This window comes from Dasypus novemcinctus, chromosome 10 (genome assembly GCF_030445035.2).
Source record: "Dasypus novemcinctus isolate mDasNov1 chromosome 10, mDasNov1.1.hap2, whole genome shotgun sequence".
Classification (NCBI taxonomy): domain Eukaryota; kingdom Metazoa; phylum Chordata; class Mammalia; order Cingulata; family Dasypodidae; genus Dasypus; species Dasypus novemcinctus.
This window is the reverse complement of record NC_080682.1, coordinates 15369857-15441945: the sequence shown is the minus strand read 5'-3', so window position 1 is coordinate 15441945 and position 72089 is coordinate 15369857. Positions and strand designations below refer to the sequence as shown.

Sequence of the window (72089 nt, the reverse complement as noted above, 5' to 3'; positions counted from 1 at the left end):
GTGCTGGAGAGGATGTGAAGGAAGGGGAACACTCATCCACTGCTGGTGGGAATGCAGAAGGATCCAACCATTCTGGAGGACAGTATGGCGGTTTCTCAAAAAACTAGCCATAGATTTGCCATATGACCCAGCAATACCACTGCTGGGTATATACCCAGCAGAACTGAAAACAAGAACACAAACCGATATATGTACACCAATGTTCATAGCAGCATTGTTCACTATTGCCAAAAGTTGGAATCAACCCAAATGCCCATCAACAGATGAGTGGATCAATAAAATGTGGTATATACACACAATGGAATACTACTCGGCTGTAAGAACAAACACACTACAAACACATGTGATAACATGGATGAATCTTGAGAACCTTATGTTGAGTGAAGCAACCCAGACATTGAAGGACAAATACTACATGACCTCAATGATATGAAATAAACAAGCTGCCCTAGATAGCAAGAGACTGAACGATAGGCTTATAGGAAATCGGAGGGTGGAGGAAGGATATGAGCCGATGTCTGCAGGGGTCGAATTTAAGACGAGATGGTGGTAAGTATGAACACAAAGAAGAGATAAAAGGGGGGCAAGGGGTTGCCTTTGCTTGGGGCTTTGCGGGTTTGAGGGTGGCTGGGGAGGGACGGATGGGTAACGTTGCCCAAAAGTGGGGGGGGGGGGAGGGGTAGCATACAAACCAGGAGAGGGTCAGGTGTTTGTGGAGAGTAAAATGCCGAGAAAATCATATCAAAATATAATAAAGAGGGTTACCTGTTTAGAATGCTCGGAGGGGAGGGTCTGATGCAGGACGGGCTCCTGGGGAATGTCTAAATGCTCATTCTGCCAGAGTGGGTGACACCATGGGGTAGAAACCCAAGTAGTGAGAGTGGGGGTGGACCCACATCCTGGGGAGGACTAATGCCATCAAATAGAGGGAACTGTATCCCTCGAGAGAAAGGGTGGCTCCCAGGGCATTGGGGCAGTTGAGTAAGTTAGGACCTGAACACTATTCCATCTATCTCTGGAAGTGGCTCCTTAGGAAACAGAGGTTGGCTATCACTGAGGACACCAAGGTGGAAGGGAAAATGGACGTTAAATGTGTGGAACCAAAGTAAATGGGGGGTAAGAGAGGAGTTTCTTGAGAGTACACAAGGATGGATATAAAACATGTAATATTACACTATAACATATAGGAGATGACAGACTGATAATGTAAACCATAATGTAAAACATAGGATAACTAAAAATGTAAAGAACTGTGTATCCTAAAGTATGCACCACAATGTAAGCACAGATGTCACCTTGTTAGAAAGCTAATGTCTCAGACTCTGTACATCACTTTAAGTAAATATGATATGAATAGGGCGTAAGAGTATCACTGTGGAAGGGAAAAGGTTTTCTGGTGGATGTGTGGGAGTGCTGTATATTATATATATACATTGCTGTGGTCTAGGACTCCTGTGAAGAAAAGCTGAATAATTAGGGGGGGGGGGGGGGGGAAGAAAAAGATAGGATGTGGAATTTTTTCAAGTCAACATTCTTTATCTAAGTTCTTTATCTAACTTTATCCAAGTTCTTTATCTATCCTTTAAGCTCATCGCTATATGCCATTCCCTAGTAAGGGACCATGAAATTATATTGGGCTTCAAATTTTGGGGAGTTCTGGATCACAGAGTGTTTCAACAATGGCAATGGAGGGATACTGGTATGGGGTACCAATGACAGGTGATATATGGCTGACAGGGAGCTGTACAGAACATATGTCCAGGGTGCATGGTAATGTTTGGATATACTCATAGTGGCAACAATTAAAAACCACAGTAGGGGGGGTCCTGGGTTCCTGGCCAGTGGTGCTCTGTCGTGGTCCCTAGGGGAGCAGCGACAGTCTCCCAGGTACAGTGGCGGGGACCGGGAGGGAGTGAGGGTTCAACAGTGAGCCCCTGATGCTAATGACTATGCTTGTGAGCTGATAAACCCAAAATAAGAACAAGGCCTAGAACAACTTTGTGCCTGGGAATTTCCTCCTGTCAGCCTTCATGTTACTCAAATGTGGCCAGTCTCGAAGCCAAACTCAGCATGTAAATGCAATGCCTTCCCCCCAGCTTGGGACATGACACCCGGGGATGAGCCTCCCTGGCAACGAGGGACCACTATCAACTACCAACTGATGATGCAACTGGAAAATGACCTTATACGGAAGGTTCAATGCGGATCAGCAGAATATCCATGTCTACATAAAATACCATGACTTTAAAATGCTGTTTGACCTAAAGTAAGGGGGAAATGGAAAGGAGAAATGAGTTTATATGGCTACGAGTTTCTAAAAAAGAGTCTGGAGGCTGGCAGAAGGATTGCCCTCATGCACAACTGAGCAGAGTCAGAGAGACAGATAAAGCAGATACAACCCCCAGATATTGGTTCCTTTGAGGGCTAAAGAGACCCATGGGAGTTATGGTCATGGCCGATGGGGTTAACTACCAGGGCAGATGGCCCCTCTTTGGAAATGGTGTTTATGTGTGATGAATCTGGACTCAGATGGGATCTCCCTTCATAAGACTTTCATGCCAATGTGCTGGAGGTGCAGTTAATGTTGGGGTTTAAGATATATTTAGGGGATTTGAATCTCTGGACTGACAATGTGATAGCCAGATCCTGAGCCTCAACAGACTCCAGCACCTACAATCTGATTTATTGGACTTACCACACTCAGCTAAGATGGAGTTGAAGAAGGACAACCACCACACCATGGAGCCTAGAGTGATTACAACTGAAAATGGGAGGATTGCATCCAGCATCCAGGTGGAATCGGACCCTCCTCTTGACATAGAGGTGCAATGGACACAACCAATCCAATGTCCACATAGAAGAGGTGGCATTGGAATGGGAAAAGTGGACATAGTGGACGAAGGGTATGGGGAAAGGCAGGAAGAGATGAGAGGTGGAGGCGTCTTTGGGACATGGAGCTGCCCTGGATGGTACTAGGCAATCACCGGACATTGTAAATCCTCACAGGGCCCACTGGATGGAATGGAGGAGAGTATGGGCTATGATGTGAACCAATGTATATGAGGTGCAGAGGTGCCCAAAGATGTACTTACCAAATCCAATGGATGTGTCATGATGATGGGAACGAGTGTTGTTGGGGGGGGGGGGGAGGGGGGGGTGGGGGAATGGGGTTGAATGGGACCTCACATATATATTTTTAATGTAATATTATTACAAAGTCAATAAAAAAAATTAAAAAATAAAAAAAAAATAAAAAAAAAAAAGACATAAAAATGAGAACCACAGTCAAAGAAAAAACAGTAACAGAAATTGACTTTCAGGTAACTCAGATGTTGAACTAGACAAAGGTTTTAAAATGACTATTATAACTATATTAAAGGAATTATGTTAAAAAATGGAAAGAAGAGGGAAACCAAATTGAAATGGAGACTGTAAAAACAAACTAATAAACATCGCAGAATCTTAAAAAAATTAATTAGATGGGTTTAACAGTATTATAAACATTGAAAAAAAGGAACTGAAAACCGAAAGACAATCAGTAAAAATTATTCTAAAAGAAAGAAAAAGAGAAAAATAATGAAAGGCATTGACCAAGTGTGTGTCACCCAGGGGACAATTTCAAGTAGTGTAAACATATGTATAATGAGGGCCCAAAAGGAGAGTGACAGAAAAATTATTTGAAGAATTATTAACAGAAATACTTCCAAATTTGATAAAAATCATAAAGAAACTCAAGAACCTTGAAGAAATCCAAATAATAATTAAAGGAAAATCACAACTATGCCATTAAAGTTAAACTAGTAAGAACCAAAGAGAAAGAGAAAATCCTAAAAGCAGCTAAAGAAAAAAAAAACAATTTAAAAATTAACTGCTGATTTATCAACAAAAACATTGCAAGGCAGGAGACAATGAAAGGATATCTCAAATTCTAAAAGAAAGAAAAATGTAAAGTTAGAATTGTATATCATGGCAAATAGAACAGATTCTAAGGTGGTCCTCATGACACTGACCTTCTGTTTTTCATATCTTTGTGGAATCCTTCCCCCTTGAGTATGGGCAGAACTTGTCACTTGCTTTTTACTAGTGGAATATGGCAAAGGTGTGGGATGCCATGCCCTTGACTACCTTACATTATGTAGGACTCCATCTTGCTATCGAATTCACTCTCTCCTCCTGCTGACTTTGAAGAAACTGTCATGAACTCTACAGCCACAAGAAATGGAATGAACATGAAAGTGGGGTTATGAGTGCTTCCTTTTTGAGCTTCCAGGTGAGAACACAGCCAGGCCAATACCCTGATTTCAAAGGATCTAGGGAGATCACACCCACAATTCTGACCACAGAAACTGTGAGATAATAAATGTGCATGTTCTTTTAAGCCACTCAGTTTGTGGTCATTTGTTATGCAGCAATGTGAAATTAATGCATATTTTGGTACCAGGAATGGGATGACTAATATTTATACACAATGGAAATATCCTCCAAGCTTGATGGTAAAATAAAGATTGTGTGGTTTTTTTCCCCAAAAGAATACATACAGTCTGAGAGAACTTATTGATGTAGAGCTTGATTTCAAGAAATGTTACAAGAAGTTCTTCAAAATGAAGAGAAGTGACACCAGTTGAACACACAGATTAGTAGGAAGGATTGAAGGTTGCCAAAAATAGCAAATTGTGGGAAAATACACATGATTTCTTAAAAATCTTTTCCTAAATTATTTGAAAGACAGTTGACTTTTAAAGTAAGAACTAACCAGACTGGTGGTCTGGAGATTTTACTCTGCTCTAGTGGTGCAGATGGATTAAAGGAAGCAAGACGATGGGATGGAGCCATTTAGAAGTCCCAGGAAAAAGTGGGGGAAGAGGCACTGAGTGTCTCATCTAGGGATACAGAGAAGAGTAGGGAGTGACAGGATAACTCAGGAGTAAGGTGGGCAGGAATTAAAGATAAGGAATTGAAGTAGAAGAAGCATCTGTTCTAGTTTGAGAGATCTGGTGGCTGTGACACCATTACTACAAAGAAAAAAAGGAAGGGATGCAGCTTGGAGCAGGAGTGAAAAAAGTAGACAGTTTCCTCTAGTATAGCTTATGCTGACTGTTTGGGGCCAAAGTCTGGGCAGGTCCTTAGTTGTGGTCTCCTGTTCAGGTCAGGATAGTTGCTTAAATACAGATGTCTACCCAGCAAGCCTTCACTGAGACATACTGTTAGCAAGGGAAAAAAAGATTATATTTTAAAATGCAGGGCAGAGCTCCTTTCTGGGAAAGTCATTATTATTTATATACCCCTTCACTTGTATTTAGACTGCCTAGGTAGAGGGCATCTAGGTATATCCCATTATTAAAAACTTAACCCCATCTTCACCCTTTCTTTAAAACCTCCATCAAGTCACAGAATATACTTGAATGGGAATTTGGGAATTCCTATCTCTCACTCTTCTTCTGCCTCCTCCTGCCCCCACCCCCCCAAAAATTATGCTTTTTCTTCCCTGTGGTGCCCTTGATGTTTTTCTACCCCTCTGCTCTCCCTAGGCGCAGGTGTAGAATTGCTAGTTAGAGCCTTAAATTCCTATGTATCACTTGAAATATCTTTAGGGCCTCAAGGCAAAGTTCTGAGGCATCATACTGAATCCACGGCCCTGAAACTAGACAAACTAGATCAGAAATTTGGCCTTGCAAAGGCCAAATTGGGATACTTTGGGCAAGTTACTTAAAATATTTGTGCCTCAGTTCCCCCATATATAAAAGACAAATAGGAATCATGCCTAGCACAAAGCCAATGTGAAGATTGAATAATTAATACATGTGCAGTATTTAGGAGAGTACCTGGCACAGAGAAGGCAATCATTTTTCTCCACAATGAAACATCTATTAAACTCTCTTACTAGCAGTTACTACTTCTCAGGGTGTAATTTTGATATATTTTATACCAACAATGTTTATCTCTCTTTATTCTGAATTATACAGATGATTTCCTTTTTTTTTTTTTGAGGAGTAGGGAAAGGGGCAAGGGAATCAAAAGTCTATTTGACCACATGACACAAAGTAGCTTTGTCTCTTTGAGAATAAAACTCCTGGAGCATGACAAAGGGAATATCTAATATCTATGCATAAGGCAAAGAATGGGAATCAGAGGGTTATGGCAGCAGTGATAGCCAGTGAAAACTACCCAGAACTTGCTTTTGTAGGCATTGTAGAAGTGTTTTGCTATTAAAATTTTTTAAGTACATTATTTATGCAATATTGTGTTAGCACTCCTTTAGAGGAATGAAGATTCAGGAGGATAACCAGGAATGCAATGCAATAGGCAGGAAAGTCATCATACATAGAATCTCAGTCATACAATGGTACTAAGAATAAAATAGAAACAGTCAGAGCCCAAGGTCATTAGATAAAATATATGTGCCTGCTATTCCCTTTCCCCCATATCCACTTGCCTCCTTACAAGAAGTACCTGGACACTTTGCGATGGATACTGGGTTTTATCATTATTTACGGGGTGATATTTAGAGACTTCATTATTTCTTATTTAAAGAGCAAGAGAAAACTAGAGGACTTGGGGATCCATAGGCAAGCAACATCTACTGTTGTACTCTTTCAAATTTGGATATAGACCTTAAAGGAGGGGGAGGTGCATTTGTAACAAAGAGGGAGAGGCCTAACATTATTGACTGTAGATGCGAGAATTTTGAACCCTTGAATCTAACTTCCTTGGAATAACTAGAATAAGACAGTTGAAATACAAAGAAATACAAGTTTGATTTGGGAACATCAAAGAAGATTGGGGGACTGTACATTAAATTAAAGCACATTGAGGTTAGAGTAATTCCAATGAAAAGAATGGGTATAGGCAGATTGGGAAATAAAAAGAAATCTAGGAAAAGAAAAGCTGTATACAGATACATGTCAACAATATATGAATGGCCTCAGGGGTTTTACAGGCAGAAGACCATAGGGTTCCACAGTCACCATGATGGGGAAATGGGTTGAAATAACTTCTGGACTGACTCAGTGTGATATTTCCAATATTCTTATGGCTAAGCTGATAGAAATACCTAGAACATTTAGCTAATAAAGAACCAACCAAAATGAAGTAAAGTTTGGAAGTAATGCAAACATAAAGCAAGGCAAAATATCATTCCCATTTTTTGGATGAGAAATGCAATGTTTTCATGAATATGTAAGTTAATATATAACTTAGTCAAGACCCCATAACTAGTCAATGGAAGGGCTCAGAATTAATTCCAGGATTTATACTCCAAAATTGAGTCTTCCCCTACATCACAAAATTAGCTTGCATGAATTGAAGCATAATAAAAAATTAAAGCTATCTCTCCACCATTCATCAGAGAGCTGTTAGAATACATTGTTACTTTTCACGCTTAGAGAAACTATAGAATGTTAAGGGGAGAGCTAAAACATGAGTTATGAAGGTGAGATGCTATATTATTAAGTATATTAAAACATTCGCTTAATACAGCAAACGATATAGGTATATAGGGAACACTAACCCAACATCAGAATTTTCATGAAGGCTGACCAATATTAGGAGTTTGTGTCCATGGGAAAAAAGGGAACTAAAAGGAGTTTGGTTCAGGGAAAATAAACTGTGAGGGGGTAGGGGGTGGTCTTTCAAGACTTTTTAACTGACAAGTGGCTGACAGATCAGGATGCTTCATTTAGGAAAACTCTATCTCAGAAGGAAACATCAGAAGAAGATAAAGTAGAACATAAAATTAGACAAAAATCATTCCCCTCCCTCATCCATGCCCTTGCAATGTCACAGTCTGGATCCCCCCATGAAGATATAAAGTATTTCCTTGCTCCTTGAACCTAGATTGGCCACACAGCTTGCTTACGCCTAAAGGACCTTAGCACACATGACTCAAGCAAGGTTTTGTGGAGGAGAGGCAGCAAGATGGCATCAGTTTAAGTGGGCACTCACCATCTCTCTCATAAAAAATGGCTGAGTCAGGGCAAGATCCTGCCCAAGTGAGCTGTTTTGGGTACCAACAGAGCAGGAGGCTTCAGGGCACCGATCTGGAAGGAGCTGGAGATAATTGCTCAAGGTAAAACTGTGAGTTTCTCACCCCTGTGGCTGGAAATGTCACATGGCTAACCCCACCCTCAAAGCAAAAACCTGCTGTGAGCCCTGACTCCCACTGGCCACCCAGCAGGAAGAGTGTTCTCTGAGAGTGGGAGGGTTCTGGCAAAGTGTAGAGAGGGGTTTTCTTTCTGTGGGTTTGTACGCCTGAACCCTCTTTGAGCTTTGGACAGCATACCAGCCTGCTTGAGGTGGCACCAGGAAGAGGGGAAAGGAGAATCTGCTGAGGCAGTCTGATTTACTTAACTACCCTGGAATAGAGAAACTTGGCTTGGGAGGGGGCAGAGTCAGCAATTGACTAGTCCCATGCTGAAAACTATCGAAATTTCAACTCCCTTAAGGGAGTCAGGCAGTAAGAAGTGCTTAAAAGCTTCCAAGAGCCTATTTAGGGTCCCCTGGAAGGAGAGGGTGGTCTGGAAAAGGATTGAGAGTCATTTCTCTGCTGTTAGTTCAGTCGCCAGGGTCCCATTTGAATTTCAGAAGGAAACTCAATCTGACCAGAAGAAGTGAGGGGGGATCTGCTCACACAGGCTATTGCATTCTGCCACCCTGGGAGAGAAAGAAATAAGAATAGAAAGGAGGCAGGGACAGACAGGCCCTGATCAGTAGGAATCTACCCAACTTCAGAGTCATACCTGCCTGGAGAAAGTGATGGAGAGCTTTCTGAAGAGCTAACTGATCCAGTGAGGAAGTTAAGCTCAATGGAGGATTTCCACCTTGAATATATGAGGTCCTTCGCTTAATTTCCAGCTCTTCCTAGAGTAGTGATTCAACAGGATATCAAACATTCAGCTGATACTTTAGGACAGGGAAAATATAGACATTATTTTTGTATTACTTTCTCTTGGGTCTCTCATTTTTCCTTAAAAAAATTACTCTTTGAAAAGTTAACTTAGTTTACTTGCTAAAACCCACTTCAAAACCTACAAAGGGTAGGTGGTAGGGTAATTGATTGATGAACACTGGCAGCCTGAGAAGTTCCTCGAAGACCTAAGAGGGAAGGCTGTTTTTCCTTAATTTTTGGTGGACAGCTTGCTTGTGTGTTTGTTATTTGTTTATCTTTCCTCTTTCTTCTACCCCGCCCCGCCCCTTCTTTAAATTAGGTGCTGGCTTGTCTCGTTTGCTGTGTTTGCTCTTCATTGGTTTCCTCTTTTCTGTATATTCTGTATATACCAATGATATCTCGTTTCCTTCCTTCATCTTTCTATCTTCTGCTTTCTGTTGTTCTTACATTCCACTTCTCTTTGTTTAGTCTTCAATTTTGGGTTTTTTTATTTCTATTTCATCTATTCTGTTTTCTTTCATTAACTTTTTTCTTTTTATCTTTTCTTTTCTCTTTCCCTCTCCCCTCATCATTCTGGCCTTTGAATTCATTCTATACATTTTTCTCTATTCGGTTTTCCATTTCATTTTTGATACTCCACTTTTTTATTCCTATTACTCTAGGTCCTGTATGATTACTCTTCTAACCTTTACTATTATTATTACTATTATCCTTTTTCTTTCCTTAATTCTTTTGCTTTATCTGGCCCTAATCTTTTCTTTTCAGGGGAACATAGACAACAGCAAGGAAATGGAATAAGAGGAAAAAAGTGTCAAAGAGAAAACTTAACACATACATAAAAACAGCAACTAAATAAAACCCCAGAGTAAGGAGAGAAGCTAATCAACAGAATAAACCCATCAATATAAAAAGATGACCAGAAACCAAGAAAAAATTACAAACCATACCAAGAAACCAGAAGACATGGCCCAGTCCAATGAACAAACTAAAAGCCAGGAAGAGATGCAGAATGTTGAACAACTTATCAGAGTGGTCCAAACAAATACCATAGACCAACTTAATGAGTGAAGAAAGAGATTAAGGATATTAAGAAGACACTGGGAGAACATGTTGAAGAAATTGTAAACATACATAAAAAGATAACAGGTATGATGATGATGAATGGCACAACCCAAGAAATCAAAAATACACTGGAAGCACAAAACAGCAGATTTTAACAGGCAGAGGAAAAGACAGTACATCCAAAATCAAACAGATAGTAGAACAGTTAGATAAAAAGATAGAAAAATCCAACAGGGACTTAGGGATTTGAATGACAACACAAAATGCACAAACATATGCATTATAGGCATCCCAGAGAGCGAAGAGAGGGAGACGTGACAGAAGGAATGTTGGAGGAAATAATGGCTGAAAACTTCCCAACCCTACTGAGGGAAATGGCTGTACATGTCCAGGAAGCACAGTGCACCCCAAACAGTATAAATCTCAACAGCCCTACTCAAAGACATATACTTGTCGAACTGTCCAATGCTAAAGACAAAGAGATAATACTGACGGCAGGAAGAGAAAAGAGAACCATCACATACAAGGGAAGTTCAATAAGATTAAGTGCTGATTTCTCATCTGAAACCATGGAGGCAAGATGGCAGTGGTATGACATAGTTAAGGCACTAAAAGAAAAAACTTCCAGCCAAGAATTCTCTATCCAGCAAAGCTGGCATTCAAATGTGAGGGAATGTTCAAAATACTCACAGATAAACAGAAATTAAGAGAGTATGCCAATAAGAAACCTGCCCTTCAAGAAATGCTAAAGGGAGTTCTGCAGGTTGAAAGGAAAAAACAGGAGCAAGAGTAGGAGAAAAGTGTAAGAAAAACTAGAAAAACAAAAGAGAAATAAAACAACATGACATACATAAACCCAAAGAAAAGCTGGCTAATGTAAGTAATTCTTTGAGAGTAATAACACTGAATGTTAATGGATTAAACCCACCAGTCAAGAGACACAGATTGGCAAAATGGATAAGGAAATATGACCCATCTATATGCTGTCTACAAGAAACCCACCTTAGACCCAGGGATGAAAGGAGGCTGAAAGTGAATGGCTGGAAAATAATCTTACAAGTAAACAATAACCAAAAAAAGGAGTGAGTAGCTATACTAATATTGGACAAAATAGAATTTAAATGCAAAACTATTGTAAGAGACAAAGAAGGACACTATATATTAGTAAAAGGGGTAATCTTTCAAGAAGAAAGAATAACCATAAACATTTATGAACCTGACCAGGGTGCCTCAAAATATATGAGGCAAACTCTGAAAAACTAAGTGGATAAATAGATGCCTCTACAATTATAGTGGGGGACTGCAATCCACCATTATCACTATTAGACAGAACATCTCAACAGAGAACCAATAAAGAAACAAAGACTTTGAATAATTCATTAGAGCATCTGAACTTAATAGACATATACAGAACACTACACCCAAATACAGCAGGATACATATTCTTCTCAAGTGCACATGGATCATTCTCCAAGATAGTCCACATGCTAAGCCACAAGAAAATTCTCAACGAATTCAGAAAGATTAAAATTATACAAAGTAAGTTCTTTGACCACATGGAATAAAGGTAGAAATCAGTAAGGGCCAGAGAACCAGATTAGACACAAAGATGTGGAGGTTAAACAGCACACTCCTAGACAAACAGTGGGCCAAGGAGGAAATCTCAAAAGAAATCAGTAACTACCTTGAAACAAATGAAAATGACAACACAACATATCAAAACCTATGGAATGCAGCAAAGCTATATGGAGAGGAAAATTCATAGCCATAAATGCATATATCAAAAAAGATGAAAGACTTAATATCGAAGACCTAACTGCACACCTGGAGGAATTAGAAAAAGAACAACTAACTAATCCCAAAGGAAGTAGAAAGAAGGAAATAACAAAAATTATAGCAGAACTAAATGAAACATAAAATAAGAAAGCACTAGAAAAAATAAACAAAAATCAAAAGTTGATTATTTGAGAGGATCAATAAAATTGACAAACCATTAGCTAGACTAACAAAGAAAAAGAGAGTGAAGATGCAAATACGCAAAATAAGAAATGAGGAAGGGCATAGCATCACCAACCCCAGAGAAATAGCGAGTAGCATAAGAGGATACTTTGAAAATTATATGCCAACCAAAAGGACAATTTAAAGGAAATGGACAAACTTGTAGAAACACAAAAGCAGCCTATATTGATGAAAGAAGAAATTGATGAACTCAACAGATGAATCACAAGTAAAGAGATACAATCAGTCATCAAAAACCTCCCAACTAAGAAGAGCCCAGGATCATACAGCTTCAAAGATGAATTCCACCAAACATTCCAGAAAGAACTAACACCCATCCTGCTTAAACTCTTCCAAAAAATAAAAGTAGAAGGCACATTACCTAATCCATTCTATGATGCCAACACCACCCTAATACCCAAAGCCAAATGAAGATGTCACAAGAAAGGAAAATTATAGACCAATCTCTCTAATGAACCTAGATGTTAAAATCCTCAACAAAATATTTGCTAATGATATTCAACAACATATCAAATGAATTATACACCATGACCAAGTGGTTTTCATCCCTGGTATGCAAGGATGGTTCACCATAAGAAAATAAATCAGTGTAATGCACCACATAAACGGATTGAAAGAAAAAAAATCACATGATCATCTCTATAGATGCAGAAAAAGCATTTGACAAAATATAGCAGCCTTTCCTGATAAAAACACTGCAAAAGATAGGAATAAAAGCAAACTTTCTGAACATGATAAAGGGTATATATGAAAAATTCACAGCTAACATTATATTCAATGGTGAAACCCTAAAACTTTTACTTCTAAGATGGGAAAAAAGACAAGGAAGTCCACTATCACTGTTCCTATTTAACATTGTGTTAAAAGTATTTGCTTGAGCAGTGAGGCAAGAAAAAGATATAAAAGGCATCCAAATTGGAAAGGAAGAAGTAAAAACTTCACTATTTGCAGACAGCATGATCCTTTACATAGAAAGCCCTGAGAAATCTACAGAAAGCTTCTAGAACTTATAAATGAGCTCAGTAAATTTGCAGGTTATAAGAGCAATGTGCAAAAATTAGTAGCATTTCTATACAGCAATAATGAACATTCTGAGGGTGAAATCAAGAAAAAAATTCCATTTACAATAGTAACTAAAAAATCAAACATATAGGAATAAATTTAACTAAAGATGTAAATGACTTATACACAGAAAACTGCACAACACTGTTAAGGGAAATAAAAAAATACTTAAATAAATGGAAGAATATTCCCTGTTCTTGGATAGGAAGACTAAACATCACTAAGATGTCTATCCTACTCAAACTAATCTACAATAAAAATCAACACAGCATTTTTGACTGAACTGGAAAAACTAACTATGAAATTTACTTGGAAGGGCAAGAGGACCTGAATAGCCAAAGACATATTGAAAAAGAAAAATGAAATCAGAGGAATCACATTACATGACTTTAAGACATACTACAAAGCTACAGAAGTCAAAACTGCATGGTGCTGGCACAAGGATAGACAAACCAACCAATGCAACTGAATTGAGAGTTTTGATATAGATACTTGCATATATACAGTCATCTGATATTCAACAAGGCCACCAAGCACACTCAACTGGGAGAGAATGGTGTTTGGTGAACTGGATATGCATATCCGAAAGAATAAGAGAGGAACACTATCTCACACCTCATACAAAATCAACACAACCTGGATCAAAGATCTAAATATAAGAGCCAAGACCATAAAGACTTTGGAAGATAATATAGTGAAGCATCTACAGGACCTTTTAATAGGAAATGGTTTCATGAACTTTACACCCAAAGCACAAGCAGCGAAAGAAAAATAGATCAATGGGACCTCCTCAAAATTAAAAACTTTTTCACCTCTAAGGAGGTTGTCAAGAAAGTAAAAAGGCAGCCTACCCATTGGGAGGAAATATTTGGTAACCATATCCATTGTAAGAACCTAATATCCAGCATATATAAAGAAATCCTACACCTCAAAAATAAAAAGACAAACAATCCATTTAAAAAATAGGCAAGTCACTTGAAAAGACACTTCTCCAGGAAGAAATACAAATAGCTAAAAAGCACATGAAGAGATGCTCAACATCACTAGCTATTAGGGAAATGCAAATTAAAACTACAATGAGATACCATCTTACACACATTAGATTGGTGGCTATTAAAAAACAGGACTGCAAGTGCTGGAGAGGATGTGGAGCAATGGGAACCCTCATCCACCGCTGGTGGAAATGTAGAATGGTCCAGCCATTATGGACGACAGTTTGGTGGATCCTCAAAAAACTAACTATAGAACTGCCATATGATCCAGCAATTCCAGTGCTGGATATATACCCAGAAGAATTGAAAGCAAGAACACGAACAGATATATGCACAGCAATGTTCATAGCAACACTATTCTCTATTGCCAAAAGTTGGAATCAACCCAATTGCCCATCAACAGATGAATGGATAAGCAAAATGTGGTGCATACATAGAATAATACTACTCAGCTGTAAGAAGGAATACAGTGCTAACACATGGGATAATATGGATGAATCTTGAGGACCTTATGTTGGGGCTCCCTCTCAATTGGGGGTGGAGTGGACATCGCCATCCCAGAATTCTCAGGATTGGTGAGTGTATTAGTCAGTCAAAGGGGTACTGATGCAAAATACCAGAAATCGATTGGTTTTTATAAAGGGTATTTATTTGGGGTAGGAGCTTACAGATACCAGGCCATAAAGCATAAATTACTTCCCTCACAAAAGTCTATTTCGAGCAAGATGGATGCTGACATCTGTGAGGGTTCAGGCTTCCTGGGTTCCTACTTTCCTGTGGCTTGCTTTTCTCTGCATTCAAGGTTCCTTTCTTCCTGGTGCTAGCTTCTCTTTCCTCTGTGTGCTGACTTCCTGGGGCTCTGGCTTAAGTTTTCAGCATCAAACTCTAACATCAAAACTCCAACATTAAAAACCCTTGCATCAAAAGCTCCAACTCTGTCCCTTGCCATGACTTTTATCTGTGAGTCCCCACCCACCAAGGGGTGGGGAGTCAATGCCCTAATCTTAACTCAATCATGCCAAGGTACAGATCAGATTACAAGCATAATCCAGTATTTCTTTTTGGAATTCATCAATAATATTAAACTGCTAGAGAGTGAACTGTGGCCTGGAGTGAACTTGCTGGTATTCTACTATAGACTTATTGTGATTTAAACAATGGAAGAATCTACAACATTGATATGGAGGCAGTGGCCACTGGAGGCTCTGAGGGCAAGGAGAGGGAAAAACAGGTGTAATATGGGACTTGGGACCTGGGAATCATCCTGAATGGCGTTGCAATGACAGATATAGGCCACTATACATTGTCCCATAACCTACAGAATTGTGTGGGAAAGAGTGTAAACTACTATGTAAACTATAATCCAGGCTCATTGGCAATGCCCCAAAATGTGTTTATCAACTGCAATGAATGTACCACTCTGGTAAGGGATGTTATTTATATGGGAAGATGTGGGGGGTATAGGGAGCAGGACATATTGGAATCCCTATATTTTTATGTAATATATTACATATATATTTTATGTAAGCTACGTATTTTTAAAAAGCAAAAAAAATTTATCAAAAAAAGAATGTAATTTAGAGGTAAGAATCAATATTTTACTTAGCTAAAATAATAACTATTATATATTTATAATTTAACATCAACTTTTAGTTATATCAAGATATTCAATCCATAGAGGCAAATGAAGAAAGCACTGTAATAATAAATGGATATTTATAATTGTTATGCACATTTTAGCTAAGGAATTCATTTACATAGATGCTTTTGTCTTATTATGGATTACTTTCAATGTATCCTTCAATGAAAGCACAGTTGTTTCTGATCTTAGAAGGAAAGGGCATTCTTTAGAGGGAGAAGTGGGAATGAACAAGGAGGTCAGGGTAGGAGGGTCATGTAGGAGGGAAGGTAGCATGTCTACTTCCCAAAGCTGGAGATCATTTTTCTAGGGCTCCCTTTAACACCAAAGCTATGCTGTTGACATTGGTTTGAATTTCTCTAAGCTGTCTCTAAGATTCATAGGTTGATCATAATGGTTTGAGTGATTCATTCAACTACTATTACTAATGATAATATTTTTATTACCAGATCTTTGATTGTTTCATTTGTCTCCATTCCTGTTAGGAAATCTAAGAAAAGATGGTTATGGCTAAATTAAATTTCTCTTACTCTTAAAAAAAAAAAGGAAGGCACTTGTGAACAGAGAACCCAGAGTTTGCCTACTGCCAAATAGGTGATATCTGGCCCCATCCATTCTACCAACTGATATGAGAAAATCTGGCAGAGGACAGCTGAGCCGGATGATACCAGAAGAATCCCATATATACTACAGAATTTTGAGCAAAATCAAGTAGAGGTTATTTGAAACCATTAAGGTTCAGGGTGGTTTGCTAGCACAGCTAAATCTAATAAATTCAGGTGGCCTAAAAATGAAGCACTAGGTGAATAAACTCTATGTTGGGGATGTGACTTGCCCAAGGTAACACAGTGAGCTCCTGAGGTCCTTTGATCACCAATCCTGGGCCTTTTACCACTAGACCTTTTTGGGATCTCAGCCAGTCCTGAGATTCTATGACTCTGTGACTCCATGGTTCTATAATTCCAAGACAAAGCACAACAATGCTAGTCTGCTTTAGGCAGCCTTGCTACAGGAGAAGAACATGATCTAGACTGAAATACCAACTAAATTATTTTCTTTCAATATCAACTATACCATCATGGATTCAAAAACTACTCACAGTCCCTTGTTTCTGGTGTTTCCTCCAGAGATCACTGTTCCCAAATTTCAGCAAACGGACCTAAAAGCTACGACCCATCGTTCTAAAATATCCTTGCCAACATTTCTTGCTAAAAGACAGAAAATCTTAGGCGTAAGTAAGACTTTCCCAATGTATACTCTGCTGGGGGAAGTTGGGGGAAAGGATAGGGAAAAATATTTGGTGGCACATGTATTAAGGTAGGAACCAATTCCAACTTTTATTTCCATTCAATTCAGAAAAATACAAAATGAATAAGCCAGGGTTCCTGGGTTTTTGAAGGTCACAGTCAAGGTGAAAAAAAAATTCCCAATTGACCATCCACAAGATTTTTCTGTCAAGTTCACAGAAAAGAAAGGGGAAAAAAGTAAGTAGAATTCAGTAGGCCAGTTTACCTACCCTGGGCTATTGTGTTCTATAGGTTCCTAGTTTGAATTTTGTATTTCCCCATTCAAAAGTTGGAACTCACAGTTTGGCAACACGATATGATATTTTATATAATACGGCTTTCGAAGAAAATCATTTTAATACTAAAAGTGCTCATCTCTCCATTCAACCATCTATTCAATTAATATTAATTGATTGTCTTTATTTAGCAATACTTCTTGCATACAATGTAGGGGTTCAAGTATGTTTGTCCATCTCCTAGAAAATATTTGAACTTTCAAGCCCAGCCTCCAAGAATGGAAAATAGAAAGAAATTAATGTTTTCTTTTTTAGGAATAATATAGATGTAGAGAGAGATGGCCCACTGACATTCAGAAGACCATCTGAATGGCAAACTGTGTCAGCATTTAGGCAAATATGATGAAATTCAAACTTCTGCTAAGAAGTTCAAAATATTTTAACAAATATTTCTTGAAGTTTGCAAAAAGGACTATGTTAGACACTGTGGAGATTTAGGAAATAAACACAACCTACCCTCTTTCACTGAGGAGAATAAATACATAATTTAGAAATAATAAGAGGAAAACATTAAAATTATATTCCAATGTAGTATCTAATAAGAGCTATAGATGGTAAGAGGAAGGAGGAACCAAGACAGGGAACAGTTAATAGAAGTGTTGAGACAACTTCTTGGCAAATTTGGAATTTATTCTGGACTCTGAAGAAGTGATAGAATTTCAACAAGTGGAAATGAAAGGAAGGGAAGGCGGCATTCTAATCTAGGTGGAGAAAGTATCATGAACAAAAGCATATGGGTAGCATAGTTTGGGAATGGCAAAAGATAACTAATAGAGAATAAACAAACCTTAGAAGATGTATGATGAACTAAGAACTATGAAACTAATTTGAGGCCCTAAGTGCCAAATATATTCCATCCTTAGTTAGATTTTACAATGTAGACAAATGGTTTTTAATCTGTAAAATCATTTAAATGACGTAAAGCACTGTAAAATATACAATGATTATCTTAGAACTACTTAACCAAAAATTTGAGTTAAATATCTGTGTTTTAAACACTTTTATGAATTACTCTGATGATTATCTGATTTGGGAACCATTTTTGCAACAAAATTGAGAAGAATAACTGGATTGGATTTCCATTTTGGAACCTTACTCCAGCACTAATAAAACATTGGAATAGAAGAAAAGGAAGTTAGGACAGAAAGGCTTGTTGGAAAACAATTTTTAATAATTCATATGAATTGGTGTTGGCTATTGAAGTGAGCAGCCTTTGCCCCTATAATATTTAGGACACTGAGGAACAGAGAAGAACATGTGGGAGCTAAATCCCAAGAAGCAAAGAGAAGGAGGCTGAGTTCTCATTGACCACTTTCCTCTTTGAAACTATTTAATTGTAGATGGAAAGTGAACAGAAATGTCTCTACCTATGTCTTTCTACATATGGGCTGCACGTAGAGTAAATGAAATGAGTACCCCAACATTGTCCAACACAGAAAAAATGGAAGAGAAAAAGCTAAATACTTATGTTTTTGGTTGTTTTGTTTTGTTTTTGAGGTGGTACTGGAGATTAAACCTAGGACCTCGTACATGGGAAGCAGATGCTCAATCACTTGAGCTACATCTGCTCCCCAATACTTAAGCTTTTGCAAGTAGAGGCCCTGCCTATTTTTTGACAGTTGGGAATTTGCACTAGAGAAACTGAAGATGACCTTATGACCTCAAACCTAAGAAGATGATGATGTCAAAAATCAAAACAGAGAAGGAAGAAAGATCAGATTTAAAGGGAAAAACTCAGCTTGGTTTTGGACATATTGAATATGAAGTGTTAGTGGGACATTCAAGAAAGGGTGTTTGATAAGAGCTAGAAATGTGGATCTGGAGTTGAACTGATTAGATTCTCCTACTTGAAGGTGATAGTCGCTATGGGAGTAAATGAGAGTAATCAGACTGAAAAGGTTGATTGAGAATAAGAAGGCAGAAGACATAGACATGTATTTTTTATATCTGTCATTCTTTATGAAATTCTCATCAATTCTTCCTAGCATTTCTCAAACCACTGCTTGCTATTGCAATGTGGTCTGGCAAGCAAAAAGTAATAGAAAAGGTGTGGCATGCTCTGGGCTCAGGAGGATGACAATATTTCCACAGGCTCAAGGTATTGGACAACTCCAGCAGAGTTTTCTGATGGTCCTCTTTAGATTGAGGCTAGGCTGTTAAGGTGATTTAGAATTTAGTGCTTTTCAAATTTATAGCATTCATAAAAACCACCTGGAAAGCTTATTAAGACACAGATTTGTCAGACCCAACTGGAGATTCTATTCTGTAATTATGAGACAGGGACTGATACCTTGCTTGTCTAACTCCCAGGTGATGCGGATGTAGCCAGTTCATGGGTCAAATTTCAGAAACTGATTTAGATCATTTATCCATTAAAAATAGAATTTATAGAGATTAAGAAAATACCTGGGAAGATAATAAAGGGCTTTTCTTTCCTCCCTTTATTTACTAAAGAATGAGATTGCCAAATCCTTTTAACCCAAAGGAAATCTTCTAAGCAATATGGAACTCATCATTTTGCTCTTTCCTTACCATGACCTTTTCTCTACAGACCACCCAGATTGTGTTGGGAGTGATGAACTTTTCTTTTGGAATTGTTTTGCTTTTTACCCTTGTACCACCATATCCACGTTTTCCCTTTATATTCATTTCCGGATATCCATTCTGGAGCTCTGTTTTGGTGAGTACAGTCAATTGAGTCCAACTTAAAGTCATGCCAATAAGAATGTTAAGGAATAGTTATAAAATGAACTGGATTCAGGTGACAGATCAGGATATCTTTGGAATAGCTTTAAAAAGTGAAAAAAAAGTATCCTTATTAAAATTATTTCCCAAATGATTCATCAGAGTCACTGATATTCCATCACTGGGTACATATTCCTTCAGGTCTGGAAACCATGTACTTGAAGAATACTCAGCATATTAGCTGCAACTCCACCTTATTTTCCCATTCAAGAGAAGGCACTGGATTGCAAATATGTATGAGGGATGTTTTTTATAGGGATGATGGAATCCAATTCAATTGGTGGTAAACTGAGTTGACACAAGGGTGTCATGATATCAAACCTGAGTTCACAATATCTATAAAAGGAGGATGGATGAGAAAACTAAAGCCTAGTCAGATAAAAATAAAAGCTTTCTTATGTTCAAATAGTTAAGGCCAAAACAAATTTCCGGTTCAGTGTTTGGTCCATGATTCATTTGTGGACAGTTACACAAGGCATCTCACTCTTCACAATGTCTTGAGGATAGTGTGAACTAAGAAAGAGGGTATATAAAAGAAATGCATAGAGGTCTACTCTGCAAGCATTCCTTAACATTGACTAAACATTATCAATCCTTAAGATGTTGGTTCTTTTTAACAGTTCATTAATTCTGGAGCCTTCCTAATTGGAATGAAAAGGAAAACCACAAAAACTCTGGTGAGTTATATTTCCAATTTCTTAAAAATATTTGACTTTGAAATAATTCGTTGTAGCCTTGATGAGGCATTTGGAAGATCCATAGGCTCCCATAATTCCACAAACTGTCAAGTTAGCACTTCTCCCCTATCACTAGCATATGCTTTCTTTATTTTATAGAATCATAAAACATTGGAGCCAGAACAGAGATTTCCAGTTCATCCAGTTTAATTCTTATTTTATAAATGAAGACATTGAGGCATAGAAAAGTTAAATAATTTGTCCAAGGTCCCCAGCCAGTTAGTAGTAGAATAGGTAGCAAGTATTCCTAACAGTCACTCATTCATGTTTTCTAGCAGTATTTTTGGTGCCTACTGCATCCAAGCACTTTAACAAGCACCAGCTTGACTCATATGAAAGGCACACTGTGCTGACATACTGATTAAACCATAAACAGAATTGAGGAATGAAGAAAGTGGTGCTCATGAGTATGGAATTGAATATCATGGCAGTTTGAGATTATTTATGAATCCCAAAAAGATATTGTGTTTTTATACTAATCTATTCCTCTGGGTGTAATACCCTTGATTGTACTAGATTCAGCTGAGATGTCTTTGATTAATTATGTTAAGATTAGGGCTTCGATTTGACCATATGAGTAGGGTATAACTTCAGTTGAGTCCCTGTCCCCTTGGTGGGCCTATATAAATGGACACTCACTCAAGAAGAAACATGGGAAGACAGAGGGCTCCATAGATGCCAGAGGAGAAAAGGCTCAAACAGCTAAAGTCCTGGAAAGAGAGATGAGTCATTTGCCTGATAGTTTGCAGCCGAAGAGAACAGAGCATCTGAGCAGTGGAGAAGGCCCAAAAGACCAGACAGAGATTGCCCTCCCTCTTGCTTCAACATGTGGCAGCTGACTCTGGTGAGAAAGCAGCCTTGAGCTGGACTCTTTAAGGCTTGTAACAGTAAATTTTCACACAAAATACCCTGTATAAAAGCCAGCAGATTTCTGGTACTTTGCATCATCACCCCTTTGGCTGACTAATACAAATATGAATATAAACTAAAGTAGAATATTTTATTTTCCTCAAAGAATCAAAGACAGGAGTTATTAAGAAATCGATAACTGATTTTCAGCAAAGAGCATTTCCTGTGAGTAGTTTCAGGAAGAAAAATATTGCAGGGAAATATAATGCTTAAACACAAGGGCCTTAAAACAAAACAAAAAATAAAAAGAAGTCGTGGCTTTCGCCAGAGCCTCAAAATGCAAAATACAATTACTATATCTCTAAGTAACTCTTTTGTCCTTTGTGCATCCCTCCCCATCAAATATATTAGGATCTCTCTACATGGAGTTAACTTTGGCACAGAATGCAGGGATGGAAGAGTTATTAAAAGTTCATTGGCTCCCCTCTTTCTGAGGATAAGGCACCTGAAACCCAAAGAGGCAAAGTGAATCACACAAGAACAAACAGCCATGTTGTGGCATTGCGATGCTGTGTTTTCAGTCTCCCAGCACACTGTTTTGTCTAACGCACAGGCTGAGTGATTTCTTTATGTCCTTATTCTTTTTCAGATGATCATGAGCCGAATAATGAATTCCATTAGTGCCCTGGGAGCAGTAGCTGGGATCATTCTCCTCTCATATGGCTTCATTCTAGATCAGCACTACATTTGTGGCTATTCTAATGAAGCCAGCCAGTGTCACACTATTACCACCCTATTCATGGTAAGTACATTGCACCTCTAGGATAGAAGTGATAGGTTTAACCAAAAAAGTTATTAGCACCCAATCAGCACCATTCAGAAAATGTATTTTATTTTATTTACAAACACTTACAGAAGCCATAATATTTGATAGGCATTATAGCAGGTTTGTGTGATAGAAATAGAAACACAAGATGACCACCGCCTTTAGGAAGTCACAGGTGAACAGAAGAGATAAAATATGTACTGAAATGGATACAGTATAAAAGAGACAGTAACACACTATAAGAAAAATGCAGTTACAGCAATAGCAGTTCACAGTCTTAGATGGACATCTGAAGGGTGTGTCGAGGTTTTTTTATGGTTTTGGCTATGATTTTAATACTTATGCTGGTCTTCCAGTAAAGCCTGATTGATTGAAATCGGGCATTTATTTCTGCTCTTTCCAAAATACCACCAAAATTAGAGTAAAAGAATATACTCCACAAGGAGAGAAAAAGTAGTCAACAAGACTCATCAAGATTTGTTGAAAGATGAAAAGCGAAGCTGAGGAGGCTGAAAATTAACACCTAAGGAAAATGGGGTCCCAACAGTAGTAAAATATTCCACACTGAAGAGTCCTGGAATGGCTGAGCAGTTGGGAGAACCAGGACCACGAAAAGCACGAGTGAAGTGAAGAGCAGAAAACAGGGAGATTTGTTCCAATTCTGCTGAATTGGGCTATTTTGATCAATTCTCCCCTAAACACAAATTAAAATCCTACATTAAAAACAACCAAAATCAGTGACATTATCAACAGGGTCATATAAGACATCCTCTGGAAAAGTCTCTCCACAGAATCAACTAAGAAAAGGACAAATCCCATTTGCTTGGCTCTCTGGACTTCAATAGAGACTAGAGGAGGACTCTGCAAATGCTGAATCAAAGAAAAAGAAAAACAAATGCTAAAATCAGGTAGGAAATTTTAATCCTAGGCTTGCCAAATTGAACCCCTCACCCTCACTAAGTCTTGTGCAGCTTGGAAGCCATAGGGAGGCAGCACGACCAGCCGGGGCCCTCCTGCTGTGGATGCACCATAAAGCCACTCATAGCAGCGAGTTAGAACCCCATGAGTATCCAGGCCACAGAGACCTGGGATGGAGCGCAAGCAGTGGAGGAGAGCCAAAAACAAAAGTGCCCCCAAGGGAAAAGGAAACTGCAGCAGAACTATTGGCAAGAGGTGCAACACTCAATCCAGCCTGTGTGCTGGATCACCTAAACACACTGCGGAACTTTCTGGACTAAGCCCATCTGGCAGGATGTCCTAACAAGGAAGAAACCAGAGGCAGAAAAGCCTCATGGTTTAAAACAAAAAAGGTGGGATGGGGGGGGGGGGGGGTGGGCACTGAATGTTGTAAACAGGGTGAGTCCCAAATGTGGAAAGGGGATACTGAGTGAGGGAGAAGGTTTAAACAAATTAAAGCAGTTGGGGAGAAAATTCTGCAGAAAACAAACAGAGCAGATCAAGATCCCCAGAATAGGAATAGGGAAAAGGAAGCTTTCTTTTGGAGGTGAAAAAATTGCACACAAAAAAGGGCAATCTTAAAAAATGAGCTGCATATCCAAGTCAAGACTCATGTGCAGGAGTGCCAAGAAAACATGAACAGCTAAACACGGGCTGTTCTAAAGGTCCAGAATAAGTTAGACCGAGCATCAAGAAGAGCCTTAGACAAAACCAATCAACAGTAAAACCCTAGGCAACAGGAAGAACCTGACCTCCAGAGTTAACATATCCAAAATAATCTGATGCCCAGACATCAGCAAAAATTACAAGCCATACTAAGAAACAGGAAGATCTGGCTCAGTCAAGGGAACAAATTAAAACTTCAGAGGAGACAGAGAATTTGGAAAACCTAATCAAAGAATTTCATACAAACCTCGTATATCAATTCAAGGAGATGAGTAAAAATAGAGCTATAGAGCTAATGGATATTAAGAAGACAGTATGTGAGCATAAAGAAGAAGTCAAAAGTTTAAAATGAAGCATAACAGAAATAATTGGGATGAAAACCATAGTAATGGAGATGAAAAATACACTAGAGGCATACAAAAGCAGATTTTGCAAGAAGAAAACTTAGCTAACTAGGAGACAGGACAATCTAAATCACACAGTCAGAAGAACATATAAAGAAAATAAAATAGAGCAGGGTCTCAGGACTTCAATGACAGCATGAACTGTACAACTATATGCATCATGGGTGTCCCAGAAGGAAAAAAGAAGGGAAAAGAGACAGAAAGAATATCTGAGGAAATACTGGGAAAAAATTTTCCAACTCTAATGAAAGATACACACACACACACACACACACGTCCAAGAAGTCCAATGTACTTCTAAAAGAATAAACCTTAATAGACTTACTCCGACACACATACTATTAGGGATATCAAATGCCAAAGGTAAAGAGAATATCCTAAAATCATCAAGAGAAAAGCAATTCATCACATACAAGGAATCCTCCATAAGACTAAGTCCTGACTTCTCATCAGAAATTATGGAGATGAAAGGGCAGTAGTATGATATATTTAAGGTACTGAGAGAAAAACTGCCATCCAAAAATTCTTTATCTGGCAAAACTTACTTTCAGAAATGAGGGAGAGTACAAAATACTCACAGATAAACAGAAACTGAGAGAGTCCATAAACAAAAGACCTGCCCTATGAGAACTACGTAAGGGAGTTCTTCAAGTTGAAAGGAAAAGAGGAGAGTAGCTTAGAGTAGTATGAAGAAATGAAGATTGGCAGTAAAGGGAACTAAAAGGGTAAATGCAAAACCAAATCATAATGTAACCTTGATATACAACTCTACTCTTAAATCCCATAAAAGTAAGAATACAATTGAACAAGAAGAAAGCATAGTTCCTGATAACAGACATGCAAAATATAATTGTACCCATTTTGGCAGCTTATATACTAAAATTGGAATGATGCAGAGAAAATTAATATGGCCCCTGTGCAATGCAAATTTGTGAAGTGTTCCATATTTGTAAGATTTAATATCCATCTTACTCAACTCTTCCAAAAAATTTGAACAAGGAACACTACCAACCTCATTCAATGAAGCCACTATTACCCTGATACAAAAGTCAGATGAAGATATTACAAAAAAAGAAAACTACAGTCCCATCTCCTTAATGAACACAGATGCAAAAATCCTCATCTGTGGATGAGAATACTTGCTAATTGAATTCAACAACACATTAAAAGAATTATTCATCATGATCAAGTGGGTTTTAAACCAGGCATGCAAGAGTAGTTCAACACAAGAAAATAATCAGCATAACATGCCATATTAATAAATCAAAGAAAACTCGCATGATCTTATCAATTTATGCAGAAAAGGTATTTGACAAAATACAGCATCCTTTCCTAATAAAAATACTACAAAACATAAGAATTGAAGGAAACTTTCTTAACATGATAAAGGCCATATATGAAAAACCCATAGGTAACATTGTACTTAGTGATGAAAGACTGAAAGCTTTCCTGTTGAGACTGGGAACAAGACAAGGAAGCCCATTGTCATCACTGTTGTTCAAGATAGTGCTAGAGGTTCTAGTTAGAGCAAATAGACAAGACAAGGAAATACAATGCATCCAAATCAGGAAGGAAGAAGTAAAATTTTTGTTATTCACAGATGATATGATCCTATACCTAGAAAGTCCTGAAAAAATCTACAATAAAATTGCTAGAGATAATAAGCGATTTCAGCAGAGTGTCAGGATACAATACTAATCCGCAAAAATAAGAAGTGTTGCTATACACTAGTAATGCACAATCTGAGGAGGAAGTCAGGGAAAAAATTCCACTACAATAGTGACTAAAAGAATCAAATATTTAGGAATAAACCTAAATAAAGATGTAAAACACTTGTATTCAGAAAATACAATACATTCTTAAAAGAAATTTTAAAAGACTTAAATAAATGGAAGAACATTCCATGCTCATGGACTGAAAGAGTAAATATCATTAAGATGTTAATTGTACCCAAATTGATATACAGATTCAAGGCAATCCCAATTAAAATTTCACCAGCATTTTAAATAGGAATGGAAAACACAATTATCAAACTTATTTGGAAGAGTAAGGGGCCCCAAATAGCCAGAAACTTCTTAAAAAGGAAGAGTAAAGTTGGAGAACTCTCACTTCCAGATTTTAAATCATATTACCTAGCAACAGTGGTAAAAACAGCATGGTACTGGCATAAAAATAGACACATACACCAATGGAACTAAATGGATGGTTCAGAAAGAGACCCTCACATTTACAGTCACGTGAGTTTTGACAATACTGTCAAACTGATCCAGCCTGGGCAGAACAGGCAATTCAACAAATGGTGCTGGGAGAACTGGATAGCCATATCCAAAAGAAAGAAAGATGCCTCTATCTTATACCTCACACAAAAATTAACTCAAAATAGGTCAAAGACTTAAATATAAAAGCTAGAATCACAAAGCTTCTAGAAGAAAATTTAGGGAAACATCCTCAAGACCTGGTGGTAGGTAGTGGATTTTTAAACCTTATACCAAAAGCATGCACAACGAAAGAAAACATGGACAAACAGGACCTCTTCAAACTTAAACACTTTTGTGATTCAAAAGATTTCATCAAAAATGGTGAAAAAGGCAGCCCACTCAATGGGAAAAAATATTTGGAAATCACATATCTGATCAGGGTTTGATTTCCATTCTATAAAGCTCATACAACTAAACAATAAAAGAGCAAGCAATCCAATTTAAAAATGGGCAAAAGACTTAAATAGACATTTCTCCAAAACGGAAATACAAATGGCCTAAAAGAATATGAAAAAAAAATGTTCAATATCACTAGCTATTAGGGAAACATGAATTAAAACAACAATGAGGTATCATCTCACTCTGCATAGCATGGCGATTGTTTTTTAAAATATTGAAAATATTAAGTGCTAGAGAGGGTGTGGAGAAACAGGAACACTTCTTCACTGGAATGTAAAATGGTGCAGCTTCTGTGGAAGACAATTTGGTGGTTCTTCAGGAAGCTAAATATAGAACTGCCATATAATCCAGTAATTCCTCTACTAGAAATATATCTGGAAGAACTGAAAACTGTGATGTGAACAGACATTTGCACACCAATATTCATAGTGGCATTATTCACAATTGCCAAAAGATGGAAACAACCCAAGTGTCGATCAATTGATGAATGGATAAACAAAATATTGGTATATACACATGATGGAATACTTTGCTGCTGTAAGAAGAAATGAAATTGGGACACTTATTTTTTTTTAAAGATTTATTTATTTCTCTCCCCTTCCCCCCTGCCCCAGTTGTCTGTTCTCTGTGTCTATTTGTTGCATGTTCTTTGTCCACTTCTGTTGTTGTCAGTGGCACTTTTTTGCGTCATCTTGCTGTGTCAGCTCCCTGTGTGTGCAGCGCCATTCCTGGGCAGGCTAAACTTTCTTTCGCACTGGTCAGCTCACCTTATGGGGCACACTCCTTGTGCGTGGGGCTCCCCTACGCGGGGACACCCCAGCATGGCACAGCACTGCTTGTGCGCATCAGCTCTGCACGTGGGCCAGCCAGCTACACACAGGTCAAGGAGGCCCAGGGTTTGAAGCGCGGACCTCCCATGTGGTAGACGGACTCCCTAACCACTGGGCCAAGTCCGCTTCCCTGGGACATTTATGATAACATGAATGAACCTTATGCTAAGTGAAATGAGCCAGACACAAATTGACAAATATTGCATGGTCTCACTAATATGAACTAAATACAAAAAATAAATGTATAAACTTGAAAGCTAGAGTATGGGTTATTCAGAGATGAGAAAAGGGCTGAGAAAGGATATTGATGCTTAATGTATGTATAAGTTTTAATTAACTTGACTGTAAAAGTAGGAAAATGGATAGAGTTGACAGCAATACATATAGTGAGTAGATTTAATGCAGCTGGTTTATAAATGGGATTGGAGCTGTGAAGGGTAGTCTAGGGATATAAATGTCAATTGAAAGAAAGCTAAGAATAATCTAGAGACTGAATAGCATAGTGTACCCAGAGATGGATGAGAATTGTGGTTAATAGCACAAAAACGAGAATGTTCTATGAACTAGAACAAATGTACATCACTCTTACAAGGTGGTAAGAATGTGGAGAAGCATAGGGAAAATACAATTAATGTAAACTATGGACTATAGTTAACAGCAATACTGTAATATTTTTGGATTAATGCCAAAGATCTACTGTGTTAATATTAGGAAGGTTATGGAAAAAATATATATCAAATGTATGCTATAGACCACAGTTTTTGGTTATAGTCTGATGACATTATCTCATAATTTGTAACAGAAAGTCCATAACAATGTAGTGTATTGGTGGACGGGTGTTGTATGGAAATTCCACATGTGCCTGATTGTTTTGTAAGTTCACAACTTCTCTAACAAAAAATGTATTTAAATATAATATATATATATATAAAGTTGAAAAGTGGGATATAAACTATGTAAAGGTGGGAAACAGAGGCATATGATAAGAGAGAACATATAGGTTATTGAAGCAAAGTTGGTATTTTTCAAATTAGTGAATTATAGATTTTGGTTGTATAATATAAAACCCAAGGTAATCACAAAGAACATATTTTTAAAATATAAAGAAATAGAAATGAGAAAGGAATCAGTCAGATACATCAAAAGGATCAACTCTACAATAAAGGAGAGACAAAAAATATGACATATAAAAACCAATAAGGAAATGGCTAAAGTAAGTACTGCATTTACAGTAATCACATTGAATGATGTTAGTGGACTGAACTTCCCAATCAAAATATACAAATTGGCAGAATGGATAAAGAAACATTATCCAACTATATGTTGTTTACAAGAGACTCACCTTAGACCCAAAGACAAAAAATAGGTTGTAAATCAAAAGATGGAAAAATATATTCCATGTATATATAAACAAAAAAGAGTTGAAGTAGCTATACAATATCAGTCAAAACTGACATTAAGGCAAAGTTGTTATAAGAGACAAAGGAGGAAACAATATATTAATAAAAGAGGCAAGAAGAAATGACAATCATAAATATTTATGCATCTAACCAGAGTGCTCCAAAATACATGAGGGAAACACTGGCAAAACTGAAGAAAGAATTAGACACATCTACAACAATGGTTGGAGACTTCAACATACCACTTTTATCAATAGGTAGACAAACTAGCAGATTAATGAAGAAGCAGAAAATGTGAATAATATGATAAATGAGCTAGATCTAACAGACTTATACAGAATATTGCACTCCCAAAACAGCAGGATATATACTCTTCTCAGCTGCACATGGATCATTCTCTAAGATAGACCAAATGTTGGCTGACAAAAGAAGTCTCAACTAAAAAGACAAATTATACAAATCATCTTCTCTGACATGACAGAATGAAGCTGTAAATAAATAACAGGTGGAAAACTGGAAAATCCACAAATACATGGAAATTAAATGACACACACTTACACAATCAGTGGGTCAAAGAAGAAATTGCAAGGGAAATATCTTAAGATGAATGAGAATGAGAACACCACACATCAAAACTTAAGGGATGCAGTGCAGGCAGTGCTGAGAGGAAAACTTATAGGCCTAGATGCTTACATCAAAAAAGAAGAAAGAGCTAAACTCAAAGACCTAACTGCATACCTGAAGGAACCATAAAAACAAGAGAAAAATAGTCCTAAAGCAAGCAGAAAGAAAATTAACAAATATTGGAGCAGAAATAAATTAAATAGAGAATGAAAAATAATAGAAGATTAACAAAACCAAAAGTTGATTCTTTGAAACATCAGTAAAGTTGACAATGCTTTAGCTGGAATGAAAAGAGAAAAACAGAGAAGATACAAATAAATAAAATCGGAAATGAGAGAGGAACATAACTATTGATCCCACAGAAATAAAACAGATCATAAGAGGATATTATACTATATGCCAAAAAATTAGACAACCAAGATGAAATGGACAAATTCTTAGAAACACACAAACAACCTACACTGACTCTACAAGATATAGAACATCTCATCAGACCAGATATAAGTGAAGAGATTGAATCAGTCATCAGAAACCTCCCAGGAAAGAAAAACCCAGGACCACATAGCTGCAGAGGTGAACTCTGCCAAATATTCCAAAAATAAGTAATACTAGTCCTGCTCAAACTCTCCCAAGAAATTGAAGAGGAGGGAACACTACCTAACTCATTCTATGAGGCCAACATCACCTTAATACCAAAGCCAGATAAAGATACAAGAAAAGAAAATTACAGGCCAATCTCTCTTATGAAAACAGAAGGAAAATTCTCTACAAAATACTTGCAAATCAAATAAAAAAGCATGCTAAAAGAATTACAAACCCCAATCAAGTGGGTTTTATTCCACATATGTAAGGGTGATTCAACATAAGAAAACTGATTAGGATAATACACCACATTAACAAAACGAAGGGAAAAAACTACATAATCATCTCCATGATGCAGAAAAGGCATTTGACAAAATCCAGCACTCCTTTATTGATAAAAACACTTAGAAAAACAGGAATATAAACAAACTTTGTCAACATGATAAAGGGCATATATGGGAAAACCCACTTCTAACATCATACTCAATGGTGAAAGACAAATCTTCCCCTCTAGGATCTGGAACAAGACAAGGATATCCACTGTCACCACTGGTATTCAGAATTGTAATAGAAGTTCTAGCCAGACCAGCTAGGCAAGTAAAAGAAAGAAAAGGCATCCAAATTGAAAAGGCCTTATAGAATTTCTTGGGAAGTATTCAATCCTCTTCTATATTTTGGAAGATTTTATGAAGTATTGGTATTAAATCCTTGCTGGGATTGAACCATGCTCCCCAAAAAAGGCATGTTCAGGTCCCAAAACCTGTCCTGTAGGTACAAGCCATTTATAAATAGGACCTTTGAATATGTTAAAGTTAAGGTATGCCCAAACTGAATGAGTGTGAGACAATTCAATAATGCCTGAAATCCTTGTAAGCAAAGGAAGTTGGACAGAGAAAGAGAAGCCACAAAGAGCAGCCAGAAGCTGGAAGTCAATAGCACATGGAAGAAAAAGGAGATGATGCCACTATGTGCAATGCCTTATGACACAAAAGCCTAGGAACCCCAAAATTGCAGACCAGTCATAAGATACCAACCCCAGGAGAAAGCAAGCTCTAAACTGAAACACTGAAACAATAAATTCCCATTGTTAAGCCAACCCATTGCAAGGTATTTGTTTTTGCAGCTAGGAAACTAAAAAAGGTCTATAAAAAATGTTTGGTAGAATGCATGAGTGAAAGCAAGTGGGCCTAGTCTTTTCTTTGTGGGAAGTTTTAAAATTACTTGGTATAGGTCTATTTAGATTTTTAATTTCTTTTTGAGTTAGTTTCAGTAGTTTGCATCTTTTGAGTAATCTGATTGGGCCTTATTCTCAGCATTAGTGAATGAAGAAATATGACAATACTGATTGTCAAGGAAGAGTGTCTTGGTAGTGTTATGTTAGTAGGTTATCCACCAATAATCTAGAACCTTAAATTGACAAATGGGGAAGAAATAACCAAAAGGATAAATACATCACAATCAATGACATCTGGTTTCTTGGAGGAGGGTAGCCTTGCCCCAGTAGTCTTGAGTGGAACAGGTCTAGCTGCTAATTCTGAGGAACTTGAGCCAAATGACTATTAGTTGTTCATTCTTTTAGACTACCTGCTTCTGAATAGTCTCTAAAGCACTACAGTTTAAGGTTTGTAATAAATGTATATTCTTGTTTTTGTAGTGGTCTTAATAAGATCTTCTCAAATACAGCTCAAGAGTAAAGTCTTTCTCTGATGATGTTTCCAAAATAGCCAGGCTTCTGTCTAAGATAATAAAAGAATGATTAGATGACTGGCAAGTGTAGCTATAGTCCATACCTGCTAGTGGAAAACACTGACAAATTAATTATATAAATAAGGATTATCAGAATAGGGTAGTCACCTCTGGTACAAATAACAAAATTATCAGTCAATTATTTACCTGAAAGTGAAAAGATATTAGAGATAGTGAAATCCTTGGAAAATCAACCTCAGTCTGTTGACATAAGAAATCAGCCACCCCTGGGGGGTGAATATATGACAAAGAATCACTCCAAAAGCCAATTTCTTATATACAAGTAGGCTGTAGAAAGTCCTTACAAGGTTTTCATGACTGACCCAAGAAATAGTTTTCTAAAAGAATTGGTCTAAGAAGGACTTTTACTCTTTAGTCCCTAAGACTGACTAAGAAGGCATAATTATAAAATCTATGCATGACTGCTGCCCTATGAAGTTATTATAGATACACACAATATAGACAAATAAAGACAGACAGCATGATTAGTAGGAAAGCTTCGGAAGACCTCGTTGAGAAAAAAGAAAAACAAGTACCAACTTAAGAAAGTAATTAAAAGTTCTGGGAGACTTGATTCCTAGGGCAAACAGAAGATAAACCCTGCTGAGAGAACTCAATGAAAATTGCTAGACTTATAAACGAGTGTGCAAACCCCTGATGGGAAAACTCAAGGAGCTTCGGTGGCATAGGTAATCAGCGAGTCAAAGGACCAAAACCATAATGGCAAGGAGTCTTGGCTAGCCCTCACTTGGGTCTCTATGACTACTAAAGGATACCCATTCAAAGACCACCATGGAAATCTATGACAATAAAATTCTGTGTTTACTTAACTTGCTAAGTAAGGGAGGGTGTAGAGACTCAGTCTCAAAAGGGGGAAATAGAGAAGGGTACATACACAGTTTCAGCAGCAGGAGTTAGTCATAAGGTGACTTGAAGACAAAATACATAGTCTGGACAGGAGCTGGTTAGACTCTACAAGCTATAGAAGTTGCTGGAATAGTCAATGGTATTATGATTGGAATACACCAATGTTGTACATGGAATTACTGATAAAACAGTTTCTCTGAGATCTTATCTTAAATATAGGCTCTAAGGAACCTGATGTGAAAACTTGAAGCTTAGATAATTCGTCTCACACACTAGCTTTGGTTCACTATCAATTTGGTGAGTCATAGTATAGTTGTTTTTAAAATCACAGTTTCTGTTTCATTTCTCAGTTATTAGCTATCTTAAGTAAAACTAAAACCATTAAAGATTATGAAAGTTACAAGTTAAAATTGCAGTGGATACCAGAGGTTGAGGGGAGGAGGGTGGGATGAATAGGTGGAGCACAAGTCTTTTTTTAGGGCAGTGTAACTATTCTAATTCTGTCTGATACTATAATGGTGGAAAAATGATACTGTGCATTTGTCAAAACCCTTAGAATTGTACATTGCTAAAAACAAACCCTAATGTAAACTGAGGGATTGAGTTAACAATAATGCATAATATTGTTTCATCAACTTTAACTCATTGCACCACACAAATGTAAGATGTTAATAATAAAGAAATGTGGGGTATGGGGATAGGGAGGCTATATATGGGAACTCTATACTTTCTGGGTAATTTTTCTTTCAACTTTAAACTGCTCTAAAAATAAATTATATATATTTTAAAAACTCAATCAATGATAAACCTAAATGTGAAATCTTAAACTATAAAGCTTCTAGGAAAGAAAAAGAAACATAGGAAAATATCTCATGACCACGGAGGAGGAAAAACTTTCTGAGATAGAACACAAAGGTACTAACAACAGAGGAAAAAAACATTTGAACAACACCAATCTAAAAAAAACGAAAACTAAATTGAATAAAAACTTTCCCATCAAAGACATCATGAAGGAAGCAAAAAGGCAAGGCACAGAGTGGGAGAAAATATCCCCAATACATATATCTGACAGAGGAGCCATATTCAGAATACAATAAGTACTCCTGAAAACTAATAATAAAAAGACAAAAATTGTAAACAGCTTCTACAAGTACTTCACAAGTAAAAGGAAACTAATGGTTAGTGAGCATGTACAAACGTATACATTATTAGTCATCAGAGAAAAGCAAATTAAAATCACAATACCATTACACATACACCAGAACATCATTCATTAAAATACTGACAACAGCAAGTATTGGCAGAAATGTTAGGCAACTAGAACTCTTATAAATTTCTGGTGGCAATGAAATGTTCCAACCACCTTGGAAAACTATTTGACAGTGTTTATTAAAGTTAAGTATTTTAGTTGTTAAAGGCTCCTGGGAGCAATATACCAAAAATGTGTTGGCTTTTATAATGGGAATTTTTAGATTAAAAATTTACAGTTCTGAGGCCATGAAAGTTTCCAAATCAAGGCATCATCAGATATGCCGTCTCACAGAAAGTCGGCTGCTGGTGATCCTGGACTCCTTCCACATGGCCAGACACATGGTGACATCTGCTGATCTGTCTCTGCCTTCTACTCTGGACTTACTTATCAAGCATATGGCCCCTCTCTCCCTTCTTCAGGCCTCTTTTCTCTGAGCCTCTTTTGGGCCTCTTTCTAAGCCTCTATGCACCACTGATTCCAGCCTCTGGCCTCCAGGGCCTTTCTCTCAGTCTCTTGGGGTTTAACTGTCTGCTGCCTTTTTCTGTGTGTCTCTGCATGTTGCTCCCATTTAAAAATGACTCCAGCAAGAAGACCAAGACCCACCCTGGGTTACATCTCACTTAAATAATCCATCCAAGCCCCCCCCCCAACTGAATCCAATCCAGTCAAAAGGCCCCACACCCACATGAATGGATTAGCTTTAGCAACAGCTCTTTTCTGGGATTCACAAAAAACTTCAGACTGTCACATTAAGCATATACCTATTTTATGCCTCAGCAATATATATCTCCAAGGAAATGGATGTATAAATATAAGAATGGTCACAGCAACTCTATTCATAATAGTCAAAGCTAGAACTTGTTCAAATGTCTATCAAAGGAGAATGGTTACACAAACTGTGATTGTTCAAACAATAACATGCCACTCAGTAATTTAAAAAGTCAACTGATGCACACAAGGAGATGGATGAATTTCAATCCATTACTTTGAGCAAAATAGTGAATTCAAATGCAAAAATGAATAGGCAAATTTAGTCAATGGTGTTTTAAATCAGAAGGGTGGTGTTGGATTGACTGGGATGGAACGTGAGAGAACTCACCAGAGTGATGGAAATGTGCTATATTTTGATTTGGAAATAAAAATATGGAAAATATAAATATTTATATATAACCTTTGGTATGGTAAAAGGACTGTAGAAATATTTTTAAAACAGATGACAGCAAAGCTTTAATGTTTATATATACAATGAGTGCATATAACAGACAAGAAAAAGTCAAGAAAACAATAGAAAAGTGGACAAAGAATATGAGGGAGGCATTTACAATAAAGCAAATCTAATGGCCAGATGGGTGATACTCAAATTCACTAGTTGTCAGAAAATATCAATTAAATTGACAATTAACTAACATTTACATGGTAAAAATTAAAGACCTATAACACTGCCAGAGATGTGGTGAAAAGTTGTTCTTGTATATCAGTAGCAGAAATGTGAAATACTACTACTTAAATGAGAGATACACCTAACTTTCAAACCAGGTATCTATCCTCATAGCAATTATACCACCAATATATAAGTATATATACTGGATGATTATTGTAGCATTGTTCCAAGTGGTTAAAAAAAAAAAAGGAAAGAAAAGTTGGAGGAAGAGGAAGAGGAAGAATAAAATAAGTTCCTAATTCTAAAGAATGAATAAATTATGGCAAACTACATCATGAAATATCATGTGGCCTGTGGCCATCAAATACCATGTGACTCTAAAATAGTTTTTTAAGCTATAGTTAAAACATGGTAGACAAATATGGTTATAAAACAGTATGTTAGCCATCATAACCTTTGCAATTTAAATGCAAAATATAGTTCTTAGAAGATTATAAACCTTAACTCGCTTAGTGCTAATATATCTAGCGTCTAGGCTACCAACAAAGTGTCTATCCCTATTTGTGCTCTTAGTTGCCAAAAAACAAAACATTTTAAAGGTCTTTTGCATTTTATCATAAGAACACATGCTGGTACTATTAGCCTATGTTTCTTTTTATGACTTTTTTTGCATGTTCCTCTTTTTCTGGACCTATAGTTTCTTTTATATTTCTTATCTTTTTCATTCTACCTTTTCTATTTTTGCTTCTATCTTTTTCCTGTTTCCTCACCTTCTCCTTTATATCTTCTTCAGCAAGCCACAATGTAGATGAGGCTTTTTTATTTGTATTTTTTGTGGGGGTATATTTTATGGACTTCTGAAATGCAATATTTCCTGTATACAATGTAGAAAATGGCTTCTTTTGTATGGCTTTCTCTAAGAAAACAATACACTATTCTTTGATAACATAGTTGTATATTCTCATGTTCCTCCACTGATTTCCTAAGCATTAGATACAGAGAGACAGGGGGGAGGTTTTCCTCCTGTCTGTCAGTGCTACATCATTGTAATCAGAAAATCAATTATTGTGCTAATACCATGACGCTTCATTTTTTTCTTCATCTATTACAGGGAATTTTGATCATGTTGATGGCCTTCACCGTTATTGAATTAATCATTTCTTCATGTTTCTCAATTCTGGGGAGCCATAAAATCTCTTGCAAATGTGTTGAATAACACTATGAGAATAAAGATACGTTATAATGTTACTTACAGGTGAATTTTGTTTTGAGGAAAAGCCAAACGGGAATATAGACTCCTAAGGCTGGCAACAGTTTGGAGCAAAAGGGAAGTGGGTTTGTTGTTTCTTTGGATTTCCTTTTTGAGATGGCATCTCCTCCCAATTCACATTTATCTTGGTGTCATCTCTTCCATTAGTTATGCATTCATTCAGCACATAGTGTGGGTACAGACATATGAAAAGAAACCCAGCATGGGAGATAACCAAGTCACCTACCTTCTCTGGCTCACGACATCTTCTACTGATCTTCCCAAGCTCCACCCAGTTCCTCCTACAACATTGCTGTGTGGAAAGGTGAATTGGTGCAAAAAGTGTGTTGGCACACAAATTTTACATCAGTGCTTCAGGGTCACCAGTATCACCAAGCATCTGAACTTTGACACACTCTAGGCTGACATATACAAGATGCCATTCATTTCAGACCATTCATAATAACAGAAGGTACATGGCTGATGAAAGAGCACAGCATGGACTTGCTCTCTACTATTTGGTGTGTAATACCTAACAGTTGTTATAAAAATTAGAGAGCAATGATCCTACAATGTATACAATAAATTCTCATTCTCTCACCAATAAAGTCTGTTTATAGGTAAAAAAAAAAAAAAAAGATCTACTCACGACAACTAGAAGAATAACAATAAAGAAATCTAACATTTGTGGAGTCGCTACTATGTTCCAGGCATGGTCATGAGTGTTTTAGGCATGTTACTGATTTAATCTTGAAAAATTCTAAGGTTTTATTATCATGGCCATGTTACAGACCGGGAAGCTGAAGCACTGAGAGCCATCTGCTCAAAGATCACCAAAGCGTGCAATGGCAGAGCCTTAATATCAACAGGCAGTCTGGCTTCAGGGTCCAAGGCCCCAATCTCTAAATCCACATCTAAAACTTTTTTTTATCTCAGAACCCCTTTACCTTCTCAAAGATTGTTGGGGACTTACCCGTTAATATAAATAATATTTTTATTCAAATAACTAACTAGAGGCATTGCTTTATATTTTTGCAAGTATCTTTAATGCAGGTGTTCCCAAACTTTGCTTTTGAACATTCAGATCATCTCACCTGTGGAGTTTTCAAAAACCCCAATGCCCAGGTCAGACCATGTACCAATTAAATCCAAATGTGGTAGAAGCTGGGCATCTGTTATTTTTTAAAAATCTCCAGGTGATTCCAATGGAGAATAAAGTTTTGAAACCGCTGCTTTACTCTAGCTTAATGGAAGATTACTGGATTCTCTTACCTACTTTGTATCCAATCTGCTGTGAAAAAAATGCAAAAAAAAGAATGATAAAGGAAAACAACATCTTAGTATTATTATGAAAATAGTTTTGAGTTTGCAGACCCCCATAAAGGATCTTCAGGGCCAGGGAAACCTCCAACTACATTTTGAGAACCCCTGTCCTATATTATATTACCATTCACTGATTGAATATCTGCTAAGTATTGGAGATTTTACCTGTATAATCTCATTTCAATGTCATGACAGCCTTCTGAGGTAGGTATAACTAGTCTCATGACTCAGACAAGAAAACTGAAGCTCAAAGTGGGTAACTTTTCTGAGACCAGAAAGGGAGGACAACATAGAACCAGGATTTACAGGATTTTAGCCCAAATCCCCCTATCTTATGCTGCTTTGGCATTAAAATAAAACAAAACAAAAAAACAGCAAAAAAGTACTTAGCATACACAAAGAAAGAAACGAACATGCAGGCTTTCATTTCTGCTATAATCTGGACGGAGAAAGGTCTAAAAGTGCATGTGGGAGAATGGGGAGACAACAGGGATACAGAAGATAAATTTAATTTTTCACTTTCATTGGAGTGAGATTCTGATGAAAAAATGTTCAGCAGCTGAGGTTCAGATATGTGGGCTTTGAGGTACATTTAAGGATAAGGGTCCTATCACCTAATGGTACTTAGCTTAGTTCTACGGCAGACAGGTTTAAATATGGGTTTTGCCATTAGAGACAGTAAAAAGGTCAGTGGTTGCCAGGAGCTGATGGGGAGGGAGGAAGAAAGGATGATGAATGGGAGGAACACAGGACACTTTTAGGGCAAACTATTCTGTATGGACACTTAAATGGAGAATATGATGACATTTTGACATTTGTCAAAACCTGTAGAACTGTATAGCATAAAAAATGAACCCTTATGTAAACTAAAGACTTGGGTTAACAATAATGTATCAATATTGGTCCATTGATTACAACAAATGTAGCATACTAATTCAATGTAATGCTTGAGGAAACACTGCAGGAGAGAGAGGAGGCATATGGGACCATGCTGTACTTTCTGTACAATTTTTCTGTAAACTTAAAACTGCTTTAAAAATAGTCTATTCAAAATAATATGGGGGCTTTGCCATTTAAAAGTGTGATTGAGCAAAAGGTTAGGCTTTGGAACTTTCAATTTCTTGAGTAAAAATACAATAACACCTTTTCATTGGGTTTATTGTGAGCCTAAATGCAATATCTAAAGTGATTTTATCAGTGCCAGGAACATAAAAGTCATTTAGTAAATGGTAGTTTTTTATTGTTATAATTCTTGCTTTCTAAACATGACTTATTAGCTTTATGACTTTGGGTCAGTTACCTCCATTTCTTAGTTTCCATAATCATGAAAGAAAAGTGATACTATATATTTTATAAGACTTTTATATGGCCAGTCCTTGGCATATTTATAGGTAATCAACTAATGTTACTTTCATAATTTTTAAGAATTTAAGGTAGTATCTCAGAGAGCAGAGAGAAGAGTTCATAAACTATAAAGTTCTTTAGGATTTGAGTGTATACTTTCCTTAGTATAGATTACTTTTAAGTACAATAGTGGGGTTGTCTGAGCTGTAACCAAATTCTATTTGCAATTTGACTCTTGGTCTTACCTCTGAGAGGCCCTGCATTCTCTCTTACCAAGTCTCTGAAACCAAAGTGCACTCTCCATTAGCAGATATCTGGGTGCCAGTGTGTTGCTGGGAAGTTAGGAACAGACCACAATGTTACGTCTAATACTGGATAGCAAGGAGCCAAAGTAGAACCATTTTCTCTGGTAACACCTAGAGGACACAGCAGTCAGAAAAACCTGCTCTGCTTCCAAGGACATGCACACCATTGGCTGAGTAAGGCAGTGACAAGTAAATATAAAGTAACAGGATATTTTGGAGACAAAATATTCCAAGGATTTAAAAATGGTGTGCTAGGAGGTGGGGTAAATGAATGGTAGAAAAGGTTAGATCAGGCAAATATCAACTAGACAAAGTTGTCATATCTTTGTGGAGACTTTCATAGAGATCATCACTTGAGAAAGAGGGCCACTAGATTATGGTAAATTAAATGCAAATTAAATTCAAGGAGAAAAACTGTAAATGTGCTTTGGACCCAATATCCTCAAAAATTACAGAGAAAACAAAAATAATATTACAAAGAAGGAGCTACTGACAAATCTAAATTTTAGCGGGGGTTTCAACACACGCAGGCACTGAAAGGTTAATCAGCTGAAACCAGCAAACAGAAAGCAAAAGTTTACTAATTCATCCTCTTTTGGAGGAATCTCATACAGAACCACCTACAGGATCTTGCCGGCCCCAAAGATGAGGTTAGCACCTGGGCTGGGGTGGGGGCCATGGGACTGAAAAGAGAAAAAGATTGGGCCATCAGGTTATGCGATCCCAGTCCTAGCCTCATCAGTGCCTACATTTGCCAAGCTCTGCCTTTGCACCCAGAATGAAGCCCCACCCCTTTTACTACCCTCCATCCTGGACTGAAACCTCGGGCCAGCCTTTGAAGCATCTCGGCAAATACTCACAGATCCGCAATCAGAACATTTTAAAGAGAGGGTGGGTGGATCCTTTCTTTCCACTCCCATAGCATTTCTGGGAGGTGGTAGTATGGGTTTTTCTTGACTGTCCCTGACAGTGAGTTCTCTATCTGATTGGTAGCCTCTTAAATGGTGCAGAGATGGCATATTTTTATGTTGCAGCAGAACCAGAACTCCTTATAACAACTGGTTCTAATCCTAAGGTTCCAAACTATTTGAAAGAAAAGAAGGCAGAGGAAGAAAGAGAAAGATTGAGAAGAGAGAAATTGAGGAAAGATGGAGAGAGATAAATTTACCTCAGACCGGGCAATGTTAAAAATAGAGCCATATTTCAGACCTTAGAAAAGCGGAGCAAACAGATATGTAATTATGACCCTGGGTCTCTAACAAAATAAAGCAATGGACAATAAATGATTTTTTTAAAATCCAAAATAAGAAGGGTTATATGACTATATGGGGAGGTAACTATCTTTGGGCAAAATTTCCTTTGACCCACCCCCAAATGTTTAGACTCACCTGGCCACCAATTCCCTCCCTTTCCCCACTTGACCCAGCACTGAGTTTGACGGCCATGTGGCCCCAGCCCAGATTGAAAAGAGTGGGGACACAAGTGACAGAGGGTAGAAAAGAGAGGGTAGTGGGTAAAAATGCCGTTTCAATTGTGTCCCCAAATACAGAGGCTAACTGCCTCAAACTTTTGGGTTGTTCTTCAGCGCTATGTATTTTTAGACCATTTCTGCTAAACCTAACATAAGATATATGGGGTCCCCCTAGAGCCCTGATAAGTATGAGCAAATGATGGTAATATTTGGAGGTCAATGTGTACAACACTCCCAAATGTTTGTGCTCAATGATTCTTGAATCTATTTGCATGGATGCCTCCTCCCCACCTACTCACCCCAAAAAGTGAAATAAAAAGGTAAAAGTCAGTCCTATCAACTTATCTATGGGGAATTTCTAGAGCCCTTCTTGCCCTTGGGGACCTACCATCCACACCTGTTTACAGGGTGGGGGCTGCAAAGTTCTTCTAATTAAGGCAGCAAGAAGCTTGCCAGGCCGTCCCTTGGGGTCTTTTTCAAGAACTGAAACCTCCTGGTAACGCAGAAACTTTTTTGTATCTCCTTTGGCTCTGGTAAGTGTGTGTTAAACCAAAGTAATTGGAGCGAAGCCTAAGGTGGTAGAAGCTACTAATTTCCCGTCACCTGGTATCTATAAGCAATCCCAACCTCAGTCTGACTTATCTCACTTGCCCTCCTCTTGAGAAACTAGCAGCATCAACTGAACTCTGCACCCAGCACCCCAATCAGCCCCAGAGCCCTGAGGCCTTGGAGAAGCAGGTAAGGAATGAATTTGCTTCCTTTAAACAACTAAATGGATGAGGCACAGGTTGGGTTTCAGGGCCTGAGGCTTTCAGCTTTAATCCTAGGGTTTCTGTGGTCAAATTGTTCTGATAGTTTCATGAGTTGAGAGGTGATACCAAAGCTCCCTTCCCACCCACTCCTTTAACCACTCTCCCCCTCAAGAATTTCCCTGGGCAACCTACAGCAAGTCACTCTGCAAAGGTAGTAGATGACAGCAGGTCGATTAAAGCATGGTTTCTAACCTGCTGCATTCAAACTTCAGCTCCACTGCTTACAAGGCATATAACTATTAGCAAATTACAAAAGTTCCTTGTGCCTAAGTGTCCTCATCTAACAATGGGGAAAATAATAATGTATTACGATTACAGGAGCTAAACTCTGTCCTTCTTAGAAATACCTGGTACCAAATAGGAAAGTAACCAGTCATGATTATAATGAAAATAACTCCATTGCATTGTATTTTTGTCTCCAAAGATATCCCATTCAATATAAATACTCCAAGACACTATTAAGCTAACAATTTCCAGATGGGATTGGTACCAAACTAAGTACAAAATCCTCCCTCAAATTGACCACCTGAGAAGCTCAGAGTGAGAATGGGCACTGGAGACAAGTTTTGATGCAGTGCAGCAAGTAGGGATTTTAACGATACTACAATTGTTTCCAGAACCCAGTATATAATGTGATCCCCCTTCCCTGTTTCCCATACAGTCACTTGCTTACCTGACCCCGAGGTGCAGTGACATTACCACCCTTTGACCTGGCACCCTGAGCACTTGCAAACCTGCCCGGTGAAAGTAATTCAATTTAGTGTTCAGTTGAAAGTGTTTTGAGCTCACAGTATGTAGTGGAATATGAGCTCAGTACGTTATGTAGCACTGAAGTGAGCAGGCCTTGGAGGACCAGGTAAAGGGTTTCTCCAGGAGGCAATGGCAGGTCAGTGCAAGAGCTGAGTCTAAAGAGCATGACTGGATCTCAGTCATGCAGTCATGTGGAAGATGGATTAGAAAAGAGAAACTGAAAGTAGAAAAACAAGATTTTTGTGCTAAACCAGGAGAGGAAATGAGAACCAAACTCATGGGGTGATGCTGGAAGTAGGAAAAAAATGTCCTTGTGCAAGATACATTTGCAGAGGTTGAAATGTTAGGACTCGGTCACTGGGTGAATGTGGGAGATGAGGAGGTGGAGTGAAATATGGTTCCAACTTTTTAAGCCTCAGTGATGGACAAAATAGAAATAGAGTAATCAGAGGGCTGATGCCTGAGAAAGGACTATCACCTTTGTGGGGCAGGGCTTGAAGAGAACAGTTTCAGTTAAGTGGCTCAAGCAGCTACTTGCAAAGCATGGAGGAGTGAATGGGAGGTGAGGAAGAGAGTGGAATGCTAAGCTTGTAAGAAACTGGGGTAAAGAGGAGACCGGGCAGTTGCTGGGGACACTAATTGGTGAAAGGAAGGGCACTTTGGAGCAGAGAGAAACCATAGCACATTTTAGTTAAAAAAAAAAAAAAAAAAAAGAAGGATCCAGTAATATATATTCTTTACAATCGTTTAGTACTTTATAAACTGTAGATTATCTCATGTTCTTAAGAGAATGCTATGAAATGGGTAAGGCAAAATTTATCCTAAATTTATAAAGCGATCATAAAAGTAGCAAACAGAGCTGGGACTGGCTCTTTCTGTGATCTCATACCACAAATAGAGTAAGAGACTGATGATGCAAGGAAGAAGCAATTTCTTTGAAGGACTAAATTTGTGGTGGAAGGAGAGGTGCTGAGGAGCTTACCAGAGGGGAAGGAAGTAAAATTCTTCCTCAGACATAAATGCAAAGAAGGCTGGAAAAGATAAACATGCAAAGCTATTTTGAGTGGCGAAGGGGAAAATTGAGGTAATGAAAGTCAGACAGCTTCTAATTTCTCACAAAATGATGAGAATTATTGAACCTAAAATCATCATTCAAACCATCACCCAAAAAGGGTATAAGCTTTTCTTCAGTGAGTGGACAAGAAATGATGGTGCCTTTTCAAAACTTAAAAATGACTTACAAAACTTCTGTGTAATGACGTAGGGCATTGTGTGATTAAACTGGGTCCCAATTTTAATAGTTGAGCAAAAATGAAATCCTACTGTTATCATGTTTTGACCAATGTGGTCAATAATCTCCACTACTCTACCACTAGTCTTTGATCATAACTGCACATTGGGGACTGGTTAAGTCATTGTGAACAATTTTTTAAAAGTAAGATAAGGCTTCAGGAACCGATAATGTTCTTAGATGTATGAGGTCTTGTTTTACTTAGTCCCATGGAATTGTATTTTTCAATACATAGCCCTTAATGCCCTGGTAAAATAGTTTAGGGAGAACATTTACGTTACAATGATGTAACAGAAATAATCATGTTCGTGTTTATAGGCTAATGTTTTACCAAAATATTTGTTGAGGAAATATAGTTGCCTAGTGAGATGCCATTTTAACAGAGGGAAATAAAATATTTTCTCCCAGTGGTCATCACTAGTACAAGCCAGCACAGACAAAGCCCCAGTAGCTCTTGCTTACAAAAAAGTTTATCTCATCAGAAATACAGACAGCAGCCAAATTCAAGGATTTGATATAGGAGAAATTAAAACAAGGGTAGTCTAGTCATCTCCTCCATCCAAACAGTTGCTGACCTCTGCTCTCCAGGGTGTCTTCACTAAAATTACCCCTCTGGAGAGGCATTCTGTGACTCCCAGCTCATTTCATACTTTGCCATGGGATCTTGGGAAAATTAATTTATCTCTGAATCTCCATTTCCATATCTGCAAGAAACAAGGGAAAATGCCCACTTAGTAAGGAAGGTGCCAGGAAAGTTGGAAAGAGCATACACAGTATCCCTGGCACACAGTGTGTACTCCATAAACAACTTTACATACCTGGTCTAGACCGAGGTGCAGCAGAAAGAGCGTCAACTGCACAGCCATGGTGGCCGCCTTCCGGCAGGGCTCTGTCACTAGGGCTGAGATCTTTAACAAGATCTTTTTGAGCCTTGGACCACAATTTCCTCATTTATCAAATGTACAAGATGGTGCCTGAGGTTCCGACTAACTCTAAAAATTCTGTGTTCAGAATTATTTTATAAATTCTTGATTAGCAATATTAATGCATTCCTTTTTGTTGGTGGTGTTGGGTGATTGGTGGGGCAAAGCAAAGTCCCCATACCCTGTCAGCTGGTAATCTAGGGCTGGGGGAAAATCAAATGAGAAACACTCAGTTAAAGCTTCTGCTGTCCCTTCCAACCCATGCCCAAGGCAAATATTCAGTTATCAATTGATTTAGAGTAACTCAAACAGCATTTATATTTGAAAGGAGGTGGGAGGGAATCAGGGAATTCCTATTCCCCTTGGGGGATAAAGTATAGAGTACCTGGAACCATGGAACAAGCAGAGTAACCAGTATAAGATATGTCCCAGTCTTCATTTTCAGTATTTAATACTCATGTAACTGAACAAGTTACCTAAATTTTTGTGCCACTGTTTCCACTTCTACAAAATAGGGGCAATGATTGATCCTCTGTCTATGCTATGTGCCTCAAATGAGATGACATGTGAAATCTCTTTGTAAACTATCAGTGAATTCAAATGTGAGGTCAAGGATGAGCCCAGCCACTTATCTTTTAGCATAGCTAGGGTTATCTAGCTCTGTGTGGCTTCGTGGAGATAAGCAAACTCTACAGTCTGGCCTCCAAGGCCCATTTCATGATTCACACTCAATAAAGCCAAAACCAAAAATGTGTCCCCAGGCAGTGATTTCCAGGTCCCAGGCAAAGACCAAACAGAATTCCTGTAAAAAATGAATCCAAAGGAAGCACAGTATGAAGAAGTGTGAAAAATCTTAAAGTGCTAGAGCTAGGAAGGACTTTGGCAATTACCTTCCCACTTTAGAAATAAAGAATGCACAAATACTAACAACAAATAGCATTTACTACACTATTCCTATGTGCTAGGACCTTTTACATATGTCAACTCATTTATTTCTCACAATATCTCTATGAGAGGGATATTAGTTCTTCTTACTTTACAGATGGAAAAATTAGAAACTAATATTCAAAAGGTAAAAATAAGAACAGTAAAACAGTGGCTAATATTTATTTAGGCATGAGTGCTTTACATATTTTTATTCCGTCAATAATATTTATTAAGAGGCTACTTAAATGGACCACATAGTAAGCACAAATGTCACCTTGTTTGAAAACTATAGTGTTGGAATCTGTAAATCAGTTTCAGGAAATATGATATGAATAAGTTAAAAGATTATTGCTGTGCAAGGGAAAAGGTTTTATGGTGGATCTGGGGAAATACTGTATATTGTATATATGAATTTCAGTGATCTAAGACTCTTCTGAAGCTGACATTATGTTGGGATTCACTTTACGGGAAGTTTTGGATCACAGAGTGGTTCAACAATGGCAGCGGAGGAATACTGATATGGGATGTTATTGACAGGATATATATGGTTGACAGGGAGTTATACAGGGCATATGCCCAGGGTATATGGTAATGTCTATATATACTCATAGTGGAAACAAAAACAACAGCTGGGGGGGTACTGGGCTCCTGGCCGGGGGGTCACTGTTGTGGGCCCTGGGAGAGCAGCGGCAATCCTCCAGGTGCAACGGCAAGAACCAGGAAGGAAGGAGGGCCCAACAGTGGGCTCGTGATACTAATGGTTACACTTTTGAGCCTATACACCTGCAATAAGAACAAGGCCTAGAGTAGCATTGTGCCTGGGGGTTTCCTCCTGACAGCCTTCATGTTACTCAAATGTGGCCACTCTCACAGCCAAACTCAGTGTGTAGATGCGATGCATTCCCCCCAGCGTGGGACATGACACCCGGAGATGAGCCTCCCTGGCACCGAGGGATCACTACCACATACCAGCTGAAGAAGCAACTAGAAAATGACCTTGAATTAAAGATTCAATGTGGAACAGCAGAATATACCTGTCTACATATAATAACATGACTTCGGGAAGCTGTTTGACCTAATGTAAGGAGGAAATGGAAAGGAGAAATGAGATTATAAGGCTGTGAGTCTCTAAAAAAGAGTCTGGAGGTTGTCAGAAGGAATACCCCTATGTACAACTGAACAGAGTCTAAGAGACAGATAAGGTAGATACAACCCCAGGTATTGGTTCTTTTGAGGGATAAAGAGACCCACGGGTTCTATGGTCATGGCAGAAGGGGTTCACTGCCATGACAGATAGCCCTTCTTTGGAGCTGGTGTTTCTGCATGATGGAATTTGACTCAGAGGGAATTTCTTTTCACAAGACTTGCATGCTACTTTATTGGAATTGTAGTTGGTGCTGGGTTTAAGATATATGTAGGGGATTTGAATCTCTGGACTGATAATATGACACCCAGGCCCAGAGCCTCAACAGACTTCAGCTCCTACACTTTGATTTATTGGACTTACTCCACTCAGCTAACATGGAGTTGAAGAAGGTCAACCACCACAACATGGAGCCTAGAGTGTCTACAACTGGAAGCGGGAGGAGTGCATCCAGTACCCATATGGAATCTAAGCCCTCACTTGACATAGATGTGCAATGGACACAACCAATCCAATGTCCACAGAGAAAATGTGGAATGGGTGTGGGAACGGTAGCCATGGTGGCTGCTGGGTGTGGGGAACGGGAGGAAGAGATGAGATGTGGAGGCGTTTTCGGGACGTGGAGTTGTCCTGGATAGTGCTTCACGGACAATTACAGGACATTATAGATCCCCCCAGGGCCCACTGGATGGAACGTGATTGAGTCTGGGCTATGATGTGGACCATTGACTATGGGGTGCAGTGATGCTCAGAGATGACCAGGGGCAATGGATGTGTCATGATGATGGGAGAGAGTGTTGCTGTAGGGGGAGTGGGGGGCGGGGGCGGTGGGGTTGAATGGGACCTCATATTTTTCATAATGTAATTTAAAAAAATAAATAAATAATTTTTTAAAAAAATGAAAAAAAAATAATAATTTCTAAACTTCCAAATACATAATAGAGTTACAATGTATCTCTTGCCATTAGAATGCTTGTATACCTACTAAGTGAATGTATTATATCCCTGTTTTTGGTTCTTCAGTTTTCTGTTGTCTACAATAAAAATGAAAATATAATTTTAAAAAAAGGCTACTGATATCAGGCAATGAAGAACAAGGTCTCTGCTTTAAAGAAATTATTCTAATGGGAAAAGTTAGACAATAATCAAGTAAACAAATAATCAAAGTAATTTCCCATGATGGTAAGTTTTAGGAAGCAAATAAAATAGGGCATCATGAGAGAGTACAGGGAGATGTTCAGGGGGGGCGTCTCTGTGGAGGTGACATTTCAGCTACACCTGAATGAAAGAAACCAGCCAGGCACAGACCACCAGCCCATTTAAGTCTTATCACAACCCCATGAGGCAGGAATTACTATTATTCCCATTTTACAGCCAAAGAATCTGAGGCTCAGAATATTTAAATAACTTGTCTGAAGTCTCACTGCAAAAGTAAGAATCATAATTTCAACCTAGGCAATCTGACTCAGGAGACCACAGTCTTGTATGCAACCCTACTTCTTAAATTGGCTCATTCAAGGTTGCAGAATGAGAGGGAAAAAGAGGACAGAAGCAGCCCTCCTGGTTCCAACGACCATCCTCACCATACTCTGTCATCATGCCACTGGCCCATCCACTGAACAAAGGCAGATAAGTCAAAGGACAAGGAGAAGTTGAACCAAAACGTATTTTCCAATATTTAAACATAAAGGAAACATTTGGGATGAGAGACAGAGACAATGCAGGCACACGAGCACAGTGTTCTTTACAGAAATAAAGTATGTCACACAAAAGAAAAGATTATGAAAAAATCATGTTCTCTCTCTCCTTATTGTATTATTGCTTCTATTTTTAGAAGTTCTGAAAGCAAAAATGACAACACCCAGAAATTCAATGAGTGGAACTCTCCCAGCAGAGTCTATGAAAGTCCCTGTTGCCATGCATCCTATTCAGAAAGCAAGTCCCAGGATGATGTCTTTGCCGGGGGGACCCACACAACGCTTCTTCATGAGGGAATCTAAGGCTTTGGGAGTAAGTATGTTGTCCTTCCTTCTGTGTCCTAGGGATCCTACTGAATCTGAAGTACTGAAGGTGATGCTGTAGACCAGATACAGGATTTGATCCAACTTGAAGGGATTTGATCCATCCTGAGATATTTGTTATGTCTGACACAGTGGGTCAAATCAGGGATGTGTCAGAGAACTTATCAGTGATCTGATGACCCCTTTAAGTATAGGGGGCTTGAGCAATAGAGGTCTCCCAACTGAGTTTGTTGCCAGCATCTCAGGCATATCTGGTCTTTTGCAATATCATAGATGGTAGGGAAAATAGTCTGAACAAGAAAAGACAAAGATCTTGGCGCCTTTCCCACTTTAAGCATCTCACATGGCCATAAGTCAGCAGTCAGGGATTCCAGCCTTACGTTTGCCTTCTCATGTGATGATGCTTCAGTTTATCCATCAGTGTCCCTATTCCCCTATTTTCTCCTCTAGGCTATCCAGATCATGAACGGGCTCTTCCACATTGCCCTGGGGGGTATCCTGATGGTCCCCATGGGGATGTATGCACCCATCTGTGTCATTGTCTGGTACCCTCTCTGGGGAGGCATTATGGTGAGTAGAAAATAAGAATTATTTGGGAAGTGATGCAGACACAATGTTAAAAAGCCTAAAGGAATCTGGGAAATACTTGGCTAAAAATAGGTTATTGGAATATAATAATTTAGTGGAAGGAAGGATGGACTAAATTGAATGGGAATCCCATGGTTGAGGATCGATGGTCATAATTCATGTGAATTCAGGGAAAGATACCCATCATGGATCTACAGAGAAGGAAGAGTGTTCAATGAGGACTCCTCCAAAGTTAATTTGGAGGTGGGGAGAGGGGCTAGACATTTGCACTATAGAGAATGGTGGTTTGGAAAGCAAGAGGAAGTAGAAGTAACCTATTTCCTCCTACCTGTTCCTTCAGTCTTACCATTTTATTTGGTCACTATAGTACCTAGGGAAAATGAGTCCCACCCCAAGTCAATTTCCTTTTATTTATCAGCAGAGCAGTACTCCTTTGGGCTGATTTTTGTTCTTGGTTTCCAAGCTTGTAACCCTGTGTGTATAGTACAGGGCAGTGATATTTTTTATTTTACCATGGCACATTCGTAGCTTCCATTACAAAAATGGTTGCAGGAGTGACATTTTCGGAACAAAAAGAGATGGGTTAGAATAAGAGTTCCCTCCATTTCACCATATGAGCATTAGAACAATCATTGTCACTTCCCACGGTGACCAACATTTTATCAGAGTGTTTATGGCACTCAGGCCAAGTATTTCCTTCTATACAGATTCACTCTTCACTGGTATCAAGGTCATTTAAGTCATGGTGAACCCCAAAGATCAATTTCATGAATAGACAAACAGGCAAACAGATATATTCAAATTCATAGCTCAAGTACTAATTAAAGTGGAAACATGGGTTCTGTCCACTTGCTCTTATTATTTTCCTAATCACACTCCTCAAATGATTGAGTAAAGTAACATGGATTGAATGTCACTGAGCCTGAATAAGGAGAAATATGGCTGCTGAAAAATGAATAGATCCAATAAAAATGGGTAGTTTTAGGAAAGAGACTGAAAGTGTAGATGACTTCTTTATGACCAGTGACCAGTTCTCAAAGTTAAATATCTTCCTCTCTGTCTTTCCCCTTCTCCTCTCTGTCTCCCACCCCTTTTCCCACCCAACCCTTCTCTTTTTACAGTATATCATTTCTGGATCACTCCTGGCAGCAGCGGAGACAAACCCCAGGAATAGTTTGGCAAGTAATCATATGTCCTTTCCCATATATCAGTGAAATATCTATTACTATCTAAACAGGGAATTTTAGAGAGCATTTGGAACAGAGGAGCAGGAGCATTGAGCTCTTTCTCAACCCTAATGTACAAAGGTTCCTCCACAATTCTGTTGTGATATTAAATATTTGGGAATGAGATCTACCCCCAAATATGTCCAAGGAAACAGAATTAAGAGCAGATCCAGAAAGAACATGTTTTAATCTTGTAAGTGTGAAGTGACACTGTGAGAATAATAGACCTTTCTGAAAGCTGTACTGTTTCTTCCAGACAACGGTTTGGGAAAATCTAATAGATGTTGTGATTGATTCAAATACTAGCTAATTTAACTTTGAGCTGTAACCGTGAGCAAGTCAATTTAACTTTTATGTACCTTTGAGTTCTCACCTATAAAATGGAGGTAATAGTCCTCACTATGAAATGAAATGGACATGAAAATAAAATGGGGAAATATGGGAAAATGCTTCAGAGACCATAAAGAATTACATGGTGTGATCTTGTTTATGTAACTCCCTAGAGATTCATAGATGCCCAAGAAGAGGCTGCCCCTCAAAGCTCCTTATTCTCTCCCTTTTGGGTTAGGAGCTCTCCAGCAAGTTTCCTCCCACATACAGTTTGAAGAAAATCTTCTCCCAACACCTTTTAATTCTTTTAAAAAGCGAATATTACATAAACTTACAAAACAATTATGCACATGTGTAGAATTCCCATACAACAACCTTTCACCAATATACCACACCACTGTGGAACATTTATTATAGACTGTGAGATAATATCATCAGACTATCACCACTAACTATGGTCCATTATGTACATTTGGCATCTTTTTTCATACCCCCATATTTGGCACTGATGCAAAAATATTATAGCATTGTTGTTAACTGTAGTCCATAGGTTACATTAACTGTATTTTTCCCAGGCTTCTCCATATTCCCACTACCCTGCAATAGTGACGTACATCACTCTAGTTCACAGAAGGATGTCCTTGCATTTGTGTTATTAACCACAATTCTTATTCATCTCTGGGTTCACTGTGTTAGTCAGTCCCTATATTATTCTCTAGCTTTCTTTCAAATGGCATTTATATCCCTAGGCAATCCTTTGGCCACAATCCCATTTATAAACCAGCTGCTACTCACTATAATGTGTTACCATCACTCTATCCATTTCCACATATTTACAGTCAAGTTAATTAAAACTTCTACATACATTAAGCATCCGTACTCCCAACACTTTTTATACTTACTGAGCTATTACTAAATTGAGTCACTTTCAAAATTAGAGGAGGGACAGGGTGAATTGAGATGTCTAGAGGTAGTCCAACAAACTCAGTTTTTTGGAGAAAAGTAGTTTATGAAGAAGATCAAATTGTTCTACTCTCCAAATTCAGCCAGACCTACTGACTTGCCAACTATGTCATATAGCCAGGGCTAAAATATGTGTGCCTTAAAATAATCATTAATAATCCCAGATCATTATGGTACTTTTCATATTTATTTTCCTGTTTCAATCTTTTATCAGCCCTACAAGGAAAGGCATTTAGACCCACATCCTGTCACTTATGTTCCCCAGGGTTATCAGCCATAATTGTATTTTGAAAGGTTGATGACTGATGCTAACTGCAACCTATGTCAATAGGGAGTATGTTTTTTTTTCAATACTTTCCAAACTTTATTTATTTATTTATTTTTAAGATTTATTTTTTATTTATTTCTCTCTCCTCTCCCCACCCCGCCCCAGTTGTCTGCTTTCTGTGTCCATTCGCTGTGTGTTCTCTGGACATCTTCTGTCCTTATCAGCGGCACCAGGAATATGTGTTTCTTTTTGTTGCATCATCTTGTTGTGTCAGCTCTCCGTGTGGGCGGCGCCATTCTTGGGCAGGCTGCACTTTCTTTCACGCTGGGCGGCTCTCCTTACAGGGCACACTCCTTGCGTGTGGGGCTCCCCAATGCAGGGGTCACCCCTGCAGGGCCCGGCACTCCTTGTGTGCATCAGTACTGAGCATGGGCCAGTTCCACACGGGTCAAGGAGGCCCGGGGTTTGAACCGCGGGCCTCCCATGTGGTAGGCAGATGCTTTATCCATTGAGCCAAGTCAGCTTCCCTGTTTTGTTTTTGTTTGTTTGTTTCCACTTGATGATTTGGACCTAAAGGGTGTTATCTGCTCTTTCTCCACCTATGCTCATATTATTGTCTCACTTCAGTGGTGGAAGAACCTTCCTCCCTCTCATCCTTCTATCTTTTAATGCAGATAGATAATCTGGACACTAACTATCTTCATGTATTCAATAAATATTTATTGAATTCCTACTTAGGATGGTGATATGAAAGGGAAGAACAAGCATAGAAGATATACGAATTGAGGACCACTCTTAGAATTTTGACTTGATAAGCTCAATGGATAGTGGCATCAAAAAATGTGGAATACTGAGAAAGGAACAAGAGAAAGATCAAGATTCCATTTACATGACAAAGAAGCTAAAAACAACTAAGGAAAGAACATTAGTATATGATATAGGTGGGGTACATTTATGAGGCAGGGGAATGGCAACTGGAATTCCTTCTAACCTTGCATCCTCCAAATGGAAAACACACAATAAATGAACATTTGTGTCTCTATTTCAGGTCAAAGGGAAAATGGTAATGAACTCATTGAGCCTCTTCGCTGCCATTTCTGGAATAATTTTTTTAATCATGGACATATTTAATATCACAATGTCCCATTTTTTAAAAATTGAGAGTCCAAATCTTATTAATGCTGCTATGCCATATATTAATGTATATAACTGTGAACCAGCTATGCCCTTTGAGAAAAACTCTACATCTACTCAATACTGTTACAACATACGATCTGTGTTCTTGGTAAGTGTGAATGAAACTGGATTTCTTTCCAAAGAGAAAATAGGCATTTTTATTATGAGCAACGACTCTGGATCCAGATTGCCTGAGTCTGATACTTGGGCAAAAGTATAACCACAGTCTTCTTCAATTTCCTCAAGTATAAAATGGGGTTAGTAGCAGTACTTATGGGACTATTTTGAGAAATAAATGAATTAATATATCAAAAGTGCTTAGAATAGTTCTGGTACATAGAAAGTACTATACAAGTATTTGCTATTTACATTATTAATATTAATGGTATTGATATTTATTATTATGAAATAGGATGAACAATGGAAGAAATAAGTTGTTATGCACATCTTTTGCCTTGAGGAGTTTTTAATGTAGAGTTTAAAGGGACAAAAAAGGCCATCTCCCAAGGGTGGAAAAGTTTCCTTGGCATGATACCATACCACTTAAAGCTGGAAATTATTTAAATTGGTAATCAGTAATTATTCTTTCTTATATAAAATTGATTCTTCAATTGATTATCCCTGCCTTATTTTCTCCCAGAAATGTATAGTAAGTATCCATGGTTGTCCAGGAGTTGTGCTGATGGCCAGGGTTATAAGACACTACTGCTATATTAGCCTTCTGTTGTTTCATTTTATTCAAGAGTCATTTGTTGAGTAACAACTCCATGCTTTGGACCATTCATACATTTTCACCCTCATTCTTTTGTTGTGTTTTAGGGCATTTTGGCAGTGATGCTGATCTTCTCCTTCTTCCAGAAACTTGTGACAGGTGGTATCGCTGAGAATGACTGGAAAATACTGTGCTCCAGACCCAAAGCTGTAAGTAGTAACCACTGTCTCTCCACAAATTCCCTCTATGAAACCCACTTCTACAAAGGGTCTTTTGTGGAGAATGCGATCTGATGAGACTGACTGGGGAGCTTCATAGAAAAAATGATCTTAGCATATTTCTCTAAAGCAGAAAATACTAATAATGAGGGAAAATGTCTTGACATTTGGAATAAATCTAAAGATTAGACAGAGGAAGCAATTCTAAAATATTTGTATTCTCTTACTAATCTCTGGTTCTGCTTGACTTCAAGCTTCCATTATGATTTCATTATTCCATACTTAATGTATAAATGCAGGATGGCTACAGGTTGAAAGCTGACAGAAGTTTGACTTCATTACTCTTTGACTTCATTACTCTTTTTCTGTTTTCCTCTCTTTCCCCCCCTTTCCACCTCATTCTTTTTCATAAGCAATAGGTTCAAAGAGACTACACAATTGGGAGATATTGATATCTCAGTGATTGAATCTATTATCAATTTCTTCTAAACCATAGAATCTTAAAATAGATTTGAAAAGTCACCACGAACACCTTCCTTTTGCAGTTGAGGAAAATAAGATCAGGAAGTCAGATTACTTTTCCAGGGTTATATACACTAAAGGCAAATCAGAATTAGAATCTAAATGTCTCTATTACTGCAAGTTTCTTTCCCCTAATACCATGTGGTGATGCCAGGCAAAGTGGCAAATGCCTTGCTGACCTTGAGGATTTATTCAGACTTGTGTTTAATAAGTAAGTGATTTGATAAGGATCTGAGCTCTGGGAAATCAATCCTGGTATTTGGAGGCAGATGGGAAATAATATAATTAGCATAAAAATTAATAAGTATTTTATATCATTTGTAGAGATTGTTCAGAAAGGTACTAAATGGTAAAGGTCAAGAAAAGTTTGTTTAATTTTGTGTTCTAGAACATTGTTCTCCTGTCAGCTGAAGAGAAAAAAGAACAAGTGATTGAAATAAAAGAAGAAGTGGTTGAGCTAACTGAAACATCTTCCCAGCCAAAGAACGAAGAAGACATTGAAATTATTCCAGTCCAAGAAGAGGTAGAAGAAACAGAAATAAACTTTCCAGAACCTCCCCAAGATCAGGAATCCTCACCAACAGAAAATGATAGCTCTCCTTAAACTACTTTTCTATTTTCTCTTTCCTTCTTTCAAGCATTTGTGCCACAGCTTCCAAGAAGGCACATTGCCCTCATATCTTAGGGCACTCTGCATGCATTTCTGCATCTGTATCTAGCTTTTGCATGGGGTGATCCCAGAACCTTCCGTCTCATATTCAGAGAACGTAGCTGCCTTGACAGATTGTGTTTTCTTGTTTCTGGTTTTGGGCAACTTTTGTACATTGAAAAAGACTCAAATGAGGGCTGCAAAATATGAACTCCCACCAGCCTTTTCTTGGCTAAGACTTCTTAGTGTAGTAGTTTTATTTCACTTCTTCCCTCAGAACCAGGGAGACTCAACACTGTTGGAAAAGATGAATGACTGCTCCATGCCATCCCTAAATTGTCTTCAAATCACCTCCTTCCACATCTGCAGTTCGGTGGAATCCCTGTTTCAAAAAAGTAAAATAATAAAAATGAAAATAAGGAACCTGTTTCATCTATCTTATCATAAGGCTGATACTGTGGCACTTTCTTAGAGCCCCTGCTTCTCATTAGGGAAGCTCTAACTGGCCACTACTCAACCCTTTGTACAAGTAGCATAGTTTATATAAAAATACATGTCTCTCTCTCTTAATTTCCCCTAACTCCTTGTTATGGAATTAGACTCTGGTTTGCAATGACTACTTACATCTAGTCTTTAGGCAAGAGAAGAAAAAATATGAATGAAAGAAGAATGCCATAATGAGTAGCTGAACTTCAAACAGTAATCAACATTAGTGCTTACAGAATCATTTCAATTCACAAAGTAGTTTATTAAATAATTCCATTGAATCATCCATCATCAAGGGATAATCACTGTCACTATTTTACAAGTGCTTCAAAAAGGTAAAGTAATTATGAAAGCCTTGCATCAAAGGCAGATCTTCTTACTCAAATCCTGTGATATCTGAAATAACCAAATTGCCTATCCAAATGACTTCATAAACCAAGAGCTAAGTCAACTGGCCTTTCAGTACAACTATTCTCTGTACCAGCAATACGTTGAGAGAGGCATAGAGGAATCAGGTATCAAATTTACCCTTTGGGAATAAAAAGACTTAGATATTCACAACTTTTGGGAAACCATTTATATCATTAATATTTAATTAGATAGTATAATGCAGACACTAAGTACTATAGAAATTCTCCAAAAGAAAATCATGCTTGAAAATAACAATTACTTAAAATGCCAAATCTCAGGCAATAGTCACCCTATTTCTTAATTCCTGGTCATATTCAGAGATAGTTACCTTACCTGGAAAGAATATTAGACTAGGAAGACATCACTGTAATCTATCAACTACCTTTAAATATTTGCTGTATGTTGAGTGCTGTCAGATTGTAGCACATATACAGACAATGTAGTTTTCATTCCCCATGGTATTTCTACTTTGTTAGGAACTACCACTCAAAGATATTTCCTATAATTAGAAATAAAAAAGGAGGAAGGATATTTCTCTAAGTAAAGTTCTCAAAATTAGCTTTAAATGAATAAAACTATAGCTATATTCCAGTTTGCAATCAATGATTCCAACATTGGTACTTCCCCAGCCTTCTTTACTCATATACTGCCAGATTATGGGGGACATCTATAACCTTGAGTTCACATTCATATAACCCCAACTGGGTTTGAACTGTGAGATGCCAGGCTACCAAATATTCATGTGTATGTATTCTTACATATTCCCAAGAAAAATTCTCATGAAATATGTCATTAGTAATGTATTCCTCACTCAGGACTCCAAAGCATAACTGAAATATGTGACATGCACTCCTGCCTTGAACTGGAGGGGAGGGAAGAGATTGTGACGAGGACAGTGGCAATTTAAGGGTAAAAAACGAAATCAGAAAACCTTAAAAAAATACAAGATTTGATTTCTCCCTTATTTTCTCCATGTCTGAAATATGTAGGGGGATCCTTCTCTAAATGTATAGTTTCCTTAAGAATTTTACTTTATTCATTTTCATGATCTCCAATAATTGTTTTTCTACTGACTTTACATAAATCATCATATGAGACACCATTAACGTCTACTGTTAAAGAATGAAAATCCTTTATCTGCCCTTCTCCCCAATTATCTCTCATCAATAACACTGGCCAAAAGAAAATATGTTCTACACTAAAGATAAGTTCTCTGTTCTTAAATTATTTTTTCTCTCTCACTTTTTAGTTTTGTAAACACCATCTTATAACTGTAAAATACCTAAGCTTTAAAAATCTATTTGCCCACTGATTAGGAGATTAACTTCATCTGTTTTCATTTTTCCTAATTCTTTTATAACCTTGTTCATGGTGGGGTGATAAATCAGTCCAATTTTTCAAGTATTAAAGGGCTTACTGAAATGAGGGATTTTCAGTGCTAAAACCAGGTTAGTCCCAGACAAACCAGAGTGGTTGGTCACCCTAGTTCATAGTGATACATAATTTCATGCACCAGTTATAATCATTGCCTAATAAAATATACTTTTTATACTTAATCAAATATTTTTATTGTTGATATATAATTTTCATAAGCATTCTTTTGATGGCAACTTAGTATTTCATTGGCACAATATAGGTTAATTTACCATTCTTCTATAAGAGGAGAGTATTTCCAATTTTTTTTCAAATTGCTTTTGGAGCTACAAAAACCACGAATAGGTTATATATTTCCTCTTCTTATTCAAAATGTGGCTTCACATTTCAGGCCTTGTCAAAATCTATCAGTAGGAAGTACTAGCAGCTAATAAAACAAGACAGGCAATGAATATTTAATTTCAAAGAGTAATTAGATATCCAATGTACATAAATGATAGCATCAGATTGATTTACCATGAGTTAACTTACGGATTTTTAAAAATTCTTGGTACATAACCTAAAACACCTATTAGACTGGGATTTAAAATGTGAAAATTTCTGAGGTCAAGGCTGCACTTGAAGGCAAGGGGTTTCTTTTAATTCAAAATCTGGATGTGTACTCTCTGCTAAAGAGGATCAAGCAATATCAAATGAACTTGGTAGAATTGTGTGGAGGGAAATTCAAAGTAAATTAGGATTATTCAAAGTGAATAGTTTTTCCCCTCACTCACCTCTTCTCCTGGTGACTTAGAGTAAGAAAATTATCCTTACCGCGAATACATTCTGCTGCAGGAAAGAATGAAACCCTAAAAGAGGACACAAACTAATCATTGAGGGACTCGTTCATTCATTGCCTCAAAACATTTATTGATCCCAGCGAATCACAATCCTCTACCTACAACTGAAAGCAGGAGGATTGCATCCAATATCCATGTGGAATCTAAGCCCCCATTTGACATAGATGTGCAATGGACACAACCAATCCAATGTCCACAGAGAAAATGTGGCATTGGTGTGGGAAGGGTGGCCATGGTGGCTGCTGGGTATGGGGAATGGGAGGAAGAGATGAGATGGGGAGACGTTTTCGGGACTTGGAGTTGTCCTGGGTGGTGCTTCACGGACAACTACGGGACATTGTAGATCCCCCCAGGGCCCACTGGATGGAACGTGGGAGAGTGTGGGCTATGATGTGGACCATTGACTATGGGGTGCAGCGATGCCCAGAGATGTACTTACCAGGTGCAATGGATGTGTCATGATGACGGGAGAGAGTGTTGCTGTGGGGGGAGTGGGGGGTGGGGGTGGTGGGGTTGAATGGATGTAATATTTTTTTTTTAAATGAATTAAATAAAAAAAAATTTTTTTAAAGAAATTTAAATAAATAAATAAAGTCTGATTAGGGAGAGAGACATTAGTATAGTATCCATCAGGCACCTCCTCTACGTAAGGCATACTTTTAAGTATGGAGGAAAATACACAAAGATAAGAAAAGCCCTAAAAAATCTTAGTGATAAATAGGGGATAATAAAAACTTTTAGGTTAAAAAAAAAATAACCACTAGGAAGACAAGACAATGCATTGGGTAAAAAACAGTCTTTTCAGCAACTGGCTATCCACATACCAAAAGAAGATTTTTTCATTTCTTCTATCTCAAACCATAGGCAAAAATTAACTCAAACTTGACTGAAAACCTAGTAAGTGCTAAAACTCTTAAAAGGAAAAATAGGTTTAATATTTGTGACTTTGGATTAGGCAATGGTTTCTTAGATATGACACCAAAAGCACAAGCAAACAGAGAAAATACATAAATCAAAATCATCAGAATTTAAAATTTAAGAATACTATTAAGAAAGTGAAAAGACAGCCTATAAAATGGGAGCAAAATGCTTGTAAATTATATATCTGATAAGGGTCTAGTACCCAGAATATATAAAGAACTCCTACAAATCAACAATAAAAAGGTAACCCATTTAAAATTGTCAAAGGGTTTAAATATACGTTTCTCCAAAGAAGATATAAAATATCCAGTAAGCACATGAAACAATGCTCAACATTATTAGTCATTAGTGAAAATGCACATCAAGACCACAAAGAGTTTCAACCATGTTGTATCATATATTAGAACTTTATTCTTTTTTATGGATAAATAATATTCTATTGTGTGTGTGTGTATATATATATATACCACATTTTGTGTATCCATTCATCTGTCAGTGGGCATTTGGGTTGTTTAGTTTCTAATTTTGGCTGTTGTGAATAATGCTGCTATGATCATGTGTACACATGTATTTGCTTGAGTATCTGTTTTCAATTCTTTTGAGTAGATGCTTACAAGTAGAGTTGTTGGATCATATGGTAATTTTATATTTAACTTTTTGAGGAACTGCCAAAATGTCTTCCTACAGCAGCTGAATCATATTTTACACCCAGCGTCAATGCTCACTTATGGTGGTTCCAATTTCTCTATGTCCTCACCAAAAACTTGTTATTTTCTGATTTTTGCTACCTAATTACTCACTTTTAAATGGTTAGCTTTATGTTATATCAATTTTGTCTCAATAAAAATTCAAAAGAAGAAAACAAAATGACAAATGACAAGTGTTGGTGAGGAAGCAAGCAAAGTGGAACCCTCATACGTTACTGGTGGGAAAGTAAAATGGTGCAGTAACTTTGAAAAAATAGTTTAATAATTCCTTTAACAAAGATTAAACATAATGATACCATATGACCCAGCAATTTCATTCCTAGGTATATACCCAAGACTGAAAACTATGTTCACACAAAAACTTAGGAGTGAGCTCAATGCAGACTGGTGACATCACAAGAAAACCTCAAGGAAAAGGATGAGTTTGAGTTGAATCTTAAGGATAGGTGGAAAGTACAGAGTAAGAAAAAAAAGAATATTCTAGGTAGGGGAAACAAGACCTATATAAAATGAACACAGACACACTCTAGTTGTGTTCAAGAGGCAATAATAGAATGGTCTGTCTGACTTGTGTTTAAATTAAGGTGTAATAAGAATGAAGGCACTAGAAAAAGGCAAGGAGCACATCATGCAAAGTCGTGAAATGCCCACAGCATCCAGACTTTTATCAGTAAGCATGATGGAATCATTGAAGGTGTGAGAGTAGAGAAATAATAAATTCCAAATAGTAGTTTAGAAAAAAAGGGAGACAATTAGAGTAAACAGAGCTAGAAACTAGACCTGAATTAAAGACTAGGAAAAAGGGAGACATATTTTAGAGATATTTTGGAGTAGACAGGACTTATTAGATGTGAAGGATTTGATTATATTTGAAGAGCAAAAAAGAGAAAGAAATCAAAGAATTTCTCAGCTTTGGAATTTGGATGATAGTGGGCTTCTGGGGAAGGGGTTGGCCTTGTAATGTTCCTAAGGGAGAGAGATGGCAAGTAAGCAGGGGGAAGCATGGAAATTGGGTCTTCAGCTCAGACTGACCCAGTTCTATAGTTTCATATTGTAGATGGAGATTCATATGAAACATTTGCAAATACTTGAAAATGGAATTATATGAATTACTCACCTAAAATGTATAGATCCAGTTTATGGGAATGGATGAGATTTCCCAGGGAAGGTGACACTTTGTAACAAATGCCCACATTTAGCCATCATAGAAAGTGAAACTAGTGACGGTGAAATAAAGGACATCTAAGAAAGGAAAGGGATGTAAGAAAATGCCTTATTTTCAAAGCTAATGAAAGGCAAGTGTCTCAAAGTGTAAGGAGACAGCAGAACAGTGCTGTTCTCAAGTCCTAAAGAATGAGAACTGAATAGAGGCTACTGGATTCAGGAATAAGGGAAATAATTTTAGGGGAAACAATTTTAGAAAAGTGTTAAGGAGAAAATACAGTCTGTAATTCGCTGAAAAACAAATGTGAGGTAAACATTTAAGCTGGGAGGGCAGACTTTGCTCTTGGAGTGTAGGGTTATAAACGGAAGGAGAATGATGATTCAGTGGTTTGAGTAAGAAGCAGACAGGAAATTGCCTCTAAATGATGAGTGTCTAAAGCCGACATGCAGATAGGTACCAGGCTATACTCCTTTAAGAAATTTAATAAGTATTCCTTGAGCATTTATCATCTGCTTGGTACTGTTCTGATGTGGGGATACAGCAGTGGACAATATAAAAACATAGAAAAATTCCTGCTTTGTGTAGCTTACATCATTCAGAGGCATAGACTACCCTTGACGAATGAGTGGTCAAGAGGGTGTCACAACATTTGCACTCTTCTGTATACTGAAGAGTGGGGAGTCAATCATGTCACCTCCAAATTAATGACATTTTAATCAACAAAGTTGGGTGGGTTTACTATGTTCCTTGTCTTCAAACCAGTATTTACTCAGCTTTTATAAGAACAACCACAATAATTGTGGGAAGATGGCCTCAGAACACGTCAGCAAGGCTCAACTCTCTTACAAAAACAGAAGCTGCCCAAAGTAGTTGCTTTGGAGATCTGCAGACCAGGGAAAGGTTGTGCATCATCCAGGAGGAAGTGGGACAGAGATACAAAGAGGCTTAAATGAAAACTATGAGTTACTCCCACAGTAGGAGAAGGCACCCATCCACCACCCTCAAGGGGAACAGCCTCAGTTAAACCTGTGACTGAGAGGGGAACAGATGTTTCCTCCCTTGGAAGAGGACGATTTCCTCCCTGGGAAGGTTGAGGGTGCAGCAGAGGGCTGAGTGTGGTTTCTCTTCAGCAAGTTTAAACATCAGGGCCCAGCTTTGAATCATGGCTCTAACTGATGCAGAAGTACCTGCCAGAGGAGTTTGGAGGAGGCACTTCTGTGGAAAGGTTTGCCAAAGAACACCATCTACTGAAAGGCCAGGAAAGTGAAGGAAAAACGGCTATTTGGAGTTTCTTTTGTCCCTATCCCCAAACCCCCTTGGATCTGGTCTGTATCCCATTAGTGATCTCCAGCCCTGTTTGGATAACTTAAATAGGACTATTTTAAAGATTTAGAATAATTGAACAAAAAATCAACATAATTAGATGCCTAGACATCAGCAAAAAATTACAAGCCATACTAACAAACAGGAAGATACAGCCAGTCAAAGAAACAAATTAAAAATCCTAATAAGGCACAGGATTTAAAACAACTTATCAATGATGTTCATACAAATCTCCTAAATCAAATCAAGGAGTAGAAGGAAAATATGGCTAAAGAGATAAAGGATATTAAGAGGACACTTAAAGATGCATAAAGATGTTCTCAATTTCATTTATTTGTGCTCTGATCTTTGTTATTTCATTCCTTCTACTTGTTTTGGGGTTCGTTTGCTGTTCTTTTTCCAGTTCCACCAGCTGTATAATTAGGTCATTGACTTTAGCTTTCTTTTTGTTTAATATTTTTAATGGAAGCATTGAGGGCTATCAATTTCTCTCTCAGCACTACTTTTTCTGCATCCCATAGATTCTGATATGCTGTGTTCTCATGTTCATTCATCTCAAGATATTTACTGATTTCTTTCAAAATTTCTTCTTTGGCCCACTGATTATTTAAATTGTGTTGTTTAATCCTCTTAAATGTGTGAATTTTCCATTTGTCTGCCTCTTGCTGATGTCCAGTTTTATTCCATTATGATAAGAGAAAGTGCTTTGTATAATTTTGATCTCATTGAATTTATTGAGATCTGATTTCTGACAACATATGGTCTATCCTTGAGAAAGACCCATGAGCATTTGAAAATAATGTATATCCTGCTGCTTTAGGGTGCAATGTTCTGTATATGTCTATTAGGTTTAGTCCATTTATAATATTATTCAAGCTCTCTATTTCTTTACTGATCCTCTGTCCAGATGTTCTATCCAATGCTTAGAGTGATGCATTAAAGTCTCCAACTATTATAGTAGAGATATCTATTTCTCCCTTCAGTTTTGCCAGTGTTTCCCTCATGTATTTTGGGGCATCCTGGTTAGGTGCATACACACTTATCATTGCTATTTCTTCTTGATGAATTCACCCTTTTATTAATATATAATATCCTTCCTTGTCTCTAATAACAATTTTGCCTTTAAGGTCTATTTCACCCAATAGAAGCATAGATACTCCAGCCTTTTTTTTTGTTTTTTGTTTTTGGTTACCCATTCATGGAGTATCTTATTCCAACCTTTAACTTTCAGTCTATTGGTATCCTTGGGTCTGAGTCTCTTGCAAACAGCATATAGCATATATTTCTATATTTTCTTATCCATTCTGCTAGTCTGTGTGTTTTGATTGGAGAGTTTAATCAATTAACATTCAGTGTTATTACCTGTAAAGGCAGTTTTTATTTCACCCATTTTGACCTTTGGATTTTATCTGTCATATTTTATTTTTACCGCTCTTTTGACATTTTTAATTACTGTTATTGATACAATCTTCATTTCTAGAGTCTCTTCTAAGCTGCTCTCTCCTGTCTTTTCTTTTCAAGGTGTAACTTTCCCTTTATTATTTCCTACAAAGCTGGTCTCTTTGCTATAAATTCTCTTGGTTTCTGTTTATCTATGAATATTTTAAATTCACCCTCATTTTTGAAAGACAATCTTTCCAGATATAAGATTCTTGGTTGGCACTTTTTCTCTTGCAGTATCTTAAATATATCATACCACTGCCTTCTTGCCTCCATGGTTTCTGATGAGAAATTGGCACTTAATCTTATTGGGTATCCCTTATATGTTATGCACCACTTTTTCCGCTCTCAGAATCTCTCTTTGTCTTTGGCATTTGCCATTCTGATTAGTATGTGTCTCAGAGTTGTCTCTTCAAATTTATTCAGATGGGAGGACTTTGTGCTTCTTAGACATGGATATCTATGTCTTTCATTAGGGTTAGGAAATTTTCTACCATTATTTCTTCAAATATTCCTTTTGTTCCTTTTCCCTTCTCTTCTCCTTTTGAGACACACATATCATGTATGTTTGCAGGTCTCTTTCTGTCATTTAGTTCCCTAAGACCCTGTTCAATTTTTTCCATTCTTTTTTTTTTTTTTTCATCTTTTGTATGTTCACTTTTGGAGGTGAGGTCTTCAAGCTCACCAATCCTTCTTCTGCATTCTCAAATCTGCTGTTATATGCCTCCAGTGCATTTTTTTTAATCCCCCTCCTTGTGGTTTTTTGCATTCTGTCTGCTCTCTGTGTACATTCACTGCATGCTCTTCTGTGCTTTTGCTTTTTGTGTTGCATCATCTTGATAAGTAGGTGCTCTAAGGTGCTTGTGGGCAGGGTGGTGCACTGCGGCATCTTTGGGCCAGGTGGCACTCCGCAGCAAGACTGTCTTCACAAGGAGGCCCCAGAATGTGAACCCAGGGCCTACTGTAGATGGGAGCCCAACTGATTGAGTCACAGCTGCTTCCCTCTCCAGTGCATTTTTAATTTCACTTATTGCACCTTTATTCCCATGGGATCTGCCATTTTTCTATGTATGCTTTCAAATTCTTCTTTGTCCTCACCCAGTGTCTTCCTAATATCCTTTATCTCTTTAGTCTTCTCATTGAATTTATTAAGGAGATTTGTGTGAACATCTATGACTAGTTGTCTCAACTCCATTTTGTCATCTGGAGGCTTATCTTCTTCCTTTAACTGGGCCATATCTTCCTGTTTCTTCATATGGATTGTAATTTTTTGCTGGTGTCTTAGCATCTGGTTTACTAAATGTATTTATTTTGGGTGCAGTTTCTCTCTTTAGTTTAGGGCTTTCTTGTCTTGGTTAGTAGTAGGGGCTGAGGATGTAGGTGGTACTGTAAGCTGTGGAGGCTGAAGCTGCCCACATACCCCAGAAATTGATGAAGGTTCTCCCACCTTTCCCCTCAGCCAGAGATAGGGACAGGGATGCAGCCATGTATAAAAATCCAAGTTGTTCAGGACAAGACTGTCTGCAGTTACCTGGAGAGGCTTCACACCCTTTCCTCCCCTATGTGGGGGCAGGGATGGATGCATGTATGGGCAGCAATCTATGCCATACAGGTCTAAAATGACTGCAGTTTCCCAGGTAGACTGATGTAGCACTGCCCACCGCCCCACCAAGGGTGGAGAGGAACCCTCTGGAGGGCTCAAAACAATCTAATCCATGTGGGCTGAATATGCCTGCAGTTGCCTTGAGAGGCTGAGGGGGTACTTTCCCTTCTGCTCTTTAGGGGGTGGGAACAGAACCACCAATGCCCACAGTTCAGTCTGTGTAGGCAGAAAGTACCCCCTATTGCCTAGAGAGGCTGTGGAGACACCAGACCCCTCCTATCCTATTTAGGGGCAGGGGTGGATCTACAGGTATCCAACAGTCTAGTCAGTGCAGGTCCAAAAGTGTCTGCCATTGCTCAGAAAGACTGAGGAATCCCAGCTCCCCTCCTATCCTACTTGGGTCAGGGATGAAGCTATAGGTGTCCAGCTATTCAGTCTGTGTGGGCCAAAAGCACCTGCAGTTACTCCTGTCCTATTGGGGGTGAGGGTAGAGCCACAGGTTTCCAACATTCATGTTTGTGTAGGCCAAAAGCACATGCCATTGCCCTGTAAGGCTGAGGAAACACCAGGACCCTTCTATCTTATGGGGGATGGCAGAGGTGGAGATGGAATAGAAGGTGCGCAGCAGACCAGTTCCTGTGGGCTGAAAATGCCTGCAGTTATCAGGAGAGGCCAAGGAAACACAGCTCCTATCCTATCCTATCAGAGTGCAGGGATGGGGCTCCACATGTCCATTTATGCAGTTTGTGCTGGCCAAAAGCACCTGCAGTTACCTGGAAAAGCTGGTGCAGGTCCCCACAGCTTCTTCCCTGCTGGAGGTGGGGCTGGGGCTTAGGCTAGAGCTGCAATCTGATCTTGATGGAAAAAAGCCAATCCTTAGTAGCACTGTGATTTTCAACTGGTCCTATTTCCCCTCATGCTGGGAGTGGAGTTAAAATGGTGGCTATTGCCCTCTTTCCAACTTGGACAGGTTTAAACTTAAGCTGATCTTGGAATTATACTTATTGGAGAAAAGGGGGTGCTCAGTGGGAGACTGATAATTGCAGGCAGAAAGTTTATTGAGAAGCTCTCCCAATGGAGGGGGTTTGAACAATAGGCTTCAGCTCACCCTGGAAGGGGGAATATTAATTTATACAGTACCTTCCTAAGTGGGGAAATAATAGTTGGTGGGAGGGGGTTGAGAGGCTGAGTGAGGTGCAGGGGCCAATAGGAAGCCCTAGAGGCAAAAATTTTCCCTTGTGTGGCTAGAGGGTAGTGGGTTATGGAGTTATGTTTTCTTGGAAGGCTGGAGGAACAGGTGGTGCTTTGATCAGGAGGGAGTAAAGGTCTCTATCTCACTTTACTTCTGTTTCCATGTGGTTTCTTTGTTCAACTTTTGGGGAAGTGCCATGCTTTTAGACATATCGGCGTAAGAATGGGGCTTGTCTTTCCTCAATGCATGTCAGGGGGAACTGAGTCACAGTTTGTTAATTATTGCAAATCTAGTGAGTGGGAACATCTAACAATACTTTAGCCAGCTGAATTTACTAATCAGCTGAAGTCAGAGGCCAACCATCTCTTCCTCCCCTGTTTCTGGGAAATGGAGCATCCAACTCCAGCTGCGTAATAGTCCCCGCGGTGGCTTGCACTTCAGACACTGGCCTTCACAGTGTGGAGTGCTCTACTCCTGAAGATGGGCAGTCTCTTCCTTTCATACTTTCAAGGACGTTGCAGGATATTCTTCTGATCTCCTGGGGCCCCCAAATGGGTGCTTTAGATAGCTTTCTGACTCTAGGAGCTCCTTACTCTGCTGCCATCTTGCCCCTCCTCTTGATAGCCAATTGATTTTTGACAAGGCTACCAACCCCACTCAACTGGGATAGAATAGTCTCTTCAATAAATGGTGTTGGAAGAAATGGATATCTATATGCAAAAGAATTAAAGAGGACCCTTATCTCACACCTTACACAAAAATTAACTCAAAACAGATCAAAGATCTAAATATAAAAGCAAGGACCATAAAACTGCTAGAAGAAAATGTAGGAAAACATCTTAAAGATCTTGTGGTAGGAAGTGGTTTCTTAAATCTTACACCCAAAGCATGAACCTTGAAAGCAAAAAATAGATAAATGGAACCTTCTCAAAATTCAATGCTTTTAAACTTCAAAGGATTTTGTCAAAAAGGTGAAAAGGCAGCTACTAAGTGGGAGAAAATATTTGGAAACCACATATCCAATAAGGGTTTAATATCCATTATATAAAAGGAGATTCTACAACTCAACAATGAAAAGACAAGCAACTATAGGGTAGATGAAGATGGAATGCCCTTTCCATGAACCTGAGGCCCTGGAATGAGGATGGGGTTGGTCTGGCCAGTCATCTGACCCTCATAAACAGGGGATTTGGGTGCAAGCATTGAAGGGACCCTTGTGATAATAATCCGGGTGTCTGGTAATTGTTAACTAGTAACCACTGTATCCCACTGTTTTATAAGTCTACTGCTTGTAACCTTGTAAAAGCTGACTATGTCTGCTAGGCGGTATGCAGCAGGGTACAGATCATAGAATGGCACTTCACCCAGCGTGCCTCCAGCAGGTTCTGTGTATGACTAAGTAACAAAGGCATGGCCATTTCTGGGCTCCCATGTGGTTTCTCTGGAATATCAAATTAATTGGTTGGGTTTGACTGCCTGAGTTATACAACCCAATTGAAAAATGGGCAAAAGACATGAATAGTCACTTTTCCAAAGAGGAAATAGAAACGGTAAAAAAGCACATGAAAAGGTGTTCAACATCACTAGCTGTTAGGGAAATGGAAATCAAAACTACAATGAGATATCATTTCATACCTATTAGAAAGGCCACTATTAAGAAATAAGAGAAAACTACACATGTTTTAAAAATAGGAAAACTCATCCATTGCTGGTGGGAATGCTGCTTACTCACTGTTGGTAGGAGTGTAGAATGGTGCAGCTGCTATGGAAGTCTGGCAGTTCCTTGGGAAATTAAAAATAGAACTGCCATTTGATCTTGGAATCCCACTCCTAGGTATATACTCAGAAGAACCAAAAGTAGGGACATGAACAGACATTTGCACACCAAGTTCACAGCAGCATTATTCAAATTGCCAAAAGATGGAAACAACCCAGGTGTCCATCAACAGATGAATGGATAAATAAAACATGGTATATGCATATGATGGAATATTATTTATCTGTAAGAAGAAATGAAGTCATGATGCACATGACAACATGGATGAACCTTGAGGATTTATGTTAACTAAAGCCAGCCAGACACAAAAGATAAATACTGTATGACCTCACTAGTATCAATTAAATATAAAAAGCAAAATTATGGAATTAACAGCTAGAATATTGGCCACCAGCATATAGAATGAGGATAGAGAATGAGAACAAAGACTGAATTTGCTACAGAATTGCTAATAAGGTTGATTATAAATACATAATGAGCCCTGTTGCAAGTGATGGGTGTAATTAATAGTAAAATTTAAGGATGTTTTTCAATGAAGTAGAACAAGTATACATCAGTGTTACAAGATGTTATCTGAGCCAGAATATGCCTAAAGAAAACTATGGACTAATGAATAGAAGTATTTTTTCATCAATTGCAAAAACAAGAGAGAATTATCATAAGTGACAGAAACCAGACACAAAGTACTGCATATTGCTTGACTCCATTTATATAAAATATAAATATAAATAAATTTATAGAAATGGAATTAGATTAGCAGAAAAGTATGGCAGGGGATGGATAGAGGGACTGAAAATAACAGTAAGGGTTGGAGATTCTTTCTGGAGCAATGAAAATGTCCTAATATTGATTGTAATGGTGAATGTACAAATCTATGATCATACCAAAGCCCACAGAATGTACACTTTATGTGGATTGTATGGTATATGAACATATCTCAATCAAATTGCTTGAAAAAAGAACAATAGCCTATACAGCAGAAAAATATTATGGGCTGCAGCATCAATGACAAAAGCAATAATGCTCCGTAGGCCAGGTAAGACAAGGAAGAAAGAGATTCCTGGTCCTAAAGTGTCAGAAAGATCTCATTATGTAAATAACTCTGACATCATTTTTCATCAGTCCTTGCAGTAAAAGAGCTGCCCAGAGATCTGTTCTCAACTACCAGTTCTTTTTATCTTTATAGGAAATGAAACTTGTTGAAGTTATGCTTTTGCATTTTGCAGGAAACAGCTGCAATGAATCTAAGTTCATATGACAGGAACAATCCATGTCACAGGACAGGAGAAAATGTTATAAAATACACTAAATTAAATAGACACAAGAAGTGTTGCCTTTAAACAAACTTAAATTAAGTGCTTGGCACAATAATGAGCTAGCAAGTATTGTTAACAGATGCCTTGTTTGCCAAAGTAGAAAGGCAAGGGAGCTTATTTTAATCACCTTCTCTTTTCCTGAGTCCTCCTGAAAACTTTATAATTTGGAAAGCACCTGAGAAAGGCAAATTTGAAACATGTATTATTGAAATGGGCAAAAAATGGTGCATTTAAGCTGAATTGAGTATTATAGGTGCATTTTAATAGTTAAAAATGGATGGACATGGCATATTTTCAAATGTAGCTGTATACTGGAATCACCTGGAGGATTTTTAAAAATTTAAAAACAAGTCCCAGTTCAAAGATTCTAATAATTGGGCCGGGTTCAGTCTGAGTATCAGAATTTTTAGAAACTCCTATGTTGTTCTAATGCATACCAGTTTAAGAATCACTATTCTAAATTCCTTCTATTGAGTCTAAATAACGACTATAAAACAATTTCGGTAAGTATCACTTGATATAGCTTTAAAATATACTTTTGAATTATAAGGACAATATTTCAAGAAGTTTGAAGAAAGAAAGGGAAAAAAAGCAACATAAAATTCTCTCAAGCAGGCCTTTCCTCATCCCCTCAATCTCATCCTGTTCTCAAAACACTCCCAGTCACTTCACTTTAATTCTCTGCCTGGCACTAATTTAAAACAATCTGATGTTCCTATCATTCACTTATATGTTTGTTTATTTATTATGTGTTTTTCCTCATTAGAATACAAGTTCCTGAGAGCTGGGACGTGTCTCTGTTGTTCACCACTAAAACCCAAGCATTGAAAAGAGTGTGTGGCACTTAGTAGGTCTTCAGTCCATACTAACTGAATTATACCTGAGTGAAAAGTAGTTTGTTTGAAGTTAATTGTATCTATATTAAATTTGGCTAGGTTTTGGCATCCAGTTGTTTGGTCACACACTGGTCTTTTTGTTGCTGTAAAAGTATTTCTCAGATGGATATGCATTACAATCAACAAAGGAGATTGTCCTCAGCACTATGGGTAATCTCATCCAATCAACTAGAGGTCTTAAAAACCAGAACAGAGAGTTTCAGAAGATGTAATTTCTGAAGGAATGAAATAAACCAAATCCCTTTAAAGACATAATAAAATAGATGTGGGAGGAGTGTGATGAGAGGGGTGAGGGTTTTGGGACATCATTTTTTTTTAATGTAACATTTAAAAAAAATAAAGAGAGAAAAAAAGATTTAAAAAATAGAGTTGGTAATAGAGAAGATAAAAATAATACTTAGCTTTAAAGGAGACTTTCTTCTTAAGATCAAGGTTTGAAAACATAGGAAACTGTGAAGAAAAACAGGCATTCATGCAGATATTCAGTTTCTTTCTTAAGGAGTCCTTATTTGTTATGGAAGCTACTTCATTTACTAAGGGAGGAGAAGTACTAAGGGAGGCATAATTTTCTTTGAGAAGAACAGATATGACAAATCCTAGGCAAAACTAGCCTATTCTAGCGGCAATCAGATGTCTACATACTTTGTGAAGGTGTCAAATGGAG

The 72089-nt window shown here is 38.0% G+C and overlaps 2 protein-coding genes and 1 pseudogene across 2 annotated transcripts; all 3 read left to right on the top strand.

The window, feature by feature from the left end:
• The first annotated feature begins 16644 nt into the window (after positions 1–16644).
• On the top strand, positions 16645–37011 carry LOC101424618 (membrane-spanning 4-domains subfamily A member 5). Its single transcript, XM_012519451.2, has 5 exons — positions 16645–16889; positions 19792–19920; positions 20606–20662; positions 22221–22373; positions 36875–37011. Exons 1-5 carry the CDS (start codon positions 16737–16739, stop codon positions 36977–36979), a joined length of 597 nt encoding a protein of 198 aa, XP_012374905.2. The 5' UTR covers positions 16645–16736; the 3' UTR covers positions 36980–37011.
• Positions 25277–25375, top strand: LOC111760413 (U6 spliceosomal RNA; annotated as a pseudogene).
• Positions 37012–42026: 5015 nt separating the features above from the next.
• On the top strand, positions 42027–56398 carry MS4A1 (membrane spanning 4-domains A1). The gene is made up of 7 exons (XM_004477943.4): positions 42027–42193; positions 49137–49312; positions 49774–49893; positions 51033–51089; positions 53747–53983; positions 54694–54795; positions 55715–56398. The coding sequence occupies exons 2-7, from the start codon at positions 49154–49156 to the stop codon at positions 55928–55930; spliced, it is 891 nt and encodes a 296-aa protein (XP_004478000.1). The 5' UTR covers positions 42027–42193; positions 49137–49153; the 3' UTR covers positions 55931–56398.
• Positions 56399–72089: the final 15691 nt, after the last annotated feature.

Coding starts and splice junctions, on each gene's coding strand:
- LOC101424618 (XM_012519451.2), top strand. CDS start 16,737: ATGGATTCAAAAACTACTCACAGTCCCTTGTTTCTGGTGTTTCCTCCA. Junction 16,890..19,791: donor AAAGACAGAAAATCTTAGGC/GTAAGTAAGACT, acceptor TTTTCTCTACAG/ACCACCCAGATTGTGTTGGG. Junction 19,921..20,605: donor CATTCTGGAGCTCTGTTTTG/GTGAGTACAGTC, acceptor TCTTTTTAACAG/TTCATTAATTCTGGAGCCTT.
- MS4A1 (XM_004477943.4), top strand. CDS start 49,154: ATGACAACACCCAGAAATTCAATGAGTGGAACTCTCCCAGCAGAGTCT. Junction 49,313..49,773: donor GGGAATCTAAGGCTTTGGGA/GTAAGTATGTTG, acceptor TTTCTCCTCTAG/GCTATCCAGATCATGAACGG. Junction 51,090..53,746: donor CAAACCCCAGGAATAGTTTG/GCAAGTAATCAT, acceptor TCTCTATTTCAG/GTCAAAGGGAAAATGGTAAT.